Source organism: Rhipicephalus sanguineus, chromosome 5, assembly GCF_013339695.2.
Source record: "Rhipicephalus sanguineus isolate Rsan-2018 chromosome 5, BIME_Rsan_1.4, whole genome shotgun sequence".
In the NCBI taxonomy this organism is placed as follows: Eukaryota; Metazoa; Arthropoda; class Arachnida; order Ixodida; family Ixodidae; genus Rhipicephalus; species Rhipicephalus sanguineus.
Genome location: NC_051180.1, coordinates 159,246,105 through 159,314,580, shown reverse-complemented (window position 1 = coordinate 159,314,580; position 68,476 = coordinate 159,246,105). Strand labels below are relative to the sequence as shown.

Genomic DNA, 68,476 nt, shown 5'->3' with positions numbered 1-68,476 from the left:
GTCCCTCGTGTAGTAGTGCCAAGACTGTAGACCGAAGTGACGATGGGATCACCAAACGGGTACCTTTGAGCAGTACGCCGTCGCACACAGAAAGTTGATCAACCACCGATGAATACTTGGAGATGTGTAATGGCAGCTTGTTTTTCCGAGGCCACCCCCGCTGACAGAAGGAGATTAATGTAGTGCATTCACCATCCGAAGTTTGTGCTCGACGAACTTCCTGCACATTTAGGGGCAAAACTTCAAACGTGGCAGCCACTGTTTCTGCAACATAGAGCTCCATCACATCAAGGGTTGTGCGAGCCACAGTTTCTGTGTTAAGGATTTGCACAGCATCCGCAGAAGATTCGTTCGGGTTGTTGATGCGAGAGAGAGTATCCGCTGTAGCCAAAAGCTTACCAGGTACATGAAGTACCTTAAATTGATAAGGCATTGCTTTAATCCGCAGCCTTTGTATTCTAGGAGGCAACATGTCGAGCTCCATCTTACCAAAGAGAGAGACAAGGGGTAGGTGATCTGTCTCAACATCCAGTGGGATGCCACGCACAAATTCGTCGAACCTCCAGAGAGCCCAGGTTATAGCCAATGCTTCCTTTTCAGTATGGCTATATCTCTGCTCCGTCTTCGTCATTGCTCTGGAAGCAAAAGCGACAGGACGGCGCTCGCCTGATGGCTGCATCTGCAGCAGAACTGCCCCAAGTCCAAACGAACTAGCATCAGCTGAGACAGTGGTGGCATACGACGGATTGTACTTGGCCATACACCTATCGGATGACAGTATCTCCTTCACCTTGACAAATGCGGCCTCTTGTTCGTGCTCCCAAGTCCAACTTGAAGACTTGTTGAGGAGGGCTCTGATTGGAGCGGTTATTTCCGAGATGTGTGGCAAGAACCTAGCAAGATGATTGATCATCCCGAGAAGACGCCTGACGCCTGCAACGTCTTTTGGAGCTTCCATGGTCTTGATGGCTGCTACCTTGGCTGGGTCCGGCTTGATGCCTTGAGCGGACACGATTACTCCAAGGAACGGCACTTCCGAAACACCGAATAAGCATTTGTTCTTGTTCAGCGTGACCCCAGCCTCAGCAAGACGGGACAGAACCTGGTTCAGTCGGACCTCATGTTCCTCTCTAGTGCGTCCGAAAACGAGTATATCATCGATCATATTGGCTACCCCTTCCTGTCCTTCAAGAATTCTGGCCATCTGCTTCTGAAAATACTCGGGCGCTGAGGTTATACCAAACGGAAGGCGGCAGAAGCAGTACCGGCCAAAAGGGGTTATAAAGGTCGTGAGCTCTTGAGAGTCCGTCGTCAGTTTCACTTGGTGGAAACTCGCTGTGGCGTCCAGCTTGGAGAACACCATTGCATCTCCGATAAGCCCGAGGACTTGTTCGACCGTTGGGAGGATGTGGCGTTCTCGAAGTACGACTTCATTCAGCCGGGTTAAGTCAACACAAAGGCGGTAATCTCCTGACGCTTTAGGAACACTACCAGTCCAGAACACCACGGCGTTGGATTGTCGACGCGGCGAATCACTCCGTCACTTTCGAGCTTGTTGAGCTCGCGCCTCACGGTTTCGTGTAGCGGAATGGGAATGCGACAAGGCACGCTGAGGGAAAATGGTGTAGCACCAGGCTTCAAGCGGATTCGATATTCCTCCTTGAGAGTGCCAAGTCCGCGGAACAAGTCAGCTTGAAGTGATGCCTCAGGGGCCTGCACGCCGCCAAGGAATTTCACAACGTCGAGGGCTTGTATAGCCGGAAGTCCCAGAAGAGGGACAGAGAGCGATTCAATGACAAAGAGTCGCTGCAAGGACGTCTTCCCGCGCCAACGAAGTTGGGCTGTATATGAACCGAGTACCCGCAATGGTTGACCTGCAGGACCGGTAAGTACCGTGTCAACCTTGTCCAGCTTGGCTGGAAGCTTGGGGAAGTCTTCGGGTATAGCAGAGACTTCGGCGCCAGAGTCAACTTTAAATTGCATCGTGTACTCGTCCACGGTGACGTCCACTAATAAAGACTTGGCCCCCGCCCCGACGGTGCTCAGGTGAATAGAGCCGACTTTTTGTTTCGATTTCCGCGAGCGACAAACTTCCGCGAAGTGCCCCTTCTTTTTGCAAAAGTTGCAGAGCGAGCTGCGTGCCGGGCATTGCGTTCGAGGATGAGCCGCGCTGCCACAGAATCCGCAGGTGGGCGTGTCTGCGTTCTGATGGTCGAAAGAAGGCTTCGCGTTCCGGTGATGTCGAGCGGCCTTCTGCATCTTTGTAGCGTCCAGTTGCAAAGCGTTGGGACTATAACTTGCTCCAGCTTGCGACTGCCGCTTTTCTTTTTCCGCGTCTTCCGCCTGGCGTGCTTGCGTCCAAGCCTCTTTGAGAGTGAGTTTAGCGTTTCTGCAGAGCTGGTCTGAAAGACGCGAGTCGCGCAAGCCGACGACGAATCTGTCACGTACTAGCCTTTCTTCAACTTGCACTGAAGGATAGGCGCAGCGTTTCACCATCCTGCATAACTCGGCATAGTATCCGTCAACGCTCTCGCCTGGCTGCTGTACGCGTCTGTGAAAACGGGACGACTCGTATAGTTCGTTGCTTGGATGCACGAAATGCTCAGTGAAACGGTCTACCACGGTCTCGTACGAAGTGAGGGACGCCGCATCGAGCGAAAATGTGTCGAGGAGCGGACGCGCTTCGGGGCCCATGCAATATAAGAGCGAGCGCACCTGTGTTTCCTCCGGTGCATTTTTGAGACCCGAGATGGCTGCGTAGTCCTCGAAGCGACTTTTCCACGTCGGCGAGGTCCCCGCGTTGCCGAAGTCGAACGGCTCCGGCGTCTGAAGGTTGACGCCCACCCACTTCGGGCTTGGCTGCTCGGTAGGCATGATACGGATGATGGGTAAGCGCGACGTCGGTGCTCGACCACTTCTGACACCATGTAGTGTTATCGGTTCACTCGAGAATACGACGCAGTCATGGCATGAGCGCCGGTCAAGCCCGCAGTAAGACAACCGGTCTTGCAGCGACTTCTACAGCGACCTCTGCATCTCCCCCCGGAAAGGGGGGAGATGTAGAGGTCGCTACTATTGTGCTAATAGGTGGCGCCCCCCTCCTTGATGTACGTGATGTACGGAGTAGAATAAAGTTGTTGTTTGGGTTCAGTGGCGACCGGTCGTCTTACTGCGGGCTTGACCGGCGCTCATGCCATGACTGCGTCGTATTCTCGAGTGAACCGATAACACTACAGTTGGCTGTGTAGGAGCTGGCTCTTCGTTCTCTGTGTCGGATCGTCGGAATCCTCCGTAACTTGATGAATGATTTCATCATCCGTCAACTCCACACATAGCTCGAGGTCTTTGTCAGCGTCGGCGAAGCCCTCAAAGGTTATCCCGGCTGGAATTGACAAGCCGGCAGGCAGCGCGCAGATCGTCGAAGGCAACGTCCGCGGATGGCAGTTCGTCACACACGCTGTCCACTTGGGGAGAGACAGCCGTCTCGGCGTCGAGTGTGAAGCCCGCGTGGCGAAAACAGTTCCGCAGAGTCTCTTGCGTAACCGCCTTCCACGATTCCGCTAGCATGCCGACGGCAGACCTGAGGTTGACAGCGTAGCTTTTCCCGCTGTCGGAGCAGAGCACCATGCGGCTGAGCACGCGTGATTTGTAATGATGCTTCAAGTTACGAATCGCGCCTTGGTCCATCGGCTGCAGGATTGCTGTGGTGTTCGGCGGCAGAAATTCAATCTGTACAGCCTTTAGGTCCTTGATGTGGCCATGCGCAGCGCAGTTATCCACAAACAGCAGAATTCTTCGATTTTGCTGCTCGAACCTTCTGTCCAGCTTGCGCACGTACGCTTCGAATAGCTGCTGCGTTACCCACGCCTTCTTGTTAGCTTCATAGAGAACAGGCAGAGTTACTGCCCCCTTGAAACATCTTGGATGCTTCGACTTGCCTATTACAAGTAACGGAAGCTTCTCGCTGCCTGACATGTTGCTGCCAACGAGGACAGTGAGCCGCTCCTTGCTGTGCTTGCCGCCGTGGCAGGGGTCACCAGCAAATGCAAGCGTTTTCTCTGGCAGCAGCTTGTAAAACAGTCCAGTTTCGTCGCAGTTGAAAATATCATTAGGTGGAAACTGCTGAAGCAAGGACTGCAGCTTTCCATCCCGATATTCGGCGACAACGGAATCGTCGACGGCGCCGCTTTCTCCGCACATCTTCTTGAACTTCAAGTCATTGCAGCTCTTGAAATTTCGAAGCCATCCGTCGCTGAACTTGAAGTCCTTCACGTTCATCTGAAGCGCGAAAACCTCCGCCTTCTGCTTCAGGATTTTGCCTGACACCGGGATTTTCTTAGCGATCATGGCACTGAGCCACACGAGGAGCGCTTCCTCGAGCTGCAGGTAAACACCGTGACTCGCATTCTTCTTTTTAGCCCCGGTTGATTTGGCAGCCACTTCCAAGATCTTTGCCTTGTTTTTGATGAAGTCCAATACAGTTTGCTTCGAAATTCCGAACTCCCTCCCCACCTCTGTCTGCGACCGAGCGCTTTGGACTTGTTTAATGATGGCGGCTTTCTTCTCCATCATGAGCCTACGAGGGGGCTTTGTGCGCTTCGAAGGTGCGGACGAAGACGAAGGAGCAGTCAGTGCCATCGCTGTAAACGGCGAATCTGCTCGACGAAAAGCTAGGAACTCGGTGGATGCTGAAGGTCGGGAAACGTGATCACTGAAGATAGCGCGCAGCAGCAAACGATCAACCGCAGACACGACCGCAGAGCTGGCAGAGCTGACAAAACAACATGTGAACGAACACAGTGAGGTTTGGCTTGGCTAAGCTACGGCTGGCAACGGATTGACATGGGCTGTTTCGAGGTTAAGGCAGCTGCGGCGCGGTGCGGCGGTGCTGCTGGCCACACCTGCGATGCGATTATGGTGGGTTTGAGGATATGAAAACAACCAAAATGGCGGCGTCGGTGGTGACTTTGGGTCGGCAGTTAACAGTAAAAAGTCCGGGAAATCGGATGGCGAAGGCTATAAGCGTCCGGAATTTCAGGCTTTTTAATACATTGACTCTATGGGGAACTTGACGGTGCCACAGATGAGTCCGGGAAATCGGGCGTGTCCGGAATTTCGGGCGTCCGGGAAATCGGACGTCGACTGTAGTAAAAACCAGAAAGAAGTTCGAGATAAGCAGATTTTCGAGGTGAGCAAAGTTGTGCAAATTCCATTGAGAAATCCAATTCTATCTAAACACATTGTCACTACTGACCAGTTTCCTAACAGGAGTGCCTAACTGGCTCTTTGTAAAGGTTTTAAAGAAAAATAGTGACATACCAGAGCTATCAACGAGCTGTGCTTTTCGGCACTGCCTTTTTATTTGCTGCAGAAAGACCGACTAAGGCTGCTCTGCCTCTCGGTAATACTAGCACCTAGCAAAGCTTTCTCGAGTTGCTTAACACATCACATTTGGCGATCGTCCTCGTCGCTGCACTTAACTTTATTTCGCGTCAAGCGGAGCATGTTTCGGCTGATGTCATCACCCCTTGAGTAGCTGCACCGACACTGCCGCGATCACAGTGTGTGACGCCACGTTGTTTCGCTTTAAGAAAATGGTCAAACTAGCCGATGTTGCAGGTGAGATCGGTGTAGCCTACCGCTAAGTCCAGAGAATCGGCCTTCTGTGGAAGGCTGGCTCCTCTCACACGATACAGCCACACCATCGGCACCGTTTTGACGTCTGGAAACTCGAATCCACTTCTCTCATTAAGGCTACCTGTCTTTGCAGCATCAGTGACTTGCTCTGCTGTGGCACCATTATCCTCACCATATCGCACGGCCAACGAAAAAATCTGCGCGACATGCCTTCCGTAAATAAAAAGATACTGAAATCACATCTCTGACAGTCAACAAAACGAAGTGAAGACCGTGCTCTCTTGCAAAACCTGTCTCTGTGCGCGTCTATAGCGTCACATGACGTGACACAGGGTTGCTTGACAAAGTTGTTATGCCGCTAGGCTCAGACTTCACATTCGGGAACAGTATCCGCTTTGTCGTAAGTGCGGCTGCCCCGCAGAAACCTTGTGAAACGGTTCGGCGGCAAAGTTCTTCTTCTTCCACTCTCAGTCAAGATTTCGAGAAACCTGAAAGTCGGCACGGAAATACTTTGAGATAAAAGGCAATAAATACATCGCTCCTATGAGAAATCGTTCATTACAATGGAAAATTTCAACTTACATGATTTTTCGAGATATATGAGAGTTCGGGTTAATGAGATATTACTGTATGCGCAGTGCTGCCGAACTGGATGTGCGTGCCTGTCCACGGTGATGACTGGAGGTCGCCCACTACACTAAAAGCTCTGTTTGAGGCCCGTGTACTTAGATTTAGGTGCATGTTAAAGAACCCCAGGTGGCCAAAATTTCCGGATCCCTCCACTACGGTGTCTCTCATTATCATATCGTGGTTTTAATACGTTAAACCCCAAATATTATTATTGTTATTATTATCACTTTCGTGGTGCTTCGTGCTTGGCACACTCTAGGGGTTCAGGGAGTAACTTGGGGAGGGGCTGGATTTGTTTTCGTTAGCGAAAGTTCAATGCCGATAAATTGTGCATGCACTAGCCGTTCCATAAGAGAGCGAGTCGTAATTATTTGATTTTCGAAATTCTGATGCAATGAAATTTTGCAACAGCGAACTTGTCCGTGTTCGGTGTTAAAAGGAGTGTAGCGTGTTCTATGCGTCCCACTACGACATATATGGGACACATGGAATTTCGGCAACTGCAGCATGCCCGACAGGTTTAGTTCCTCTGCAATCAATCTTGGCAGCGCGAAACGAAGTGGTTGCGGAGGCCTCATAGAAAGAAGCGCATGGTTGAGATCAGCTCCTCTAGGTGCCGCAACGATACCAGCCGTTGACATTTTATTCTTCAGTATGCCAATAATCTGCAGTCACCAAGAAGTGTGCTGACAAACAAAAAAGTATCGTAGAACAATTGTAAGTGTAAACACGGGAAATATGGTGGTGTCTTCAGGGTTGAAGTTACCGCCGCACACGCAGGGATCCTGGCATTGATTGCATTGCGAGAGCCCGGTGCCCACTGCACGGACGAGCTGAAGTAGTGTACTAGGATGCTCTAGCTGAAGTGACTCTGCTCGAAAGTTGCCTTACACAACGTCTCAGCTTTACATGTCATCAACTGCTAGAGTTGCAACACACAACGCAGCTAGGGCAATTTATGGTGTCTGAGAAAACGAACCTCGAGGTAAATACTGTCACGCAGCTTGTGTCAACATGGAGCACGTAATACAGGCAGATAATACTTGCTGTCCACTAGAGGCCCCCAAATCTAGTATAATATTGAGATTGTGTATTCTTTGTTACTGCCTTTTTTAAACAAAAAAAAATTTCAACCACAAAGAACAGCGTTTGTTCACAATTAGGCTAGAAAAATAGTGGTGTACTCTGGACATATCCAGTCAGATCAATCACCTTTCCTACGTATATCGGAATAATGCTACGTATAATAAAAGTGGGCAATTGAAAACTCGTTTTTTATGAGCCGCTGCTGTGATCCGTAGTACTTTGCGAGTGTAAAGTCTTCTAATAAATTACACACTGACGTGTGGCGTGATGTCATGCCACGTGATCCGCTGCGGAGAGATGTGCCAGCTGCGCTTGCTCGGAGCGTCACCGCAGTGGTACCACATGACCATGTGAAAGGGTCCCTAAATCACCCAGAGGTTGTTAGTTGTGGCATTGCAGTTGTGCACAAGTCTACAATGAATGCTAGTGGAGTTTGATAATTGAAATGTGGCCCCGACTTGTTTTCGCTGTTTCCTTTGCTACACTCCTTTCATCGGCTTGTCTCGGGAGTGCTCCTTCTCGCCATGCATGAAAAGAGCTGGGAATGTGCGCACCTTTCGCTTGTTATAGCTAGGCTTACAAGAGTTCAGCTAGTTTTTCTTGCTCACTCACCTTGCAATTAGCATGCATTGCTAATTTGGCGGCTTTGTAGGCAGGCAATCGGCGTTATTTGTGACTGTTAGTGATATAAAAATGCAAATTTTCAACTACAAGCAACGAACGCAGCAGATATTTTCAGCCATAGACAAACAAATAGTAGGAATTAATTGAGCTTATGCATGGAGTGATTTGAAATAACTGGCTTTAAGATACTCTAATCTGTTGAGAACATAGTAGGCCTACCAAAAAATTTAAACCTGTTTGAATTAACTGAAATTTACAACTGTTATAGCTTGAATGGTTGAGGGTGGTGAAAAATTGTCACTAACGAAGATAGCAAACAAGTTGGCATGTCATTATGGTCTAAACAAACGAATCTGCCATTCAAAATGTGCAGCTGCATCTGTGGATTCCCTGGTGGATGAGTTCCCGACCCTGGGAGACTCCATGCTGGGTCGCAAGCCCCCTGGCTACTTTAGCTACAGCAGCAGCACACAGTCCTATACTGAGAGTGATACGGCCAGTATCACGTCAGGTGAGTAATGGAACCGTGTCCATCATTGCGGAAAAAGAGCTTGGCACTCAACACTGCGGAGGAAGGGAAAAGAAAAACTATACAGTTGATCCTGGATATATCGAATTCGAAGGGGATCATGAAATAGTTCGATATATCGAGAATTCGAAATACAAAATATGTGTACTTAAGGCTTAAGGGGGGACGCGGCTTTCGTATCGCGAAAAATGGCAAAAAAGTCGATCTTTTGAAAATCATTTTCAGTTTCTGTAGCCCTTTTTATATCCGCTTCCAAAATATCTTCACCGAAAACCGCGTAGAAGTGCTATAGAAAAATTGTTGCGCCTGCCGAGGTGGCGAAAATTATTGGGGAAATCGCAAAAAAACACTGATTTTCAAAAAATCATAGCTCCGCAACGGCGCCACCGGGCACCGATATCTTGGGCTCATCGGAAAGCGCATTTCTCCGCCTTCAAATTCCCCGCTGCAGCTGGCTCCTCCCTTCGAAAACAAGCGCACAAAAAGCAAATGTTCGAAGGTCGTTTCGAGCCCTCCGATTGGCCGCGTCCGCCATGTTGCCCCAGCGCACCTCACCATTGGTCCGATGCTCGCTTCGGGAGATCGTCGTCTGCAGCTCGTGCGTCTCGAGCTCACAGCTGTCGAAAGTCGCGCTACTTCGTTGCGTGTTCGCAATCGCTCTGTATTCACGGCTCGACGATAACTTTGAACAAGAACTACGTTTTAGTTTGGAGCTACTAGCGGAAGCTCGGTGGGATTACGATGGCGCGCCGCACCGCCTCCTCTAGAAAGATGCCTGCCGCGTGAGCCAAAAACCTCCTGCCCTACCCTTTCCCTCCTTCACCGTTTCTAATGAGGGCAGTAGCTGGCGATCCTTGCGGTGGCCGCTTGCAACACACATTTGCGCATGCGCACATTACCTCCCTCGACGTCACACCACGCCAGCCCCATTGAAAACAATAGGGGAGAACGTGGCGCCATCTCTCGACAAGCGACCACAACTCAAGGCAGGATGGCTACAATGGGATAGCCAGCGACGCCGCAGGCATGTTTCTAGAGGAGGCGTTGGCCGCACTCGTAGCGAACATCGCAAACGCGCGTCTCAGACCGACTCTCTAGCGGTGACTCGTCGGATCCGTGGTTGGAGGTTCTGCTTATGCGCACTTCGGACGTCGTGACGAAGATGATCGCAGGACGACTGTTTGTACTCGCGACCACGCATTACGTACTTTGAAACATCGGGCACCGCGGCCGGCGCGTCTACTGCTCGGAGTCGTCACTAGGCCTAACTCCGCTCACGGCGTCGGCACGCGAGACGAACCTCGAACTTTGCGGGCAAGAGCAACGCGTTAGCGGACTCGCGGCAGTGTGCTTCTTCGCAAGGAACGAAGCGCTTCCCCCGCCGGCTTCTCGGTACAGCGGATGGTCATTTTACGCATCGGCAGCGGACCCCACGGCCAAGCTCGTGGCGCAGCGCACGCGCATCGGCGTCCCGCAATGTGAGGCCAAACACGTTGCGCGCCTATTTTTCGTCGCCGCACCTAGGCATATTGCGCATCGTCACCGAATGCCGCCACCCAGCACATCGCGTGCCGACTTCCCGGACTATGCGGCCGAGCACTTAGAGGTGAAATAAAGCACTGGTGATGCAATTTAAGGGGGGAGGTGGCGTTGAAAAAAAACTTTTTTGTTTGTTGACCTAGAGCAATGAAATTTGGCATGCATACTAATAAGTGTCTCGTATAGGGAAATATGCAGTTTCATCATGATACCTTGAGTAGTTCTCAAGTTACATCATGCTACATGGACCAATTATATGGTCTGCTCGTGGAAAGCCTAACGCTGTAACAAAACATGCCAGGAAGCTGCAAATGGTGTTGATCTTTTCTCAAAAGAAGACTACAAGGTATGACACTCTCAGAATTGTTTAGTAAATTCTCTTTTTTTTTTTTTAGAGATCATCATGGCTGCTGACACACATTGTCAGAAACAGTGTCATGGACAAATCATCATCTAGAAAAAAAACTGGGCCATAAACAAGAAATTGAAGAATGTCATACCCACAAGCAGTGTTCAGGGATTCAGGAAAAAGAAACAGAATCAAAATCGGTCCAGTCATTCCTGTGCTACTCTTTCCACGAGCAATGCACAATGTCCAAAACACACTTGTGAGAAAAAGCCTATCAAAGTTTTCGAAGTTGTTTGCATTTGTTAGAACGCACCAGCACTGTAGTCCTTGGTGTCCTTGTGTAGAGGCAACCTTTTGCGTCTCTGCCCCTTCACTTTATGCATGTGCAATTCCTTGCTCGCTGAGCGTCTTTTTAGCAGCCCTGTGGAGGGTAAGGGCCCCAGGTTGCACACCCATTGCAGCACAAATCTTGGTGTAAGCTTGTAAGTTGCCTGCATTGTACCTCGCAACTGCCTCATGGACTGCTACTTCCACAGTGAAGAGGGAGGCATGCTGCTGCTCAGAAATTAGTGACCAAATCATCGAGTGAAGGCTTTCAGCGGCATTTTGTGTCCACTGCAACGAGCCTGCAGTTGAGGGTCAGACAGGCGTTGGTACACTGGCCGCAACGCTTCAGCAACTTTGTTGGGCAGGTTATACGTGTGTGGAGGTTGTGGCTTCCCCTCTGCCTCTGCTGCATGGTGCCTGCACCAGCTGCGGGCACCGGAAGCACAGAGCTCGTGATGAGGTTCTGCATCTGTCGATGAAACATTATGAAAGGTGGCCATCACTGCTTTCTTCATGTCTTCGACGTCCGTGTTGCTTCGCAGTGCTAGGCCATAATAGCTGGTGAGCCTTTTGATCAAGTCCTGCGTCAGGCCAATGTTGTCACGGATAGCCATGCCATAAGAACTAGTCAGTCTTTTAATCAGGCTGCCCCATCCTCCTAGTCAATCCTTCTTGCTTCTTGACACGTGTTGAAGAGCTGTACCCATCCTCTCTTTGACATGATTTATACAGTCTTCTTTAGCCAGTGGAATAAATATGTACGTTCTTTCTTCAGAAAGAGTGAGGAAAGTATCACTGTCTCCATCACAAACAATGAATGCGTACCGGAGGTCATTCTTTCCAGTGACCTTCTGAATAAAATTAAGGTGGGGGACGTGGCATTCAGTACCAACTTTCTTATTCCTTCGTAGGTTTTGATGAAAATTGGCACAGCTATTGCAAACATTTCTGGGATCAAATATCTGAGCACTTTATTCAATAACGCGAGTTGGTCTGATATAAATTCAACTCCCTGCTTCACACACGCCACGCTCATTTGCAAACCTCGCCTGTGATGCGTTCATCATCCACTCGGTCGCGGAAACGATAATTTGCGAGGCATTCGTTATCTTAGAAGATTCATCAGAGCTAGCGACGATACCAAGCACGAATCCAAGCGTGCCTAAATTGCGTCACCAGCGCTTTCTTTCAAGCCGATGTAATCGGCCGCGGGGTCCGGGGAGTCGGCGCACGATATGCTGGCTGGCGGCATTCGGTGACAATGCACAATGCTCCTAGCCACGGCGACGAAACATCGGCGCGCATAACGTGCCTGGTCTCGCATTTTGCGGCGCCGACGCGTGAAATTGCTAGCCGCTGTTCCGAGCAGTCAATGCGCGACGAGCTTGGCCGGGAGGTCCGCTGCCGATTCGTAAAATGCCCATCCGCACTTTCGAGGAGCCAGCGGACAATGCGATTTGTTGCTTGTGACGAAGCACAGTGCGAATTGTCCGCTAGCGCGATGTCCTTGCCCGCAAAGTTCGGATTCGTCTCGTAAACCAGCGCCGTGAGCGGAGTTAGGCCTAGCCACGACTCCGAGCAGTAAGCTCGGTCGCGGTGTGCGTGGCCGCGGTGCCCGATGTTTCAAAGCAAGTCATGTTCGATCGTGAGTACAAAGAGTAGTCCCGCGAAGTTATTCGTCACGGAGTACAAAGTGCTGACAAGCTGAACTTCTACCCGAGACGCGCATCTGCGATGTTCGCGACGAGCGCGGCACGCTATCGTCTATCGTACACTGATGACTGCGCTTCCGCTTGCAGCTGTCAAACTACAGGGTAATCATATTCTAAATTATCGTCGACCCGTGCACACATAACGAGTGAACGCGTCACTAAGTAGCGCGATTTTCGACAGTCGTAACATCAGGTAACATTGCGACGCGTAAGCAGCAGACGGCTGTCCTCTCGGAGCGAGCATCGGACCAATGACGAGGTGTGCTGGAGCAACATGGCGGACGCGGCCAATCGGAGGCCTCGAAACGACCTTCAGAGATTTGCTTTTTCACGGCCGGTTTGGAGGCGCGCGCTCGCTCCTTCCTTTACGGCCTGCGCACGGGGGGCTGTTGCTACCTATGGCCGCAATTTCGTGGGGGCGCTCCGAGCCAACTGCTCCACAGTTGGCTCGGAGTCTGTCACACAAACAGGGCGGCGTGATGATTGAGCAGAAGCTTCCAGGATTATTTTATGCTGACGATATTGTCTTATTTGCTGACAGTCGAGAGGATATACAGCAGCTGGCGGATATATGCGGAAGGGAAGGGGAAGCTCTAGGACTAGGATTTAGTGTAACAAAATGTGGATTGATGGTATTCAATGACCCTTGTGATCAGGCGGTGTCAATACAGGGCCAAGAAATACCGAGGGTGAGCGAATATAAGTACCTCGGAGTATGGATAAATGAGGGTGACAGGTACATGGAGGTACAGGAAAAAGCCTCAGCAGCAAAAGGAAAGAGGAATGCTCCAATAATGAAGCACAGAGCACTGTGGGGATACAATAGGTACGAGGTGCTTCGAGGTCTGTGGAAAGGTGTAATGGTTCCGGGGCTTACTTTTGGGAACTCAGTGGTGTGCATGAGGGCAGAGGTGAAATCGGGAAGGGATATAAATCAAAGGACTGCGGGACGCCTCGCGTTGGGTGCTCACGGGAAGACGACAAATGAGGCTGTAAAGGGCGATATGGGATGGGCAGGTTTTGAGGGGAGGGAGGCTCAGAGCAAAATAAGGTTCGAAGAAAGGCTAAGGAATATAAAGGAGAGTAGATGGGCAGAGAAGGTGTTCCGTTACTTGTATAGGAAGAGCGTGGACACACAGTGGAGAAAAAGAACTAGGAGGCTCACTAGTAAATATACGGCTGGTAGTGTAAGCAGTATGTCAACAAAGAGCGTTAAGCGAAAAGTCAGAGAGGCGGAGAGGATTTACTGGATGGCAGCTATGGAGAAAAAACCGGCTTTGAGTAACTACCGAAAGGGCAAAAATGAAATAAGGAGGGAGGCATTTTACGACAATTCAATGGAAGCGCTTTACTGTTTGAAGCGAGATTGGGTTGCCTTAGAACGGGTAGTTATAAAGCGAGATTCAGTAAAGAAGAAGAACAATGCACGTGCTGCGGGGAAGATCAGGAAACGGCGGAGCATGTTCTGATTGAATGTGAAGACATCCACCCAGGTGTACGTTTGGGCACGAGCCTACATGACGCCTTGGGTTTTAGAGACAATGGAAAGCTGAACACACCCGCGATTGAAATATGTAAGAGACGGTTAGAGTATTGGTGGCAGAAAACTAGAGAGAAAGGACAAAAATAAATAATGGGAAAAAAATAAGGACATTCTGCCGTAAAAAGCACAGAACGGAGCTGAAAACTTAAAGGGGTGGTGCCATCAAATTTCGAGGCTATAACAAGCCTGTTGTGGGTTTCCTCTGTATGCAAGGACATTCCACACGAAGGGTCGGACACAGCAAACGTTTAGATATCCGCAACGTACGTACCGGCTGTAGTGAACTAGAATATATTCTAGTTCACTACAGTACCGGCAAAGCATCGGTTGCTACATCACTCGCCGAGTTTCGATAACTTCCTGGCTAAGTGCGCCACAGCCTTGTGTGGTCACGTGACCACGCCTCCTACACTTCTACGTCACTGCCCAACCTCGGCGCCCAGAAACCGAAACCGAAAGTTGCCCACATCAAAAGGCGATATCAAATCATTTAGCGAGAATACATGAACCTTGGTGCGTGCATCATGCTTCCTGGAGCTATAGGAAACGCTTACAGCAAAGAACGCGCAAGCCACAAATTTGGTGGCACCACCCCTTTAAGGTTTTTTTTTTCTTCTGGAGTAAAATAGTTTTAATTGAAGTAAAGACACTAGGCCAACGCTAAAAAAAGAAGAGTAAAGGTTTTTTTTTTTTTTTTTTCGAGCCTGGTGGCACACTTGTCACCGCCCCGTTATAAAGGGGATGCTCATAACATCCATCCATCCATCCTAACTCACTCCCGGCCGTTGCAGAGGCTAGCGCGTGCAGGGAGTGCTCGGCTTCCGACTTAGCATGGCGCTTTCTGAAGTTACTCTATATGGTATTCATGGTACCAATGCGATAGAAACATGGTAGCAAGTATATGTGATGACTCTGGTAAATTCCGCTTTACAGAAGTGGTGGCGCAGGCCGCTCATAAGCCCGCTTCTGTTGCTCGGCAAAGCATCGACGCGGTTATAACACAGCCTCGTTTTTTTTTTTAGGTTTCTGTAACTTCGAGAATAAGTAAGAGGATGAACATTGCATTTGGTTGAGGAAACGGTTTAATCGTGGTTTGGGAAATGTTTATTTCAAATGTATGTGCCGGCCGTCGCTGTACTTGAAAATAACAAAATTGCACATTTTTTGTTGGAGGCATCTTGATTCGTGCTTTAATATTGAAACAAATACTTCAAAAAAGTGAAAGTCACTGCATAGTGTGGACGGCCACGCTGCAGGCGAAGAGGAAACATAAAAAAACTTTCAGAGAATCCTTTCAATGGGAAACGGAATGTTTTCCTTGGCACTACAACAATATGCGCATGGAGAACTGAAAAAAAAATCACTGCTGGTAAAACACTGTAGTGACGATCACAGTTTAAAGGAGTCAAGTCTGTCACAGCCTGATATGCTTCCGCGAGGGCTTGTGAATAAAACCGGAAGGCCTGTCATTCTGATCTGTTAACTTTTTTGTGTAGTTTAATAAGAAGAATCCGGAGAAACTTTTCAGAAATAATATGAGCCAGCACTCTCGCGTGACTCTTGTCCACACCTTCCGGACAGTCCAGAAGTGGCGAATCTTCAAGGTATGGCTCAACAGTCAATTGCAGAGTCTCGAGGATTTTCGTTCGAGGAATATGTTTGACTGCTTTCTCGAAGAACGTCACAATTGTGTCCAGCATTGATAGTAACTCCGGCTTTGGGTAGTGTAGATCATAGGCTTCTTGCTGACGGAGAAGATCGTACAAAGGACTGCTCGTTTTTTTTGTCGTCACTAGCATGGCGCATGTTTCGCAACTGACATCAGTGATGAGTTTGGCAATGTAACCATCTACATACACCAAGCCTGAAGGCCGAATAGGCAACAGAGTTCGGTGGTTTGCGAGGAGGTTCTCGCAGAGCTTCAAGTTCCTCAATAACATCATCTTCTTCAATGTTTTCATCGCGAATGCCCATGTCTTTTGAAGGTAGCGCCTTTTCCTTGACAATGTGGGTCAAAGCAGCTGTGACGGCTCTTGCGTCTAGCGCGTCATTGCCCCCGCACATTGCCCTCAATTTTCCAAACAATGCCTCTATAGGATCACTGTTAAATTTCTTCGTGAGCACATAGTTTACTCCTTTTCTCAGAAGAAATCGGACTGTCTCCACCGTGGACTTTGTGGGGAAAAGCAGGGCAGTGTACGTCTCGTCTGTAAAGTTTCTAACGCCAGCAGCGACAGAAGAATCCTGGATGCGCTTAATGTAGCCTGAAAATTCATTTTCCAGCCACAGCAATCTAAGCACACGGGCCCCAGGCATTTTCGCCTCCATCGAATATAAGGTGGTCGGGTCTTAAAAAATATTGTTGCTAGTAGCGCTACGTGTGCGTCTTCTATTGCTGAGTGCCGAGAAAGGCAGACTGTCCCCACACGCACCTGTACTTCCTTCACCGCTTGCTACAGCCGAAAGAAGTAATTAGCACGAGAAATTGGCTGGGCACAGCTGGTTTACAACACGAAGCGCATGCGGCGAAACGCGCTTTGGGCGGTTGGCTCGCGACGCCCTCACGCGGAGCGCGCTGTCGTGACTGTATAGAAAAAGTTCCATTGAACTCCCGGCAGCTGCACAGGCCGTAAGGGAAGGAGCGAGCGCGCGCCTCTAGACCGGCCGTGGCTTTTTGTGCGCTTGTTTTCAAAGGGAGGAGCCAGCTGAGGCGGGGAATTTGAAAACGAAGAAATGCTCTTTACGGCGAGCTCAAAATGGCGGCGCCCGGTTGTACCGTTGCGGAGCAAGACTTTTTTGAAAACCACCATTTTTTTGCGATCTCCACAATAATTTTCGCCACCTCAGCACGTGCAACAAATTTTTTAAAGCACTTCTAGGTGGTTTTCAGTGAAGATATTTTAGAATCGGATAGAAAAAGGGCTACAGAAACTGAAAATGTGATTTTCAAAAAATCGATCTTTTTGCCATTTTGCGCGATACGAAAGCCGCGTCCCCCCTTAAGCGCGCTTGGGGCCGTGCTTGGTATCGCCGTAAGCGCTCATGAATCGTCTGAAAAAATAAAAGCCTCGCAGAAAACCGTGTCCGCGACCGGGTGAATGATGAAGCGCATCGCAGGCGAGGTTTACAAATTAGCTTGACGAGTGAAACAGGGAGATGAATTCATATCTGCCCAGTTCGTGTCTTGAATAAACTGCTAAGGAATTCCTATTCCACCAATGTCTTGGCCATGAACTGCCTGTTATTTAGGAGGAAGGGATAGGTTGCCATGATGAGAGCCGCTCTTAGTATCCTATAAAAATGATTCAATGATCAATTGCAATCAAGACTGTTAATTATGTTAATGAGAGCACGAATACAAGAAAGCTGGCAAATCATCATAGTACATGACCTACTTGCATTACAATATCTTGTTTTTTGTCATGTCTATTACACCACTTCATAACTTCGTTTAAAATTCATGCTACATGTTTTTTGTATATCAGAAAAGGATTTTAAGAAAAAAGAAAGAAAACAAAGGCACAACTGATGAAAGGCCACATGTGCAGGAGGTCCAACCTTATAAAACACCTTAAAGATCACAATCTTCTTGTGTTTTAGAGAAGCAAGGCACCTCAAACCAAAGACAGGGCACTCAAGAAAGTGCACATTACGAAGGACTCAAAAGATTACGACCCCAGCGCCTTTTGATGAAGTAATATCGTTGGTACAACTTTAAATGCCGTTTTCTCAAAACGACTTTTCTTGCTTCCTGCTTCGCTTGTTCCGCTGATTTCTCACTGACCGCTGGGTCTATTTCAGTTCCGTTTTTTGTTCTATATTCCTTGAAGCACAGTTCAGGGCGTGACATTCTTGCTTTTCCAGTATGGCCTTTTGATAATTAGCTATTTGACGAGTTGCACAAAGCCTCGATGCCTGTTGCACAGTCACCTCATGAAAAATGAAAACTAAAAAAAATTTTGTTGCAAATAAAAAAATCTAAGAATGTCATGCCCGCAATCGGACATCTTAGAATGCATAGCACTTTGAACGAGTTTCCTATCGCATTTTTTAAGCGAGTCAGACTCGGAACAAGAGCAGAAGGTGAAATATATTGTAAATCAAAAAGTTGTAAAGATATATTCATGAAATTTCTACAGTAGCATTAAAAAGAGATTTTAAATAAGTGTGCCAATTTTCATCAAAATCCATGAAGAAATAAGAAAGTTGGTACCGAAAGCCATGTCCCCCCTTAAATTAAAGCACTGCAGGCCTCGATACAGTTTTCGGAAATCGTAAAAAGCGTGAACATGACGATTCGCTCACATATACTAAAGAACAAGGCGGCAACTTCTTTTTTTGGAAGTTGCCGCACTTTATTTCGCATGAAAATAGTCCGCGAACTTGTCTTGCTTCTTGCGCGCCGTGAATTCATCAAGTCATCGTCAATGTCATTAAAGCTTTCCAAATAAGCAAATTCAGCACCTTCGGCCATAAGAGCGGTGATCCACGCTGAACGTCGATGCTAGCTCTGTACCGCACGGGTCCATTCCCGCAGCACCGACAACGTCAGCTACAATATCGGCAGCGATGCAGTCACAGACAGCTACGTCGTTATCTGCACTGATGAAGTCGCTCGCTGTTCTCCCGTCCGATATGGCGCCCGGAAACATTGCAAAATTCCCTGACGCACCATATGCTGTAGTCAGCGGTCATGACGCACCCAAAAGTCGTCACCTGGCACCAAAGGCCACAAGGAAACGGTGCACGACGGTGCTTTACTCGCCCAAGTACCGATTGTCATTTTTATCGCTACGAGCGGGATGATGTTTAGTTCGACTCTCTAATGACGACTTATCAAAAACGAAGCAAGAAGTACACTAGTCCATATGCCACAAGAGAACGCTGCACAAAGAAAAATTCCTCCACCGTTGACATGTTGGTGATAGTGATGGCACTCGTGGCTTTGCGGAAGGCAGCCACTGCTTTGGCGAAAAATACGGAAAAAAAAGCGTAGCCTCTGAGATGCGCGTTTTAAAACCGAGAACACCAAACATATGTCACGAGGTTTTACATCTCGAAGGCCATGCTTTTCGGGCCCGCATGCCATCGTGCGCAAACAAACAAGGAAGGGAATGCAAACATTACAACGAGGCTGCCGAGTCACTTCGCATTCTCATTTTGGTGCCCTTGGCAATCAGCCTCTTTGAAAAACACTATGCCCATGCGTTAAAACCTGTGGATCACGCATCAAATATACCGGTGCACTGACAAGCGTTGCGCAACGAACTTAGCTGGATAAACGCAATGGAATAACACCGCCTTTTCGTCACCTGCACGCGACGAGGGATCGGAACTTGTTAGAACGCGGCTGAAAAATGATCAATATTTGTTGGGGAAAATGCAGTTTCTGTGCTTCGGCGCGGCGTAGTGTTCGATATAGCGGATGTTTTGCTGTGCGGGAGTTCGATATACGTGCGCACCAGCCCCATACTTTTGCATGGGAAATTCAAGGGGATTTCTCAACTGTTCGATATAGCCAATAATTCGATATATGAGGTCTGTTAGAAAAGTATCCGACCTTTTTTTATTGCGAGCACCTGATGGATTTGAAACAAGCGCGCTTGCATCAGCTGACCTTGAACCTTCGTGCGCATGCGTGAATTTTTTCCCGCCTGCCAATAGCATCAGTCGCTGGGACACAGCGTTTGAGTGAGGTCGTGCGCAGTGCTCTCGTCGGTTTTTCATTGCAAGGAAAATGACGGAGCGACTGGAGCAGCGCTACTGCATCAAATTTTGCCAGAAACTGGGCGACAGCCAAGTGGAAACCATTGGGAAGATCAAGACGTCTTTCGGTGACGACGCTATGAGCCGCACACAGATTAAGGAGTGGTACACCCGGTTTAAAGATGGCCGCACATCGGTGGAGAGCGAGCCACGCTCCGGTCGGCCATCAACATGCCAAAATGACCAGGTCATTGCCGAAGTGAACGCTGTGGTGATGCGGGACCGTCGTGTGACTATCCGGGAAATTGCGGAAGAGGTGGGCATCAGCACTTTCTCTGCACATTCCATTATGACCGAAGATTTGGCCATGAAGAGAGTTGCGGCGAAATTCGTGCCGAAACTGCTCACGGTGGAGCAAAAGCAACTTCGTGTTGAAAAGTCTCACAGGACATGCTGGATTTCACAAGCAGTGGCCCTAACTTCATGAACACCATTATCACTGTTGACGAGTCTTGGGTGTACGGGTACGACCCGGAAACCAAATGCCAGTCGTCACAGTGGAAGCATTCCACGTCACCAAGACCAAAGAAGGCCCGCCAAGTGCGCAGCAACGTCAAATTGATGCTGAGTGCTTTCTTTGACTCCCGCGGTGTGGTACACCACGAGTACGCACCACAGGGTCAAACAATCGCCAAAGAGTACTACAGGGATGTCCTCCGTCGCCTACGTGATGCTGTGCGGCGCAAGAGACCTGAGTTGTGGTCAACAGGAAACTGGCGCATCCATCACGACAATGCTCCTGCACATTCCTCACACTTGGTTCAGACTTTTTTGGCGAAAAGTCAGACTCCTGTAGTTCAACAGGCTCCTTACTCTCCTGATATGGCCCCCTGCGACTTCTGGCTGTTTCCCAAACTCAAGAGGACATTGAAAGGAGAGCGATTTCAGACAAGGGAGGAAATTATGGCTGCAATGACAGCTGAGCTAAACTCCATTTCGAAAGAGGCCTTCTCAGAATGCTTCCAACAATGGCAGCACCGCTGGGAGAAGTGTGTGGAGTCCCAAGGGGACTACTTTGAGGGGGATTAGGTTTCCAGCGCTCCAATTATGCCAGTTTTATTTCTTCCACCAAAGGTCTGATACTTTTCTAACAGACCTCGTATCCAAGTTCGATATATCCGGGATCGATTGTAGTGATATACAACCAGGGTGTGCCTGTTAAGAGTAGAGCTGTGCGAATAGCAAAATTTTGGGTGTGAAGCGAATTCGAATATTGAAGTGTGAGTGCGAATCGAATCGAATATTTTTCAAATATTTCTAGAATATTTTTCGAATACTTCGAAGCGAAATTGCAGAAGAAAAAGTTAGAGAGGGTTCCTAAGCATATTCTTATGAGATAGCAACATGAAAGTGTTTGTTTTTGCAAGCTTGAAGAAGCACCGGCATTTCATAGTTGACTTATCAAGAATGAGGCAATGTAGAGGCTGAATTGTAATAATGTACATGATTTGGTGCAACCAAAGTGTTGCCGACAACAGTTGACACGTGATAGGCAAAGATGCTATTTCCCTAGCCTCTCCTCCTCTTTCAACTTCTGTGGAAGCCCAACTGTTGTGGCAGACAAGGGCATGCTCTCTTCAAGTCCGGAGTTCCAAATGTGCCTCGGAGACGTCAGTATATAAGAACATCTGAAATTTTGGATGCTTAAAAGCTTCGGCTTGCGATTTTTCGGACTTCCTGCCCAAATTTCAGGTCCAAAACAGCATTAATTGAGCCCCCGCCTCTGCCACATCTTTCATCTCCATGTTGGAACCAGCGTTTTCTTGAGTTAGTTCATTGCGACCGTAGCAGAGCTTGAAAGGCAGCTTTGCCGCAATACCGGGGTGTGATGAGGTAAAGAATACTGAAAATCTAGGGACCGCTTTCAATCGGACGTTGACTGTGTCTTGGCAAAGTTCAACCATAACGGAGCTTGAAGGGAAGCTTTGCCGCAATACCGGGGTGTGATGAGGTGTAGCATATTGAAAATCTAGGGTTGGCTAAGTTCGACCGTAACGGAGCTTGAAAGGCAGCTTTGCCGCAATACGAGAGTGTAATGAGGTGAAGCATATTGAAAATCTGAAGGGGTCACTTTCAATCGGATGTTGACTGTATTTTTTGGGGGAAGTTCGAATAGTAAAATTCCAGTGCGAATCGAATAGCAAGCACTATTCGAAAAATATTTGAAATTTCGAATATTCGCACGCCCCTAGTTAAGAGCTGTCGGCTGGAGTTCGTTTGAAGCTTGACACTTTCACTGCCAATCTTACGTATACCCGTTTTGCCTCTTTGTATCACTCCCTGCCACTCCCAAGACAACGCCTGTAAAAAAAAAGTGGCTATGTCCCGCTCATAGGTGGGCAATAAATGTGGAGCTCACTCACTCACTCATGAAATATATTTTGCCCTTAGAGCTCACTCGGACTCAAATTCACCAAAATTTTCCTCAGCTGGACTAACTCGGACTCGGACTCACTGAAATTTTTCTCAGCCGGACTCAAACTCCAAAAAATTACGCACTCGGACTCACTGACTCATGGCTCTATACGTGTCTGAGTGAGTCATAGTGAGTCTACTCGTGAGACCGTTAGCATGTAACTGGCTTTTTTGACCATGGTGTCAATGCTCTTCAACACCAATATCTACCCCACCCCCCTTCTATGTAACTTACGCCTGATTAATAATTCTTGAACTGGCATATGAATGCTAGTCCTTTGAAGTATATGTGTATGTTGGCGGGAGTATAAACGTGAGCCAACGTAGGGCTGATAGTAATGCTGAAGTTGTGTAGCTAGAACCATAGGTCAGCAAAGAAGTGTGGAGCTCACTCAGACTCACTCAAGAAAAATATATTTTGCGCTTAGAGCTCACTCGGACTCAGAGTCAACAAAACTTCCCTGTACTGGACTTACTCGGACTCGCTCAAATTTTTCTCAACCAGACTCATTCGGACTCGCTCAGACTTGTGGCACGATCAGAGTCTGAGTGAGTGGACTCATGAGTGAGTTTGCCGACCTATGGTCCCGCTGTCTGTGGAGATGCCATATTGTTACAACCATGATGAACAAGAGGGAATGCTCCATCGAGGCTATAAAGAAGACTATTTAGATAGTGCTCGCGTTGTTGTAGTTGCTGCTGCGCCATTTTGGCTGAAGGACTGTGTACATTTTGTGAATATATTTTTCTTCCTTCTGGATATTCTCATCCCGTGACATTTTGTGGAGGTGTTGGGTACCAACACGGTATACAGAGCTCCACAGCGGCAGACGCTTAGTATTTTCCACAATGGCAGAAGAGGGTTCGGCTCCTGCAGCTGCAACCGCAACGACAAGTTGTTCTCAGCTGGAAGACCCTGGCACATTCTGCGGGACTGGCAATGTCGGGACTGGCAATGTCGGGACTGGCAATGTCGGGACTGGCAATGTCGGGACTGGCAATGTCGAGACTGACATTGTCGGGACTGACATTGTCAGGACGGACATTGTCTGGACTCTCACTTTGGCAACACTGGAATTTCAAGGAAAAGCCCCTTGACCCTGTGATCAATCTAGCGTCGATAGTCCCGTAACACCATGAGCTGCATGCATCTTGGTAATTCTAGGATTAAAACAGACATTATGCCTATCTGTGCCAACATTTTGTTCCATAAATCATGCATAAATCATGCCATAAATCATGCAAGGTACCCTTAGATGCGAAGCACCTTATGAACGAGGCCTGTCCCACCGGTGTGACCAGTGCCCCGCTTGCCACTAGATGTATGGAAGAAAGAAGAGAACGAAGTGCTGGCACGAGAGCAGAGCTCGCGCATGGTGTGCAGAAAGGAATGTTTGCCTCAGAAAATGGTGCCACTAGATATGTGGAAAAAAGAAGAGAACGAAGTTTTCGCATAAGTGCACATAAATCGTCATTCACGCTAGGTACCCACTACGCCATAAATCATGCAAGGTACCCTTAGATGCGAAGCAGCCGGTGTGGCGTCGTCGACGTAGCCAGTGCCCCAGCCGATCTAGAGCGACGGGCTCGTGAAGCCAAAGCTAAACGGGCGCGTTGACATTGCATTCGCAAACCCCAAGCTGCAACCTTTGCAGCAAGAGCCATTAACCTTATACTTTACGGACCACAAGGCCGTTATACTCAAGGGAAAACGTTTCCCTGAGCTTAGTCATATATGACGAGTAACAACATCAGGGGAACCTCGAATAGAAGGATCATGAACGGTGATGAAGAAAATGAAACATTTACAGAAATCTAAGTCGACTCATGGCTGCTTCGCATACTACTCAGGGTTCCCTTTACGGGTAGATGGCGGGATTTTTTTAGCTTGGTATTACAAAAATATATTCGGTAATTTGAATATTCACTATTCAGGTAGAGTACTGAATCAAATAGAATGCTATTCGATTCGTTATTTAAAATTTTGTAATATTTGCACACCCCTGGTTAAGACACGGAGTCATGGTCACATTGTGAAAGAAGTCGCAGGATGATAACTCTGGCTCTTTCACGGCTCTAATGCAAAACAAGCATACAGGATTTACGTATACATCAAGAAAATGAGTGTATTGCTGTAATAGACGTTTTTTTTTTTTGCACTTTTGAAAATTTGCCATTCGGTTAATTCAGACATTTTTTCTAGTCCTGTAAAATTCGAATTAACCCTAAATTTTTGTAAATGCTGTTACCTGCTTCTTTTCTTTTTCCCTTTTTTGCTCTGCTTGCCCCAGATTTGCGGTAACATTTTTTTTCTGGCTCCGGACTTTCAGGTGTTGGTTTAGACTTGGGGCCAGCCTAGATGCGACTAAATACGGTATAGTATTATAATGCTTGCCTTTGTCTGTCACATTGTTCTTTAGGTAGAACTTCAGGTAGTGCTCTCGCCAGTAGTCGTGGCGTACCAATTAGCGAACCAGTCTCTTAACTTTATTCAAATCAGAATCATAAAACCACGAGTAAATGAACGAATGAATGAAATCTGTGCAGAGGGCAGTGTATCAAGTGGTGCCAAGCCAAAGGCAGGAGGAGCAGCAGCAGCAGCTTCTACAGCTCGTCGCAGTGTTGCCAGTTCACTAGCAGCACAGTTTCCAGAGTTTGCACCCGTGGAGCAAGGCATTGGTCGGGGCTTGCCAGTGGCCGGACCAAGCACTGTGCAGGTTCCGGGGAGCAACTCCGCTTTCCGAGTGCCGAGACAGCCCCGCACCGAGCCAGCCTACATCAAGATCCGGAAGCCATCGGACGACTCTGTTGGTGGCAAAGGTTGGTGGGGTTTTGCGTGAGCAATACAATAGACTTCCTAATGCGCACTGAATCGAAGAGAAATGATGGGAATGCTTTCACAGGAGGATGGAGCACGACGGGGAACGTGTGGTTTTGCTTTTTTCTTATTTTGCTCGCTGCTTCCGTCGTGGTTCTGTCTTGTGCTCTTTGTTTCAGCACGCTTCTGCTTTAGTGTCTGCGATTTGAAAGTGAACTTCAACAGCAGTAGGGTACAAGTTATAAGCATTAAATTACTGTACGTCTTAAAATTTGCCAGACTTAAACCTATGGAAGCCCGTAAACATATTTAAGGGGGGACGTGGCAATGGGAATGGTAAATTTGGTCAAATTGTTCAATTTTTCAATTAATTTTTTTCTGTGATCCTGAGACCATCTTTTAAGTCATGGTGAAATATTATACAGTAGAACCCCGCTGTTACGTTCCTCACTGCTGCGTTTTCCCGGCTGTTACGTCGTTTTCCGCCGGTTCCGGCATAGCTCCCATAGGATACAATCTATTGGGAACCCCGCTGTTACGTCGTAACTGTCGGACCGTTCCCGTATGATACGTCGCGAAGTGCGCCCGGAGCCGACCGAGTGACTACCAAAGAGAGCGGCCATGGTGCATTTTCACGCAGCTTGGCCTCGTTTGACCGTAATATTAGCCGCATGAGAGGCGCAAGCAACAGAATCTTTCAATTGATGCAAACAAAAGCATGGCCTTCGAGATTCAAATTGAAAAGATGGCGTCTATGACGTAACTGCTCGCGAAAGCAAGGCCTTCGAGATTGGCATTTACTATTGACAAAAGCATAGCCTCTGAGATTTGCATTGTACAAACATGGCGTGTATGACGTACTTGCTTGCGAAAGCAAGGCCTTCGAGATTGGCATTCACTTCTGCCATCGCGTTGGCGTAGACTCATCATCATCGTTATTTGTCGGAGAACGGGAGGAGTTCGAGCTGGTTGGAGCTCGCATGGTCGTGCGTGCGGTTCGCGGTCGGACTCGCCGCGCCGGTCGTGATTGCGTGTGCTTAGTTCTTTCATGCCTACAGCTGTTGGTGTTAAAAAAATCACATACGTTGATTACATTTCTGTGGATAAGGCCGTCCTAAGCTCCGCGTTTCTATCCATCGTCTAGATCGCGGCTGAGCGCGCCAATTTTCGTGCTGCTCGTAAGAATTGAAATAAAATTCTGTACCACTAAATATTTTGCCGTTTTTCCTGTTTTTCGGCTCTTACGTTTATTTCCTACGGTCCCTTCAAAAACGTATCAGCGGGGTTCTACTGTACCAATATACTCATTGAGGTACTCACGAAGCTTCTCTTTTTTCCATGCCGCACATGTTTCCTGGTTGACTGACGCCTTCTCTCCACACACGCTCTTGAAAACCAGGTCATGACGCTGTTTGAAGCGCGTCAGCCATCCATCCGAAGAAGCGAAGTCGTTGATCTCCAACATTGATGCAAGCGATAAGGCCTTCGCTGCAACGACCTCGCCACTGAGAGGAAGTTTGTTGTTGCGTGCCTCTGTTATCCAAATCAGCAGCGCCTTCTCCAACTCCGGGTGGGCGCCGGTGCGCATTCGCTTCCGTGACATCTTAAACTTGTCATTTGCAAAAGCATCCATTATCGAACGCTTATTTTTAATGAAATTAGAAAGCGTATTAGGCTTAATGCCGTACTTCCGTGCAATGTCTTGCTTGGCGGCGCCTCCCTTCTCCACTTCTTTCAAAACTTCGACTTTCGTCGCCAGATCAAGCGTTCGGTACGAGCCGCGTGTTGCCATTATCCAACGTCGCGACCAGCCGAACACGGTGAAATACCTGCGATGCGCAGCTGACACAGTCAACGAAAGACAAGGAGAGAGAGAGACTGGGACGGGTCGACACGCCGGTGACGCCGGCGCTGACTGAACAATCTTGCCGCTTCATGCACTGTAGCGCTGCGCACAGCGGCGATGGCGACAACAGTGCGCTGCAGACAGCTACGATGGTGACAACAGTGCAGTAGCTGTTCTGGCGCTTGAAAAATTGCGCATTTTATTGCAAATAACTGTTGCCTCGAGGCTCTAAATTGGAAAATAACTTCTAATTAACCGATATTATGGGCTTTCAAGTTCGAATTATCGAGCATTTTTTTCTATAGGGCTACATGCAAAACTGACGGGACCACTTCTTGACTTCTAATTAACCGAAAATTCCAATTAAGCGACTTCGAATTATCGGGAGTCGACTGTAATGTCAAACTTGCATTTACCAAAAATGACGACGCCAAGTTACGTCGCCCTGAAGAGATCCACTTCATTGATGCGGCGATGCCACACTTGCGCTGCATTGAACATATTGAGCTACTATTGGCTTAAGTGCCTGTTGTCGCGAATTCGCGACATACCTAAAAGTATGCATTAACGTTGCATTTTGGATAATACAACTGCTGATTTAAGTTGAGGGTGCTATTTAACTGAAAAATGAAAAACAAGTTTTTTTCTTCGGCGCTTTCATAATTCAGGCATTAAAGGGTTAAGTTAAATGGGGGGCGGGGGGGGTTGTCAGGTAGTAATGTTGACTTAACCAGAAATGTGGTTTCACTGCATTGTGGATATCCCTGGACTTGGTGGTTTCGCAACATATCAAGGCCGTGTTGCAGTGAAACCATCTTTTCGGGTGGGTATACATGTGATAACAGTATGCCTACAGTCGAACACGTATATGTCAAACTCGAAGGGGATTGCGAATTAGTTCGATACAGCTCAGACCACTTATAACGTAACCGCTTACAGTGCAGTACCAGCTATAATGCGGTTTTTTCTGACTCCCGTTTACCCTCCCATGGAACTCCATATATACGCATACCGCTTATTGTGCAGTCCCGCAAGATGAAAAACCGGTTATAATGCGGCTGCTGGAACGTTCTCAGAGATGCGAGGGAGCGAGCGTGCTTCTCAGCGGAGATGCGCCGGCGGGGGAGAGAGCGGCGACGGCGTTACAAAGGAGGAGGGAACGCGGAACGAACAATGAGCGGGAGGAGAAACAAAAAGGGGATGGGGGCGGTGGGGGACAGCAGCCCGGCGCGGGTGCGTGGTGTGAGGAGGGGGAGCGGTTGCGTGGCCGACGGAGAAGCCTTTGCCCCCTTGACATGCACGCTTTGCCCCGGCCGCATGACATGCGCGCTACGTACGGGCACCCGCTTCCGCATCAAGAGCACGTTACCGCTATTTGTCTCCATTGGGAAAATAGTTGCTTCGTCGTAGAGCGTAGATATCGCGCGTGCAACCTCGATTCCCCCGCAAGTAACAATGCTTTGAGACGTGATTGAGCTTTCGCCTTTGCCACCAACAGGCGGACTTGCAAGCTTGAGAGACTTTTTCAGGATAGTTGCCGCGACTGTTCTCCCGACCGCGAACCGAAACTGCATTTCACGCGTGATGCCCTCGGTTTAGCTCGCGAGTGCGATCTCTTCTACGCCTGATCTCCGTGATGCCTAGGGCAAGCTTCTTGCGGCGGCATGCCAAGTTGCAACGCGCACGCTAGGCCTAACGAGCGCTAGCTGCCATGTCGGCGGCCGCGGACTACAGAAGTTGCGGTTTGGTGCAGAGTCAATGAAACATTTTGCAGTTGTTGCATTTAGAAGGGGTGACTTACATCTTTAACGAAAACGCGGGCGTGCATGTGAAACACTAGAGTGGTGGTTTGTCGTCGCCACCGTTTTAGACATGGCGCACACGCAGTGTGCTACCGCGGTGACTTCCCGTGACGGCGCATTTTTTCCGCGTTCGTTATGTCGGCACCGCAGGTCCGCGGACGCTAACGTTCAACATTTCCAAATGTAAGCAGATGCAAACTTACGTCCCAGTCACATGCCTCGATAGTCGGAATCGCGCGCCCAGCCGTTGGTCATGTTTTGCACGCGTGCAACCTTTCAAAAATGTTGTTTTGGTTATAGTGCGGTACCGCTTATAGTGCGGATATTCGAGACTCCGGCGACTTACGTTATAAGCAGTCTATGCTGTATATGAAAAATTCGATATAAAAGGATACAGGCCCCGAGACCTTACCAGTGGTGGACGATCACCTACAATCGGCGCATTCAAGAATGACTACTAATTCCACACACATGATGCAACAGAATGTTTTATTTGTGCGATAAAAAATCTCTTACCTTGGTCTGCTTCTTCACCCGTCACTATTTGAATGGCACCAAGCAGGTCAACCTTCAGCCCACCTTGAAGGACTTGATGATGCCCTGGTCGAGCAGTTACAGCTTCGCTGTCGTGTTGGCCAGCAGAAACTTTAGCTCGATGTTTTTGAGCTCGCAGGGGAGCACGCATGCAAAAGAGGAATGAGATGATTCACGGTCACTGACCAAGTCGGATGGGATGATCTGACATTTCGAAACCGCATGCGGGTTCCTTGTTCACTGAGCAGGACTTGAAGTCGTTGTCAATTATGTAGGCAGAACGTGACGCAACGAGCATGCGTACACGGCAGGCATAGTTCCTGGTGTCCTGTTCATTGTAGCTGGCGTTGACTGAATGATTAGTGATTCCAGAAGCCACGTTTTTTCCTTGGCGACGTTATCCCAGTCAATGGTATGCAAGAGGAATACGGTGGCATGCGACAACTCACGAAAGTGAACTCCGCCAACAAAGCGCGCGCGATCAGTCGCGAAGTTGAAGACGCTGGCCTCCGAGGCTGTCCAGGTGCAGTAGCCCGGTTCACTGTCGCCACAAAAACGGCGAATCGAGCCGACCGCTGCCGCCAGCCCAGTGGTGGAGTACGCGCGTGTAGCCGCTGCCTCGTCCAGACAATCTTCGTCGCCACTTGAGCTGTTGGCCTGGGCATCCTGGGTCCCTGTGAGCGCAGCTACAATGTCCTCGTCAGTGAGGCTCGCAACAGCCTGAATATTGCAGTCCGCTTCCTCGAAATCGTCCGCAGACATTTTGGGTGGAACGGTAGCCGGGAAGAGGGACGACAACTCTTGAAATGCGTCGTCTATGCGCTTGTCATCGCAGTCTTCACTGGTTTCCACAAGTACCGCTGTCATGAAGCCTGCCTTCCGGAAGCAGTTGGCCACTGTGTCCGTCTTCACGTCTTGCCAGGCGCCCGTCACTATTTGAATGGCACCAAGCAGGTCAACCTTCAGCCCACCTTGAAGGACTTGATGATGCCCTGGTCGAGCAGTTACAGCTTCGCTGTCGTGTTGGCCAGCAGAAACTTTAGCTCGATGTTTTTGAGCTCGCAGGGGAGCACGCATGCAAAAGAGGAATGAGATGATTCACGGTCACTGACCAAGTCGGATGGAATGATCTGACGTTTCGGAACCGCATACGGGTTCCTTGTTCACTGAGCAGGACTTGAAATCGTTGTCAATTATGTAGGCAGAACGTGACGCAACGAGCATGCGTACACGGCAGGCATAGTTCCTGGTGTCCTGTTCATTGTAGCTGGCGTTGACTGAATGAATAGTGATTTCAGAAGCCGTCGCGACGACACGTTTTTTCCTTGGCTACGTTATCCCAGTCAATGGTATGCAAGAGGAATACGGTGGCATGCGACAACTCACGAAAGTGAACTCCGCCAACAAAGCGCTCGCGATCAGTCGCGATGACGGCGATGGCTGCTCGGGCGCCCGGGCTACCTGCGAGGGCAGCAGCGATGTACGAAAGGCGTGAGCTGTGGTTGGCTGAGCAATTACGAAAGGGGCGGGCTGTGGTTGGCTGATCAAAACTCGCAAAATAGCAACAAAAAAAAAAAGAAAAGGTGAAAAGAGGAGGCCGCCGGCTCCTTCGTTCCTGCTCTCCGAGCTGACGGTAACGCGGAGAGCTTAGGAGAAAGAGAGAAAAAAAAAAGAAAAAGAAAGCCGTCGCACAAGTTGGAGAACGCGCCCAGCAGGAGTACAGTCCGAGCCGTCGTTTTTCGAGCGTTTCGGGTGTCGGCTGAGGCGCGGTGCCACGAAGGTCGCGGGGCTCAGCGAGTGCCGAAGCTCGCGCGGCGTTCGATATATCCGATTGCGGGTAAAAATACTGTTCGATATAGACATGTGAATTTCTATACTTTTACAAAGGATTTTCAAGGGGATAATTTAAGAGTTCGATATATCCAAAAAGTCGATATACAGTAAAAGCTCGTTAATTTGACTCTCGTTAATTAGGAAAATAATTCGGACACATCATCTGGTCTCTGTAAATATATGCATCACTCTATGAGACTGGGCGCTCGTTATTTCAGACAGATTTGACCGTAAATCGGATAATTCGGCGACTTTCGGGCTGCTGGCGAGGCTCGAAAACGAAAAAAGAACCATTCGGAACAAAAGTGAAGCTCAAACGCAGCATCGCCATGGCCATCAATTATCAACTTGGCTTGACTTGAGACTGATTGAAGGCCTTTTCTTCGCGCATGATAGCGTGTTGGTTTGGCGCGGTGTCATTTTTGTTGCTTTGTTCCCGTTGGTGTGCTGCATCGTTGAACGCCGTTTTTATTGAGGAACAATTCAGTACGGCTCCTTTAGCTTGATCGTTGCTGGTGCTTTTGTGCCGACTTCTCGTGCGGCCGCACTCTCCGTCGATGGCAACGCCGGCGAAGCGGCCCAAGTACGAGGCCAAGGACTTCACCACCAAAGTAGAAATTTTGCGTGCCCTGAAAAATGGGCTCTCCTGGCAAGAAGTAGCTCCTGTGCCATGACGTCGGCAAACAATACGACGCGAGTCTCCTGAGCGCAGTTAGCATTCTTCGCGTATGTGTGGCAGAGCACGCCTGCACACGCCATTGCCAACTGTTTCAGGCACAGTGGCTTTGTTGTACCCGACTCCAGCGATGCCGCAGTGGCCGAAGTGTTGCCGAACGACAGTGCCGATGACGAGCAGGATTTCGGAAGTGCCTGATGCAGTGACACTCGACGATTATATCGGAATCGATGGCGTTGCCACTGCCGGCTCTCTGACTGATGAGCAAATTGTCAAGGAAGTGGTGCATGGCGACGAATCTGAGAACGAAAAGCCTGAGGAGGAGCAGCCGCACTATGAGCCACACAGGCCCCCTCGTACTGTGAAGGAAGCCGCGGAGGCCCTCGTCATCCTTAAAGAATTTTGTTTTGGCACTGCAGACAGCATGCTAGCTGCTGAGCACCTTGAAGGGCTCAGAAAAATTGTGTCCGCGCGAATTTCTGCTCGAAAACAGAGGCGCATCCGCGATTACCTTGTAAAATAGACGTTTGTTGAAAAAACTCTTGCATTTATTGTTTTTGACCATTCGATAATTCGGACATTCGGTTAATTCAGACATTTTTTCCGGTCCCTAGAAATCCGAATTAACGAGCATTTACTGTATATGGGTTCGATATATCAGTGTTCGACTGTATTTGTTTGTTTTAAATACTTTGAAATTTCGGAAACATTGAATGTGTGTCAAAGCGTATTCAGACGCTGCAATATTCATTCGAATATATGAATATTACAGTAAATCAGATCATAACCTTGTATAATATTACCTTGTGTGTATGATGCCCTGTATGCACCCTCCCACTCCTTGATAGTGGCTTATTCACACTGGCAGCCTGTGTTTCTAGGCTACTTAAAGGCCAACTCCGGCGATTTTTTGGCCATGTCAAAGTAATAGTGCTTTTATGTTCCTGAGACGGGCCCGATAGCAGAAATACTCGGCAAATTGGAGAATAATTTTAAATAAGCAAAAAAGCACAACACCGAAACCGAAACCCAACCGAGTGTACTGTCTACATATGACGTAGACGTTGTTACGAACGAACCGGAAGTCGTGCAAGGCATTCCGGTCACGCCGGCGCGGAGTATGAAAACTGTGACAGCCGGGACGACCAGCGAAGCGACGGCCAAACCAACGCTGTCTGTCGCCTTGTGCACAGCAGACGCTCGCTGTAGCGGCCTAAGCGCCGAAGTTAGCGGTGCCCTCGGCTGCGTCACTTCCGCCGCCTTGCCAATACTGACGTCACAGACGCAATGTTGCCAATAACTGTGGGAAGCCAGGAGGGCGTTTGCAGACAATCTTTAAAATTCATTTGCAAACAATCTGCGCATGTCTCAAGCCTGTAATTTGTCGTAAATGACGGAAACGTACAAAAGAACGTACCCAGCGAATTTCACTGAGATCCATCGACCTCGAAAAATCGCCGGAGTTGGTCTTTAACCTTTCCAGCAATTCTCATCTGTATAACCTGACGCATTTGGCGTGAACGGCACCAGTAGTGTGAAGCATTCAAGAGACATTGGCGTAGCTACGCGCATGGGTCACGCTAGCAGGTGTGAATGCTGCACCCATCCTCGTTCTCACCCTCGTTTTAATTATGTACAGCAGACTTGCCCAGCAATCTGCATTATTGGGTGGGCCTATTTTGATTTCTCGCTTCTCTTTGCTAGCGTGCTTCCAGAGTGAGAAACCACATGGTTGTTGTTTCTCGGTTGATCCACCCACTGTGCAACGCAGTTCCGACAAACGTTCGTTTTTTTCTCATGCTGAACGTTTTCTGGCTACCTGCACACTGCCCAAATATATCAGGACAGCTTTGATCTGGCGGCCCTTCAGTTGATTCAGTGGATTTCTTGGGATTCAGTGGATGGAAGACATTTTTATTTTTGTTCACTGGCTGGCAAGTCATCTTCAGTTTTTATTCTCTTACAACTTGCGAGGTGGTTAGACGTGAGAAATAGTGTACATTTGTAATTTTATTTCATACATCCCTTGAAGCTCATTTTATGAATAGTTGCTCCAGCCATGAGGAGCATACAACGTGCTTGTGTTTGCTACCTGCATTCTCAAGTAGTTTGTCAACTGTTCTTTACACACGTAGAGCCCTCTGTTTTTTTTCTCTTACAGCTCACATTCAGGCAGTGGTATGTGCTTTCCCTTCAATTAGCGAAGAAAGTCCTGGTATCAAATCTCATCATTCTTTTGTCGAGGCTTTAAACTCAATGACTTTCATAGCTTACAAATGTAAAAATGCGGACATTGTTACCATTGCTGACCCTTTTGTGGCTGTTCGTAAAACTAATGCTGCTTGTGACATTTTTAACACATTCAGCTAGTGGTCGTATGGGGCACCACTGTGTACAGTTTGGTGGTGGATATTTTGACAGAGCTTGAATGGATCTTTACAGCGGCGTTGCACAATAGGCATTGTGCAGTCCTTTGGCTTTGATATTTACAGAAGCATTGTCTTGCATCTTGTACGTTGTCTTGCATCTTGTACATCTTGCCATACTCAAAGAGGGCTGCAGGGCCCCTTTTTAATGTGTTCTTGGAACTCCAGGCTGCGGCAACTGAATTTTCTTAGGGTTTCAATGTATAAGAGCTTGTGTACGTAAATTGAGATGAACATTAAAGAATTGCACGGGGGGGTCAAAATTAAACTGGATCCAGCAATAAAGTGTGCTGTGTGCCTCATAATTGCATCATAGTTTGGCATAAAGAAGCACTCAAAACAAAATGAGGTTTTTAGAAACACTGAAGCTTTTACTTAATCTGCATAGTTGCATGCCATTGTCGGAGTTCCATGCCCAAGTATTTTTCATCAATTGGTTTTTATCCCAGTCACTTGGCACTCCTTTAGGAGCCTTTGAAGTCACTATCTTATATTTAAATGTTGATCGGGAGTGCCAGTGCAGTAAGCAGTAATGCATAGTTTTCTTCCGCTGATTAGTATTTCCATATTTCCATAATATGATTAGTCTTTCGATATTTCCAATGGCCACTGGACTCCATCCTTGCAGCAAAGTGAGCCGAATCAGTCACAATTGACTGTCATGAATCCAGATTCCTCTCAAGGGCAGTCTCACTGCATTCGTTAATTACATGATGGCTTCTCTGCAACTTCTCTGCAACACCAGTTCAGGCAACTAATTGAATCCACTGGACAGTGGGACGTATCGAGCGGCACGGTGCTCTGGATCCAGTACTCCTCCCTGTGCACCACTGATGACAGTGAAGAGCTCGCCTTCAGTGTTATTGACTCGATTTTCTTAGACTCAATCACTGTTCAAGTCATTGATGAAGTTGTGTGACATGAATGAAACCTGGTTTTAATTATGTGTGTGTCAAACAAAGAAACGAGCCCTCAATATTCCGTTATAACAGTAAATCTGTGAAATGGAAGGAAAAGCTCTAGAGATGGTTTTGCGATTGTGTTCATTTGTTCTTTTTTTTTTTCAGGCATGGGAAGAGGCAACTTTTGAAAACTTCCAACAACCATTCCTGCCTACGTGCCTTATGTTCATGACAAACTGTGATTGAACTCTTGACACTGTGGCGAGCGCGCCACATTTTTTTTTTAAAAACTACCCTAGGCATTTGTTTGTTTTTATTCTTGTCAAAAGTGTTGACCTTCTGTGTTGTGTGAAATAAATGTCCCAGTTTTTAGGTTTCTGTTGTGCCCTTACATAGTTCTCAAAGGCCTTGATTTTGTCGGATAATCTGCTACCCAAAGGGGCTGTGACAGTCAATTTAGTAAGTTGACTGTGTCGTGGCCATAGGTCGGCAAAAAATGTGGAGCTCACTCAGACTCACTCACGAAACATATCTTACCCTTAGGGCTCACTCGGACTCAAACTCGCCAAGCTTTTCCTCATCCGGACTCACTCGGACTCAGACTCACTATAATTTTTCTCAACCGGACTCACTCGGACTCAGACTCACCAAAATATATTTCACCCGGACTCACTCAGACTCAGACTCACGGCTCGATCTGAGTCTGAGTGAGTCTGAGTGAGTCGACTCATGAGTCCGCTAGCCCATAACTAGCTTTTTTCGACCATAATGTCAATGCTCTTTAACGCTAATATCTCGCATAATCGGTGCGCTACTTAGCGCATTTTGATCTTGTACCTTCAAAGACGAGTTATCTGAGTTTGCAGTTAAATAAGGACCTTTTTATTGAAAGAGATGACTCGCACGTGATATTTTTATCAGTAACTTCCCGTGAAAAAGTTTGCGGGGGGAGGTCAAGGCACCTCCTCCCTGCTCAACTCATGCCTCTGATCAATAAATATTGAGCTGACGTATGAACGGTAGTGCGTTGAATTATGTGGGAGTATACGTGAGTATAAACGTGAGCCGACATAAGGCTGATAGTGATGCTGAACTTGAGTAGATAAGACCATAGGTCGGCAAAAAATATGGAGCTCACTCAGACTCACTCATGCAATATATTTCGCCCGTAGGGCTCACTCGGACTCACACTCACCAAAATTTTCCTCAACCAAACTCACCCGGACTCAGACTCACCAAAATTTTTCCCAACCGAACTCACTCGGACTCAGACTCACAAAAACTTTACTCACCCGGACTCACTCAGACTCAGACTCACGTCTCGATAAGAGTCTGAGTGAGTCGACTCATGAGTGAGTCCGCCGACCTATGGTCGTGGCCCCCTGACAGCAGAGGGCCCAGTATTGGTCGCACACCAACTTGCAGGATCTCTTATCATACCTGCCAAGTTTGGAGAAACGGAATCCGGGAGATGTACTCAACAGGGGGGGTGGTACTGCGATAGCATTTATATGGACACTGTCAGCGGGATTTTGCGGTCGCCGCTGATCTGTACAGCGTCCAAACTGATAACATCGCTTACGCATCGTCTGTTTCACGTGCGAGTAAATGCGCGCTAGCGCTAGGGACGAACGCGGTTGAAGCAGAGATGAAACGACCCGGCCGTCACCGTCGCGCGAAGGGCACATGCGATAACATTGCTCCGCGTGCGAGGCCTGTCGTCGCTTGCTTACCAGTGATTTCGTCGGGCAAGGGACCATAAGGGACGCCATTGAGACGGGGACGGTCGCAAGCGCTGGCGAACACGCCATCTCGACAGACATCGGTAACGGCTACCCTTTTGAAGGCGAGATAACCTGTGGGATAGATTTGTGTGTACATAAACGCATCACCTACGAAATATTAACGGCTGATATAACCTAGAACACATTTAGGATTAATTTTTAAATTGCGTGTAGCGCATCTGTACGCGAAACGTCCCACCTCGCGTCACCGTGACCCACGGGGCACGCAATGCACTGGATGCGCGGGGCAAAACTGGATTTCTGGGAGATTTTCCTATGACCCGTACAACCGGGAGAAGCGTTCAAAACCCGGGAGTCTCCCGGGTAATCCGGGAGACTTCGCAGGTATGTCTTATTCATTCACCTAAGATGTCTCTTGCAGTGCCACACTGAATGGAGCATCAGGTACACCAGGTGGCTAAGACGAAGCCATTTGACGTGGCTATATTATCGTGCACTTTATATATCGTATTTTATATCGTGTCCAGCATTCACCCTTTCATACGCCACCTATGAAGAACTCTGTAAATGCGTCATATCGATACAGCGTTATTTCAAGGCACTATACATTCTATTACAACAAAATATGTTAATTTCTGTGTTATAGTGCTTTTTTTGCACAAGTGGAATGAAATCTCAGGCTAGAAATATAGTGCTAGTTCGTTATCGGTTATGTTCATTTTCAGCAAAGAAAAATTATGCTTTTGACGTGGCTCGCGGCATGCGGCATGCCAAACATGGCAGTGCCTTCAGCAAAGTGAGCATATGCTGCAGTACGCTGCGCAATGGAGTTATATGAGCAATTTTATTATGCAGAAGGTTCAATTAATCCGAAGCTCAATGTATCTTGATTTTTCATAGCCCCTGTCGATACGAATAGCAAAAACAAGTGTTGTACACAACGGCGTTCATAGCGTGTCAAAGGGTTAAAGAAAATGATCCTTCTCACCCACATCAAGCTCCTGTCGTTTCAGTGTGACCGCGAGCGAGCGCGCGGGTACGTGGCGGCCTCCAGCGGCGGCCGCAGTAACTATGCAGCTCCCGATGCTCATATCAACCAATGGCGTGAAATTTAGGTGTATGGCATCATTTGTAGAAAGAAGAGCGAACGATTTCTAACTGACTGAGAATTTTTTTGTGAATCCCGGGCCGCGTGCTGCGCTCTAATGTTTGGCTCGCGTGTTCTCAGGAGCCTCGACTAATGATCAGCAGCGTTTTCTGACCCTGCTGAAGGAGTGTTGCTGGGCCCCTTTAACGGCTCGTTTTCCGAAGGGCGCAGGTTTGGTCTCTGCCAGCGCCATATTGTCGTTTCGTCCACTTTAATTTCTTCACGTTTATATCTTAATTACTGTAATACTGTTAAAAGACTACAAATAACGTGCCCTAGACCTTCCTTGGCTTCATTCTCTGTTGATTTTCATTATAGTTTTTGCTATGCATTTCTTGCCTTTTATGCTGAATACATAGATTTTTACTGTTTATTGTGTTGTGCTTTCATCCCGATTATTAACTTGTACAACCGTTGCAATTCCCCACAGTTGAAAGTTGATTAGATTTCTTTTTTTTTAGTTGCTTGATGAGAAGAGCATGAGATCTTCCAGGGAAATTTCACCTTGGTGCATAAACTTTTCTCTCCTAGCGTTTGTATTAGCTGAAAGCAAGAGTTTGGTAATTTAAATGTCTTTAGCACTGTGACCGCTCTAGATCTGGCTTTCTCTGCTAGAAAACTACAAGTCGGTTGCTACGACGCTGCTCTAAAACAGCATATTTGCTGCTCCAAAGCTGTTCGAAAACAGTCGTTTTCCGGTTGCATCTTGCTCTAAAAAAATGCCAGGCCAGCGCGGAAAGCGCAGCACAGTCACAGCGAAAGCTGGAAGAGCGGCATTTCTAGAGCCCGTTCTAAACTCTCTTGGGGCTACTAATACAAGTACACCAGCAAGGCACCCACTACGCCAATAATCACAATTTTTGTGAAGTTGGGAAGCACCTACTAAGCCATTATTTGTCATTCTGTGGAGAAGTGAGGTACCAGCTAAACGTCTGTAAGGCATTTGTGCACTTTGTTGACGCTACGAATGATGACGATGAAGAATTATGGTCAGCCCTTTGTAATGAGTTGGAAGCTTTAAACGGCCCCCAGTTATGTAATTTGCACTGGGTGACGCCCGGTCACTATTTCCCTCTCCCGCCATGCTGTAAACATACGTTGACGGGGGAGAGAGAGGGGGCGGGGACAAAGAACTTTATTGAGACCCCGAGGAAATGGACCATGCGCTTATGGGCTTCCTTGGCAACCAATACAAGTGTACTAGCGAGGAGCCCACTGCACTATAAATCATTGTAATTTTTGAGAAGTTGGGAAGCAGGCACTGTGCCATTTTTCGTCATTCTACGGGGAGCCGTGGTACCTGCTAAACGCATGTAAGGCATTATGCGCACTTTGTTGATGCTGTGCCTGATGACGATGAAGAATTATGGCGGAGCCCTTTGTAATGGGTTGGAAGCTTTAAACAACCTACTTGTTGCGCAATTCGCATTGTGTGACGCCTGGTTACAGAATTCGCGTTGGGCGACGCTTGGTGATTATTTTACTCTTCTACCACGCTATATTGCGTAAGTTAATGTGGTTCCTTTCCGACATGAAGCCTGTATAGGACCTTTTTGCAAAGCAGTTTCAAGCACCGGCATGGCTCAGAGGTCGAATACTGGGCTCCCACGCAGAGGACCCGGGTTCGAACCTCGTTCCATCGTGGAATTTTTTCCTTATTTCGTTTTTTTTTCTTATTTCGAGCGATACTGGTTATGGACACCGGCGGCGGCGGCGGCGGACAACTACGGCGCCAAAAACGGCCGCTGAAGTGATCTCATAACAGCTTTCGCTGTAAAACATCAGAGTCTCCCTTCCACCCCTGATTCTATGTCTAGTCCTCTTGCGTGATCTTGAATGAAATTTAATCGAACATCCTCAGGGGAGCGACCAAATCCCGATAGTGCTGAGCACACGAAAAACGTATTTTCGCCACAGGCTTTTCGGTGGATGTCTGATTCGGCCAATTGGGAACGGTCCCAAGATCTTCCATTTCTTGAGCTGACGTCTGCTCTAAGCGGAAATGCTGCTGTTGAGTACTTTTAGGCTTTCGTGATCGGTGCCGCTTCTAGATGTGTCCATAGGCGTGCGCAAGGTTCCCCTTCAGGGGGGGGGGGGGGGGCGAAGGTTCATCGCGGCTCCCTTCTCCCTATTATGTCAATGTATGGGGCAGGCTCTGCGCCCCCGTTTTCTTAGGTGACTAAGGGGGGGGGGGCGCCTCCCTGCCCTCCCTCTGTGCACGCCTATGGATGTGCCCCTGAAACAAGCGGTATAGCTTGCAAATGTTGTTCTGTAGGGGAGTTGTATATTGCAATCAAGGAGGTATAAAAATACGCTTAAAAAGCGGGACAATGCGTGAGGGTTGCTTCGCAATTTTCGGACTGTGGACAATTTATTCAAGTTAAAGCATATAAAGTCCCGAGGAATGAGTACGTACCTGTAGGCTAGAGGAGAAAGTTGGTAATAGTTTATGTGCGGTAAGAGCTCGTATACAGATGACACTGAGATGAGACAAAAGGCTAGACTATAGAGTGTACAGAATAAAACGCTGACGATGATATTGTCTGCATTTGGTAAATAGATACTAAGCAAGAGAACTGGGTGTACAACTTTTTGGGTGTGCATTTTCAGCACGCCTTCAGCTAATTGCATTACCCTGAAACATTCCAAAGAGGAAAAACACGTAAAACGACCGCTATATACTAGAACGCAAATTCGCAATGAACGAGCCATATACAACCGAACATTTTGCTTAGCAGACCTTCAGGCGTCATTAAAATATTGCAACAAGTAAGCCCCAGGTTCTGATAATGTAATATGTAAAATGTTAGGACACTTACCTTGCGAAACCATGAAAACCCTCTAAACACTACTTGATTTTCAGGCCACATCTCCTCTGCTTAGAAAGAGGCTTTTGTGCAATTCACGTTCTGAAACTGGGAACGGTTATTTCTCAGGTTGTAGGCGTGTAGTGTTAATGAACTGTTTATGTAAGCTTTAAAAGAAAATTGTAAAAAGGCACCTGCTCCATTATGTAGCACACAATATGGGACCACTTACAGTGCGATTTCAATGAAGGCAGATGGACGACAGACTAACGTCTTTGTATGGAAACACATATCTGGGATGCCTTCGCACACACATAGCTTTTCCTATCGGTATTTGTTAACATAGTGAAGTTATATGGCACTGCGTGGTACTCTGAAGTCCTACGCAATCTTTCTGAAATAAATATTCACGGCAAGTTACTGTGCATCGTTCAGAGTTGCCTTTTTTTATTGATTGATTTTTCGAACAATACAAAAGCATTGCCCGCGGTCAGGACAAAAGGAGGTGGTTAGCCCCCTGACGTGATCCTGCTCGCGCTGGGCGTAACAGTAGCAATAGAAACAATAGAATTCTAATCACTGTAGTAACAGTAGACATCATTGCAATGCGCACACATAAACATATATACATACACAAAAATGTATACATACAAATAAAAAAACAAGAGAAATCGTTGTAGTAACAATAGATATCATGGCAATGCGCACACAAAAAACATATATACACACACAAAATATATACATACAAATAGTATGAGAGACTGTAGCTCACCCTACCGTGCAGAAAGTGCATTTATCGTAAATGTTAAAGAGGGACCGAATTTTCATTTTGAAATTTTTAGAGTTGGTGCACGACCGTGCCAGTTCAATTATTGCAGGGTACTCATTACATAATTTCATAATTTGGAAGTCTATTGCTTGCCTTCCATAGTTTGTGCGTGTTCTTTCCACAACTATGTGGGTTTTACGAAGGTCGTGACCGGTGTTCCTGCTTAAGTAGCGACGGCTAAATGAACCTCAGTCTCCCGATACTTCGCAATATATGAACATCGCCAATTTTATTTTGTATACAAGGCAGCATTGTGGAATTCTATACTTCTACATTATACCCCGAATGAAGCAGTTTAACTGCTTTCCTATGCAAAGAAGAAAGCTTTTGAGAAGAAAGCTTTCAGCATTTCACAGGACCTTTCGTGTTAGAATGAGTGGTGTATGCCGTTCCGCCCATTCACGCAGGAAACAGGTGTGCGATAACGTAGTATGCCGAGCTGTACGTCATTTAACATCAATACAAACTCCTTACCACTGTGGTAACTAGCACGCCGTTTTACTCAGTCTTTGTTGACAATGTACAAATAGGTTGTGTAACCTTGCCATCTGCAAGCAAGAGGCGTAGCTAGGCTTGTACGAACTCAAAGTGGACAGACGAAAATGGTTTTAAATTGAACCCCCTAAATAGCACGCCTGTACTCTTACGAAGAATCCGGCAGATCCCTTGCATTGTGCGAATCAATTTCATGCGAAGCAGTCAGCCAGTAGAAACCTGTGTATGAGGGATTTTTTGCGTTGAGCCAAGAGTTACGAGGTGTTCTTGCGTCTTAGTGTGAATTGAGTATTTGCGCGCATATCGTGTGCTTACCCGGCACGTAGAATACACTGGCGTGTAAGGGGTAGCACATGCTCCGACGTAACATGGGCACTCACGTTACATCAGATACCACAGTTTCATTTCCATGAAGTGCACGCTATGGACGGTATGGGGCGATGATGAGCGCATCATACGTAGCGGACGTGTAGGCGTATTCGCGATACGGTTGAGTATAGCTTGATGAGTCATATTGCCACGCCCGCTTCTTCTTTTATTTTGATGTGTTCGAGTTTGACCAGCAAGGACGGTTATCAACGCTCGACGCTGGCCGCAAAGCAGCGTTCGAGAAGCTTCACGATTTTAGTAGATCGTTTTTGTTAAGATCGCGCGCCGCACGCGAATGTTCCAGCTTTGTCGAGAGATAACGCCGCCACCAGCGATATTGCTGGAAAGTTTCATAGCGCCTGTATAAAAGTCGACGCGCTTGACCGCTTGTCAGTTGATCGACGGACGACGCCCTGTTCGCCGCTATCATTGTACAGCGTGTATTGCTGTAGTTATAGTCCTCAGTTTCTCGGCCACAAGTTCGGCCAAATAAACAGTTTCATCTCGGACGTGCTGACTGTTGTCTTCGTCGACGTCACGACCACGTGACATCTGGTGGAGGTGCTGCTGCTTCCATGATTCGGACGCCCCCGCGAAGCGCTGACTCAAGCCCAAGCCGCGAGGAGGACGACGGCAAAGAAAACCCGGATCGTCGAGCAAGCCGCAGGCAACAAGGTCTACCGCCAGAGCACGGGCCTCTACCTGAAAAGACCCGGCAAACAAAGATCCTGTCCTCGACCACAGCGACGATGACAGACGCTGTGCCACCCGCACCGATCCTTCTCCGGACGCCCAAGGAGCCGCCAACCTTCCGCGGATCGTCGTTCGAAGACTCGGAAAGCTGGCTCGAAGCCTACGACCGAGTCGCCGTTTTTAATGCCTGGACCAGCGAAGACGGGCTACGGCATGTCTATTTCGCTTTGGAAGACGCCGCTCGGACCTGGTTCGAGAACCAAGAGCGAAGCCTGACAACGTGGGACATTTTTCGCGCCAGGTTTCTCGCCACATTCACGAGCGTCGTCCGCAAAGAGAGGGCTGAGGCTCTGCTCGAGACCCGCGTGCAGATGCCGAACGAAAACGTGGCGCTCTTCACGGAAGAGATGACCAGGCTGTTTCGCCACGCAGATCCTACCATGCCTGAAGAAAAAAAAGTTCGCCTTCTCATGCCAGGAGTTAAGCAGGAGCTCTTCGCTGGGCTCATGCGGAACCCACCCAAGACAGTCCAGGAATTTGTTTCCGAAGCCACAACCATCGAGAAGACGCTGGAAATGCGAACCCGGCAGTACAATCGCCGCGCATTCCAAGACAGCGCAGTAGTTCATGCCCTCGGCTCCGACGACTTGCGCGAAACGATCCGAGCCATCGTGCGAAAGGAGCTGCGAAAGCTCGCACCTTCAGCACAGCCCGAAGTGACGTCGATTGTGGACGTTGTACGCGAGGAAATCCAACAGTCACTGGGTGTTCCTCAGCCGGCACCGCCGCAGCTGCAAGCAATGAGCTATGCTGCTGCAGCCCGACGCAACGCCCCCCCCCCCTCCTCGCCCACGTCAAGACGCCGCGCCGCACCAGCAGTTCCGCCGCCAGGCACCACCGCCGCCACCACCGACGTCATACCGCCCGCCAGCCGGTCAGCGATACACGCCGAGGAAGACCGACGTTTGGCGCGCCCCCGACCATCGTCCACTCTGCTACCACTGCGGAGAAGCCGGCCACACCTACCGCCGCTGTTATTATCGACAGATGGGACTGCGTGGGTTCGCCGTCGACGCGCCGCGTCCACAGCAGGGTGAACGACCACGTGACATCGCCGACTATCTGGCAGGAGTGCAGTGGACTCCCCGAGGACCTTCCCGATCGCCGTCGCCAGGCCGCTACGCCTCTCCCCAACGCCGACCATACACTGGCCCAACCCGGGACCGGTCACCTAGCCCGCATCCGGAAAACTAAGGGCAGCAACCGATGGAGGTGCGGTTGCTGTACGACGAAATACCGAAGACCCTCCGCCGCCGCCACGACGGAGGCTTCAGGACACGACGCGAACCCCTGACGACGAAACCTCGCGGACCGAAGTAGACCTGACGACGCAACGTGGAAGCAGCGGAACAAACCGACGTAGCCGTGACCCGACGCCACGACCTAACTGCAACGCAAGACGACGAACTAGCGACCTCAGCGTTCTTATCGACGGCCACAGCGTCACAGCCCTCGTCGACACCGGAGCCGACTATTCTGTCATCAGTGGACCGTTCGCCACGAAGCTGAAGAAAGTTAGGACAGCTTGGGAAGGCCCCGAAATCCGGACAGCTGGAGGTCACCTCGTAACGCCGGAGGGAATCTGCACAGCGAGACTCACCATTAACAACCGGATTTATCCCGCGAACTTCGTAATCCTGCCGCGTTGCTCGAGAGATGTCATCCTTGGTATGGACTTCTTAGGCTTTCATGGTGCAGTCATCGACCTGAGGTCTAAGTCAATAACACTGTTCACGGAAAAGGCACTACCGTCGCACACTCCGCCAAGAAAGCACGCCTTGAATGTGCTGGAAGACCAGGTCACCATTTCCCCTCGCTCCAGCGTCATCATTTCCGTCGGCACTCAGAAATCAGCAGACCTGGAAGGCGTTGTTGAAGGCGACCAGCACCACTTGATTAACCGCAAGATTTGCGTCGCAAGAGGAGTAGCAGAGCTGCGGGCAGGGAAAGCAACAGTTATACTCACGAATTTCAGCAACGAGTACAAGCACGTGAGCAAAGGCACGACGGTAGCCTACATCGAAGAAATCGTAGAAGCCAGCAATGCTTTCGGCCTCACCGATTCTACCGAGCCTACTCCGACGAATAAAGCGCCGCAACCAGCTTTCGACATCAATCCCAGCCTTCAGAAGCACAAACAAGAACAGCTCAAAACCCTGCTCTTCCAATACAAGGACTGCTTTTCGTCGTCATCAAGAATTAGGCAGACTCCCGTGGCAAAACATCGCATCATAACTGAGGAAAGCGCCAGACCACTCCGTCAGAGCCCGTACAGAGTTTCGACGCGAGAACGCGAGGCCGTGAAGAAACAGGTCGACGAAATGCTACGCGACGACATCATCCAGCCGTCGAAGAGTCCGTGGGCATCCCCGGTGGTGCTAGTAAAGAAGAAGGATGGGACTCTACGTTTTTGCGTCGATTATCGTCGCCTGAACAAAGTCACGAAGAAGGACGTGTATCCCCTTCCCCGGATAGACACCCTGGATCGATTACACAACGCAAAGTACTTTTCGTCGATGGACCTCAAGACCGGTTACTGGCAAATAGAAGTCGACGAGAGAGACCGAGAAAAGACTGCTTTTATAACACCAGACGGCCTGTTCGAGTTCAAGGTCATGCCCTTTGGTCTTTGCTCGGCACCTGCGACTTTTCAACGGGTTATGGATACAGTACTGGCCGGCTTGAAGTGGCAGACGTGCCTCGTGTACTTGGACGACGTCGTTGTGTTTTCCTCAAACTTCGACGAACACCTTCGGCGCCTTGAAGTTGTACTTCAAGCAATCAAGACCTCCGGACTCACCTTGAAGCCTGAAAAGTGCCGCTTCGCGTACGAGGAGCTCTTGTTCTTGGGTCACGTGATCAGCAAGGATGGTGTTCGCCCGGACCCGCGGAAAACAGCTGCCATCGCTGACTTCCCGACGCCCGCCGACAAGAAGGCCGTACGCCGTTTTCTCGGCTTGTGCGCCTATTAGAGCTGTGCACGGGCCGTATTTCCGAGCCCGAGCCCGGCCCGGGCCCGCTGACTTTGTCGAAGGCCCGCCCGAGCCCGACGGCAAAGGACTGCGAGCCCGCCCGGCCCGGCCCGACGTACGAAAACACAATCCCGGGCCCGCCCCGGCCCGGCCCGGCTTTTTGAAGGTTCGCTGCGAAAGCAAAACATCGTTTTCCAGTAATTTGACGTTTCATTGAGCATAGCAAATGTGATCAAACGACACACGACGAACAGTCTCTATTACACAGATTACAAATTGTCGTGCAAAAACAGCAAGCAAGTAGACGGCCTCATGCCAGCAACAATGAAGTTCCCTCGCCAAAGCTGTCACGTGTATGGGGTTTGCCCATGCAAGCGTCAGCTTGCACGAAGGCGATCTACGTCGGGTCGCTCGTCGCTGTCGCGTACATTTTCACTCATATGGGATTTGGCCTTAAATCTAATGCGAACAGTCGCGTGGCGCCGCCACTAGCTCAGGTGGCGCCACTTCTCTGTTTCTCGGAGTGCAACAGAGGCAGTGCTTTACCTGCTCCCCTTTTGTTTAAAGTAGCGAATGGAAAGGAAAAGCGGTAATGGGTGGTCGCGAAAAAGGCGCTGTATGCGTGCTGGAAAACAATTCCCGCTCATTCTCTATATTTCGGGCTTGAGTCGGGCTTTGCGCCGGGCCCGAGCCCGGCCCGATAAAACTCCAAGTAGCCCGAACCCGGCCCGGACCCGAGGTGAAAATACGTCGGCCCGCCCGAGCCCGGCCCGCGGGCCGGGTCGGGCTCGGGGTTTCGGGCTACCCGGAGCCCGTGCACACCTCTAGCGCCTATTACAGACGTTTCGTCAAGGAATTTTCACGGATCGCCGAGCCACTGACGCAACTCACGAAGGCCGACGTCGAATTCAGGTGGGAAACGTCGCAAGTTCAAGCATTTCAAGAATTGAAACGACGCTTGCAGACGCCTCCCATAGTTGCGCATTTCGACGAATACGCCGATACAGAAATCCACACCGACGCAAGCAGCGTAGGACTCGGCGCCGTCCTTGTGCAAAAGACTGACGGATTCGAAAGGGTCATCAGTTATGCTAGCCGGTCGCTATCAAAGGCAGAAATCAACTACTCCACAACAGAAAAGGAGTGCCTGGCAATCATCTGGGCTACATCGAAGTTTCGCCCCTACCTCTACGGCCGGCCCTTCAAAGTTGTGAGCGAGCACCACGCCTTGTGTTGGCTAGCTAACTTGAAGGACCCTTCAGGTCGCCTCGCATGGTGGAGCCTACGACTTCAAGAATTTGACATAACCGTCGTTTACAAGTCCGGAAGAAAACACTCCAACGCTGACTGCCTGTCCCGCGCCCCCGTCGACCCACCGCCGCAGGACGACATGGAGGATGACTGCTTCTTGGGAACCATAAGTGCCGAAGACTTCGCCGAACGACAGCGAGCGGACCCAGAACTCAGGGGCCTTGTGGAATACCTCGAGGGCAGGACCACCGTTGTTCCCAAGGTATTCACGCGAGGACTGACGTCGTTTTTCTTGCGCAACGGTGTTCTCCTTAAGAAGAACTTCTCGCCGCTTCGAGCCGATTCCCTTCTCGTAGTGCCCTCGACATTGCGACCAGAGGTCCTCCAGGCTCTGCATGACGACCCGACGTCTGGACACCTCGGTGTTTCTCGCACGCTCGCAAGAATACAGGAAAAGTACTACTGGCCGCGCCTCGTCGCCGACGTAACTCGCTACGTCAAGACCTGCCGGGACTGTCAGCGACGCAAGACACCGCCGACTAGGCCAGCCGGACTTCTGCAGCCTATCGAGCCACCTCGACGGCCGTTCCAGCAAATTGGGATGGACTTACTGGGGCCGTTCCCGACGTCCAATACCGGAAACAAATGGATCGTCGTAGCTACCGACTACCTCACCCGCTACGCCGAGACAAGGGCCCTACCCAGAGGCAGTGCCGCCGAGGTAGCGAAGTTCTTCGTTGAGAACATCCTCCTGCGTCATGGCGCCCCAGAGGTCCTCATCACCGACAGAGGTACGGCGTTTACTGCTGACCTAACTCAGGCAATACTGAGATACAGCCAAACAAGCCACCGCCGGACCACAGCGTACCACCCACAGACCAATGGCGTCACCGAGCGGCTAAACAAGACCATCGCCGACATGCTGGCCATGTATGTCGACGTCGAACACAAGAGGTGGGATGCCATCCTTCCGTATGTGACCTTCGCATACAACACGGCCATGCAAGAAACGACGCAAATGACGCCGTATAAGCTGGTCTACGGAAGGAGCCCGGAAACGACGCTCGACGCAATACTACCAACCGCCACCGACGCAGACGATCTCGACGTTGCCGCCTATTTGCAACGCGCCGAAGAAGCTCGACAGCTCGCCCGCCTGCGCATCAAGAACCAGCAAAGGGTCGACAGCCGTCACTATAATCTTCGACGACGCCACGTGGAGTACCAACCCGGTGACCGTGTGTGGGTCTGGACGCCGATACGCCGACGTGGGCTCAGTGAAAAACTTCTTCGGCGATACTTCGGCCCATACAAGGTGCTTCGACGTCACGGCGCTCTTGACTACGACGTCGTCCCGGACGGCATTACGAACTCCCAGCGACGCCGCGAACGACCTGAAGTCGTCCATGTCGTGCGCCTTAAGCCGTTTTTTGCGCGTTAGCGAACCTGGAGACTCTACTTTTTCCTTTGTTATTGTAATTTATTTGTGTATGCATTTGTTTTTTTTCCTTTCCATATTCTGTTGCAAGCATCGGGACGATGCTTTTTCAGAGGGGGGCAATGCCACGCCCGCTTCTTCTTTTATTTTGATGTGTTCGAGTTTGACCAGCAAGGACGGTTATCAACGCTCGACGCTGGCCGCAAAGCAGTGTTCGAGAAGCTTCACGATTTTAGTAGATCGTTTTTGTTAAGATCGCGCGCCGCACGCGAATGTTTCAGCTTTGTCGAGAGATAACGCCGCCACCAGCGATATTGCTGGAAAGTTCCATAGCGCCTGTATAAAAGTCGACGCGCTTGACCGCTTGTCAGTTGATCGACGGACGACGCCCTTTTCGCCGCTATCATTGTACAGCGTGTATTGCTGTAGTTATAGTCCTCAGTTTCTCGGCCACAAGTTCGGCCAAATAAACAGTTTCATCTCGGACGTGCTGACTGTTGTCTTCGTCGACGTCACGACCACGTGACAATATGTATGTAATGTTTGTTACACTGAGATAAAAGGGAAGAGCCGACAAGGCCGACGAAGCCGACGAAGAATGCCAGCGCTCTGTGACATGTCATAAATAAGGGAGATAGTAACGACGTTTCACAACTGGGCATACGTGTTCATGGCTCGAGATTTAAGGGGGCCCTCAACACTTTTTCTGCCGATCGCTGCCGATCGGTAGTCGATCGAGGTTCTGAGAACACGCGAGCGAAACATTAGGGCGCAGCACGCGTCCTGGAATTTACAATTAATTCTCGAAGTCAGCTAGAAATCGCTCCCTCTTCTCTCTACAAATGATGCCATATACACAAACCACTGCGCCATATACCCAAGTCCACGGCCGTTGGCTGATTTCAGCATGGCGCGCTGCATAGTTACCGTGGCCGCCGCGGGATGCCGCCACGCGCCCGCGTTCGCGACCACACTGAAAGTAATCCGCACGATCGAAGAGAAAGTGAAAAGAAAGTGCTCAAGGTCATGACGCGCGCTGACGAAGGGACGCATCTTCTTGCCACCTTGTCATTCCCCTCCCTGCGTAGCTTTCAGCACGCTCGCTGGTACGAAAAGAGAGAGACAGGGCTTGAACCGTGCGGCAATTCCCTGTAGGAGAACTCGTTGTTGGGCTAGTTGGTGCATTACCGCTTCCTATCTCCTTGACCGTTTCCTGTGCTCGTCCGTTTTTGGCTGGATATATTTCCTTGATGAAATCCCCGTAACTACGATCGTACTTTACGGATTCTAAAAACTTTAGCTGCGGTCGGTTCGTGAGGCAATATGCTCTTTGAATGAAGCCATTAGATGATTACTTGGAAGAGTGTTGCAGGGCCCCTTTAAATCGTTAAAAGCGGACACAGGACGGACACTGCCCGTCTCAACGCTGCACTGCCTGTCCCTTCCCTGTCTCCTTTTCACGATATGAATTTCACGCCAGGAAGAAGTGTGTATAGTAAATTTAAACAATAACTTGTCCAAGAAGTTATTTCGGAGTGAAGCACAGTTGTTTTGGTAGCGGCGCATACTCCTCCCGCTCAGCGAGCTGTCTCTTTGAATATCTAACATAGCCCTTTCAGCCCTCGCCAACAACCCCCAACCCGCTTAAGATGGCTGGTTGGTACCTATAGTAGCGTGGCTCAACCCACTATGGTGGTTCGATCATGATTCTGACGGCAGAAAGGGGAAAAAAAGAAAACCAACAATGCATTTTTGAACAAAGTTACTTCAAGTTTGATCTCGCGTAGGAAAACTGCAGCACTATGTCTTGCCATTCGCATATCATTTACTTCGGTAATGAAGCAGCTTCCATTGTTTTAATCACGGAATATTTCCTTGAAGAGTATGCAAATCAGAATCTGCAAGGGGATAAAGAGAACGAAGTTGCATATGGTTCCCAGCGGCTCGCCGAGCCCCGTCGAAATCTACGAGGGCAACCTCAATTCCGCCCAGGAGCTTGAGAGACTTTTCTATCCTATATCGCAGCCAGACTTCTTGAGGTTGTGCGTCCAGTGCCTGCACATGGCCGAGACGGGCGTCGGTAAACCGACGAAGCCATACGGAGCAGTGAACGAGGAGCTGCGCAGCTACGTGAACGCCACTTTCGCCGAAGTCCTGCAGGCTTCGGGCGAGGAGAAGCTGTCGCACCTCGCCTCCAAGCTGCCGATGGTCGACGTGGACCTGCTCGTCACTGTTGTTCAGGCCGAAGGTCTCGTGGCCAGGGACGTCAGCGGAAAGTCCGACCCATACTGTGTCCTGCGCGTCGGTAGCTCAGACGCGCAGGTGACCACCGTCAAGAACAGGACAGTGTGCCCCATGTGGGACGAAAGATTCCGTATTCGCATCGCTGACCCGGGCTCAGACGCATTTCAGCTGGCCGTTTGGGACAAAGATCCGCGGACCGTCTGCGGCGTGTTCCGCGAGTTGCGGGACGTGCGCTCGTGCTTCTCATGCCTGCACTTCCTGAGGGAGTTGTTCGAGACCGTGTGTTCTGTGGACGGTGCTGACGACTTCATGGGTACGACATCGCTCTTTGTCAACGAGATACCCTGCACTGGCTGCGAGCAGTGGCTGCGTCTCGCGGACACGGGTGGTCGAGGAGCGTACGGCCGCATTTACGTGAGACTCGCTTTCGAGTGCAAGACCCAGAAGCGACTCGACCGACAGACGGTTCTGCGATATCACTACTACCTCTGCCTCATTTTCTTGCTACAACATGCCTCGACGGTGGCGGAAGGTCTGCCTCTCACATGGATCCAGTGGGAGCAGTGTCTCGCGGAAGAGGGCCTCACGTTACTGTTTCGCCATTCGCAGTACCACAACCTTTCATGCGTAGAGCAGCAGCTGTGCCAGATAACGGCTGTGGCGAACGTCGTTAGGTCTAAGAAGACAAGACTGAACTTTTCTGCGCTGTGCCACCTGTTGACGCAAATCAGGACTTCGATGAAAGAGACGAAAGACCAGCTCGTCGTCAACTCCTTGGAGGTGGTGGTCAAGGCCCTGACCGATCCTTGTCTGGAACGCTTGTCTAGGATGCACGAAAACTTTGATTTTGCCAAGAAATACCATCGTATTGATTTGCTCGGGCTTCTGTTTTGCTGCGTTACCATTGAAGCTCTCGTGGAGACGGAAGTTACGGACCCTGCTGGCGTAGAAATACAGAAGGATGCTTCAGCGTGGTACCAAAGTCTGCTGAAGCCAGAAGAACTGCGCGACGATGATGCGCTGACGTATATTGTTCTGAGAATACTTTCAACCATAGAGGCCTATCACCAAGAGGCTGACCGAATCTTTAAGGCTGCCTGGAACGAAACGTACACGCAGATTGTGTACAAGGAACTGGATGCCTTTATTTGCCAAGCGTTCCAGACAAGAATTGAGACTTTCTGCACCTCAGTTTTAGATAAACCGACTGACGACGTCTCCCGCTCGAAAGCAGTGGAAGAGAGCTTGCGGCTTTTCTACATCTTCCAAAGATTTCGGAAGAAGGTCTCCAGTTCCCTGGTAACGAGTCGCGACCCCATGAGAACTGACAAGCTCCAAGATTGGTTCGGCTTCGACCTCATACTACTGTGGTTCGAAATGGCGAGAAGTCCCGTGTCGGGGTGGATATCCGATCTCGTGAACAAGGACGACATGACCCCGCTCGCCCGCAACGTGAAGTACGGGTCGGCCGTTCGAGACACAGTCGACATCCTGCACAGCCGCTACGTTGAACTCTGGCGGAAACTCGATACTCGCAATTTTCGCTGCGTTCGAGCCTTCACCACGGCGGTGGCCGAAGACTGCAAGCACTTCGTGCGCGCCCTTTCGAGCCGTGTAGAGTCTGCCGGCTACTTTGACGTCGTCGGCGAGTTTGAAGTTTCTTCCCAGCTCTGCGTGGCCATAAGCAGCTTCGCGCGCATCGCATCCTTCTTGCAGGAGACCATTACGCAAGTGGACGCTGTGTGCCTGAACGAGTGCAGTGACATTGCCGAGAGAGCTAGCGAAGCTCGTTTCCCTCTGGAACAAGCTCTGGACGCGTCTCTGATGTCCATGTCTCGCATCTGCACCGAAGTGGTCGATAGACTCGAACCGGAACTCCGCAAGAGGGTGTCTAACGTCTGCGACGCGAGCTCCAGGCACTTGCAAGACCGCGCCCTTCACGACCTCGTGCAGTACGTGGACGCCTGCATAGGGACGCTTCACGACCACTTGGACGAGATTGCGTTCAGAAAGATGCTCCGACTCCTGTGGAGGTCCAACGTCAGCTCAATCAGGAAAGAGGCGTCACTGGTCCAGGAAAATTACTTGTATCGTTTCACGACGGCGCCCTTGAGCTTCGCAGGGCTGCAGAGGGCGCTCTTTCAGCTGAGAGACGTGTTCCACGCCGGAGGCGCTGGTCTACCTGTAGAAGAACTGAACACTAAGTCTTACGCTGCCCTCGACATCAATTTGAACGAAGTAGTCCGCGCGTTAGAAGAGCACGACGTTCACTTATCCAAAAGCGCTGGGGTAGTCATAGTATGAGAAACGCTTTTGCACGCATTTCATCATCGCAACGCGAAAGTAAAATATAGTCACTCTGCACCTCCCTTGGCGCGCGTACAAGTTTAATAATCCCTCCAGCTGTTGATCCTGGAGCACAAGTATGACGGATGTTTTCGAGCGCACTCGAACGAATGTGGAATTTCGCAACGGTCATTCACGGTCCATTTAATTGCATTAGTGATAAAGTAAAAGCTAATGCTTGTATACCTGTGAAAATGGAACTGTACGTCGATTACTGAATTTTGTATTTTGTTGCAAATTGTCAATACCAGCAGCTGCTAACACACGATTTTATTGTTCTTCGACTGGAGAGAGAAATCACAAATAGTAAACAAAAAAAAAAACAAGAAGGAAAAAAAAATTGGACGAAGCTTGAACTCCGCCTTCAAGAGTAGAACGCGATAGCGTAATTTGGCCCCGTTCGCATCGCCTTCTCAGTCGCTAGCTTGCTTTCGCTTCTCGATGGACACCTCAACCGTGCCTCAACAAAAGGAACGTCTGCTCGCGCAACATTAACGATTTCAAACTATATCCTATAACGCCTCCCACTTGAACCAAAGATATTAATTTGCATCGAATTCGGCCTTTTGCTCACGGACGACGCGGATTTTTCGCTGAGAACTAATGGCGCCGACACCGACGCCGACACCGTGATTTCTGCGAAACGAGCTCTTTAACGCGTTAAAAACTTGAGGAGCCATTCCACTGTGTGACGGTGGATAACCAGTGAAGACGTTTAGCACACGACACACAGCTGACACAATTTCGAACCTTAGCTAATCACACATCCTATTCGAAATGTCTATCCAGCAAGTTCCTTTTGAATTTAGTGTATGCTCCTTTAGAGGGGTCACGAACCACTTTTCCAAGTAATCACCGAATTCCCTTGTACAACGAACCGGATTTTCGTGTGTAGTGTTTGGATGTGTAAATGCGCCTGCAAGGCAAATTTTATACAGCTAAATTCAGGGGTGAGGCCAATGGCGGAAGAGGCACATCGGTGAATTGTATTCACCGATGTGCCGCCCCTGCTCTGTAAAAGCCGCTGTAAAAGCTAAAAAAATGAAGGTGTTTAGCTTTACATGCAATAAAATGCTCTTGAAACATACTTATCGTAAGACCACATGAATACTAGTGCAAGTAGTTTGAGCCCTTAATTTTAGGAAAGCGCCGCATTAAAAACTTGGAGGACGCTTGAGCTTCGCCTTCAAGAGTAGAACGCGATAGCGTAATCGGGCCCCTAGCGTATCGCCTTCTGAGTTGCTAGCCTGGCTTCGGTTCTTGGTGCATGTCTCATCCGTACCGTAAGGAAACGAACGACTGTGCGCTTAACATCGGTCGTTTCAAACTATCCTAGAATGCCTACTACAAGTACAGTTAAGTGCCCACTACGCCATAATTCTCCCTTTTGCGACTCGGCGAAGGGCCCACTACGCGTCCGTAAGGCAACACGCGAACCTACGCAGCTGCTCACTTTGTTGATGCTTTTGCAGTTGACGGTGATTAAATAAATTAAAAGGCCTGACCACACGTACGCGTTGCACCGTGTCAGCGCGTGACCTGGATGGATGCTATGAGCGTCTCCTTTATAACGGGACGGTGACAAGTGTGCCACCAGGCTCGACAAAAAAAATTATATTTCCTTTTTCTTTTTTTAAATGTTGGCCTAATGCCTCTACTTTGATAAAATTGATCGTACTACAGGAAAAAAATGAAAGCGTAAATTCTCAGTCCAGTTCTCTGCCCTTTACGGCAGACTGTCTTTATTTTTTCCCAATATTTATTTTTGTCCTTTCTCTCTAATTTTCTACCACCAATATTCTAACCGTCTCTTACTCATTTCAATCGCGGGTGTGTTCCGCTTTCCATTGTTGTTCCTAAAACCCAAGGCTCGTGCGCAAACGTACACCTGGGTGGATATCTCCTTAGGACAAACAAACAAACAAACAAACAAACAAACAAACAAACAAACAAACAAACAAACAAACATCTCCACATTCAATCAGAACATGCTCCGCCGTTTCCTTATCTTCCCCGCAGCATGTGCATTTTTCTTGTTATTTACTGAATCTCGCTTTATAACGACGTGTTCTAAGGCAACCCGATCTCGCTTCAAACAGTAAAGCGCTTCCCCTCGAATTATCGTAAAATGCCTCCCTCCTTATTTCATTTTTGCCCTTTCGGTATTTACTCAAAGCCGGTTTTTTCTCCATAGCTGCCGTCCAGTATATCCTCTCCGCCTCTCTGACTTTTCGCTTAACGCTCTTTGTTGACATATTGCTTACACTACCAGCCGTATATTTACTAGTGAGCATCCTAGTTTTTTTCCCCCACTGTGTGTCCACGCTCATCCTATACAAATAACGGAACACATTATCTGCTTATCTACTCTCCTTCATATTTCTTAGCCTTTCTTCGAACCTTATTTTGCTCTGAGCTTCTCTCGCCTCAAAACCTGCCCATCCCATATCGCCCTTTACAGCCTCATTTGTCGTCTTCCCGTGAGCCCCCGACGCGAGGCGTCCCACAGTCCTTCGATTTACATCCATTCCCGATTGCACCTCTGCCCTCATGCACACCACTGAGTTCCCAAAAGTAAGCCCCGGAACCATTACACCTTTCCACAGACCTCGAAGCACCTCGTACCTATTGTATCCCCACAACGCTCTGTGCTTCATTATTGCAGCATTCCTCTTTCCTTTTGCTGCCGAGGCTTTTTCCTGTACCTACATGCATCTATCACTCTTATTTACCCATATTCTAAGGTACTTAGAATAACAGAGAGCTGAGCTAGTTGGTACGTAATCATTCTAAAAAGACGGCGTGCAAACACGGATACAAGAAAGAAGTCAGGACACCACAAACGCCTACTAACAACTGAAGAGACGCACAGCGGCTGAAAAGAAAGAAGGCACGAAAACTTATCTGCGCATGCCCATGCAACAGGCCAACCTATCAATCCGGCACGCGTGGCAGTCTACGTGGAAGATAACTGTTAAGGCATTTGATTTCATCTTTATGCAAGTTAATCGACGGTTGGCTCACGCACGCGCTACCACTATTCTCGATATGCCATGCTTCAATCATCAGGCACGTTTCTTCATTTCTATGCCGGTACGCACTGCGCATTCATCGAATTTTGGCGTGCACTTGCAATCTCGACAATGTAAATATAGATTAGAAGGTGAGCCTCCTGTTAGCTATCTCTTATGTTCCAGCAATCTCTGGTTAATGCATCGGCCCGTCTGTCCTACGTAGAAGCGGCCGCAGCTGAAAGGGACCACACTCGTACGGCAATCAGTGAATTTGTTGGTGTGTTTTACGAAACAAATATCGGCCCGCTTCTTGTCTTTTACTCGCTCATTCTTCCTCTGCACAGCGGCACAAATCTTACGTAGCTTATTGGCAGCCGTGAAAACAACATTAACGCCGTATCTAGTTCCTACTTTCTTTAGCCTGTGAGATACGCAATGAATGTACGGTATACCTACGACACGTTTCTTCCTATCGCTTTCTGCAACCATTCTCGGACATAACACAATAGACTTCTTTAAACGTTCAGCGACCGTGGCCACTGCATCACGAGGATACCCTACGTCTACAAGACGCGCAACCTGTGCGTTAAATCTATCACTCATTTTGTGCTCACACGACTTGTTGAGGGTTGACTTAAGGCAAGACACGGCGATGCCGTTTTTTACAACCTTCGAGTGCTTCGACGAAAAATTTAACAGCGGTTTCGAAGATCTAGGAGAATCCTGCCAGCACACGTGGTTCTTCTGGAATGTTAAAGAAATGTCTAGAAATTATATTCCATTATTCTGAGGCACCTCTTTAGTAAAGCTCAGCCCTCCTCCATTTAATTCAAATTTTTCGCTCACTGAAGTTACCACCGTTTCAATGTCCTCGCCACTACAAAAAAATCAAGTAATCGTCCACATAACGAGAAACCTTAATAACCGAATTACCTAAGGCGCCTTCCAAAAGATTGTCAATCTTGCTAAGGTATAAATCACTAAGAACCGGAGCAACCTTAGAACCTATACATATCCCTGATTTCTGCACATAAACGCCTTCCTTCCAACCTACCAGCGTCGACTTTAAGTCCATGGAAAGAATTTCTAGAAATGCCCCGGTAGAATGCCCTTTCTAAATGCCCTTTTTAAATACACATATATACCCCATAAAGTGGACGGGGGGATGGCCGCCGCGTTAGCTCAGTTGGTAGAGCATCGGACGCGTTATTCGAAGGTCGCAGGTTCGGTCCCTGCCCGCGGCAAGCTGTCCTTTCGTCCACTTTTCGTTCTTCACATTTACATTACATTTACTACTAATAACGTTCCATATACTTTCCTTGGCATTATTGCCTGTTAGTTTTCATTAATATTGTGTATAACAAAGAAAAACGAGCCCTTAAAATTTCCACTTCTTTCCTTCATACGTTAAGAGAGAGAGATAATAATCTCTCATGAAATTTCCGGAGTGGTTAGCCTGGTATGTCGCCTGGCTTGTTAAGTTCACTACTGCCACTACATGACATTCGTATAGTGTTTTTTTCCGAAGCAGTTTCAAGCAGTAGCGTCGCTCTGTGGTAGAACACCCGCTCGCCACGCAGACGGCCTTGGTTCGATTCTGATTCGAACCGAATATTTTTATTGTTTATTTTATTTGTATCTTTACCGATATTTCAGTGACGGACAAGATGATTTTTCGCTCTCAACCAATGGCGCCGACACCCACGATTACACAGCAATTTTTGTCTAGAGATAACGCCGCGCCACCAGCGATATTGCTGGAAAGTTCGATAGCGCCTGTATAAAAGCCGACGCGCTTGACCGCTTGTCAGTTGATCGACGGTCGACGCTCTGTTCGCCGCTATCAGTGTATTGCTGTAGTTTGACTTTCAGTTTCTCGGCCACAAGTTCGGCCAAATAAACAGTTTCATCTCGGACGTGCCGACTGTTGTCTTCGTCGACGTCACGACCACGTGACAATATCACTGTCAGAAAGCGTCCTTAACAAACTTTCTTCTTTCATCGTCCGGAAAGTTCTGGCGTCATGTCCCACCAAAAAAATAAAGCTTCATTTAGTCTTTCCATAAACAGTACAAACGCAACCGACAGTGCAGAAATCGCAGAGGCGTTGAACGTCTACTTCAGCTCGGTGTTCACAAACGATAATGGGATCGCCCCTCCATTTCCGTCACAATACGGCATACCTCCCTTAGAGGCCATTAGCGTTTCTGAAGAAGGCGTCGTTGGTGCTGAACATTGATGCAAGAAATCGCCCAGAACTGATGCTATAACCAACGCATTTCTTTTCGTTATGCGGAATGGTGCTCCAAATAACTAACACTTATATCCTCCACATCATTGTCTAGTGGCGAAGTCGCGAATGAATGGAATTATGCAAAAAGAATTCCCATACCTAAATCTGAAAACAAGTTACTAGTGTCATCATACAGGCGTATTTCATTGTTTTGTACATGTGCGAAATTACTTGAGCACATAATATTTAAGCAAATTTTGGCCTTCCTTGAAACTAATAACATAACGTATTTACGGCAACACGGTTTTTGCAAAGGACTGTCAACTACCACACGACTACTTCAGACAGTTGACGACCTCGCAGGCGCTCTAGATAACCATAGTCAAGTTTACATTATATTCCTTGATTTAAAAAAAAAAAGTATTCAATCGAGTATTCCTTCGGAAGTTACTTATAAAATTAAAACCGATCCTAAAAATGATTTTTTCACTCGCATGGATTCGGGCATACCTTTCACACAGGGGTACCAAAGCGTTTCTGTCGATGGCTCAAGCTCTACCCCCACTTCAGTTCACTCCGGGATACCGCAAGGCTCCATGCTTGGCCCACTTCTGTTTTTAGTACTTATTAATGATACAGTGAGTGACATACCTAATAAGATAAGACTTTTTGCAGACGACTGCATCCTTTATCACGTCATAAATGACCCTAACGTCCAGATAACATTAAACAAACCTCTGGATAAGATACACTCATGGTGTTCCACTTGGCAGATGAACATTAATAAAAAAAAGCTATGGAATGAGAGTTACGCGCAAGAAATGTCCATTACCTTTCACCTATTGCATCAACAACAACTGCATAACTCGTTAACAGCTACAAATACTTGGGTGTTATAATTACCTCCGACTTAAAGTGGAACGAGCACACCGAGTACACACAAAAAAAGGCAATGAAAACGCTTTTGTATACTTACGCAGAATCATTGGAAAGTCTACCAAAGAAATTAAAATGTTTGGCTTACAAAATTCACGTGCGACCCCTATTAGAAAACGCGTCTCTCCTGTGTGAGACCCTCTTACATTAGCAAATATTAAAAAGCTGGAACGTGTACAAAGAAAATTCATGATGTTTATTTACAACGCTTACAGTAGAAACACATCCCCTTCAAACCTCCTTGAAAGTTCGAACTTGGAACCTTCAGAACGCAGGCGCGCCTGTGAAAGACTTGAGCAATTCTATCAGATCTATCACGGTCACCTAGAAATCGATACAGGCAAATATATTGAACCTTTGAAATCACGAATAACACGGTCACATCATCACAAGAAAGTCTAAGAATTCTCATGCAAAACCACTGCTTTCCAAAAATTCTTTCTCCGAACAGCACGTAGTTGAAGTGTCCTGCCCGATGAAGCTGTGTCATCCACAACTGTTTCTTCATTCCTGATTGCGATAGCCTATCTGCCAACCATCCCTTGAACGTTTTTTTAAAGACATTGCATGTAATCTCTACTGTGTGTGCCCGAATTGTATGTTTCTGTTATGATCAGCGCTAGTTCGTTTGTATATTTGTGCACATTCTGCTCATTGTATTGATGTATTTGTTCTTCCCGCCTATTCTTTAATAAAACTCGCCCATTCTGCACTTTTAGTTAAAAAATGACAAAAAGAACTAATAAACGGTGCATTGACTGGTATGTTTTCCATGTTGCAAATTCCTATTCTTCTTTATTTTCCCCCGACGCACTGTTTTGACGCGATAGCGTTAAAGAGCTCGTTTTTGTTGTAAGCCTCTTTTGTTGTTTTCTTGCATTGGAAAACATATTGTCAAATGTATCTATAAACCACGCCTGCCTACGACTTCGCATAGAAGTCGGCAGAATTGACTAAATCAATAAATACAAACAACTTTTGATATATTCCTGCTTTGCCTCACCTTTAAAACGCCAGGAGGGATATGTGTGTCTACCATGAACGTTAAGCCTTAAATCCAGCTCCGCTAACCTCCTGTAAGCGCTGCTTTGAATCATCTTTGTCTTAATATTTAACGTCTCAGTGATTAAAGTTTCGCAATGGTTACCGACTCGGGCGCTAGAACTGGAGCACTGACCCGCTCTTACCATATTTAGGCTCATTTGATTTTATTGATATTTTCTGATGACTGAAACGTTTGTTTCATCGACCATCAAACAATTGATCATTCGCCTGCCGAAGGAGTATCTATGCAAACGACAGAGTTGCAGTGAAACGAGTTCGTGAGTGATTTAAATCGTTTGTAGTTGTTAATGAGCTTGGGAAGAATTTTGTTACCGAAAACCATCCGTGGCATATCCACCGCGTGTAGAATTTTAATGAGTACTTGTAGAAGTCACCCATAGTGGAGCATTAAGTGCTGCTGATCAGCTCGCCTGGCACATGAGTAGCCGGCACTTATGATTTCGTGCCGTGCTGTGGAAAGTAAGCTTGCGAAGCCTTGCAGCTTGGCTCATAAAGCGTAATGCTATTTCCTTTGCAGTTCTCGTCGTATGCCCGTTGGCATTGTGGTGGAACTGGATTGTCGACTGTGCTGCTTGTCTGCACCAGCTGGCAACCTGCGGAGCGTATCGAATGATAGGTTTAAGTTCATGAATAGTGACAATATCAATGCGCTACCCTATACTGTCCTAGCTGCCTAACTGCCTAGCTATAACGTGAGCTCGCGTTGCCTAGCAACCACCTGGCACAGCTGCACCTTCCTTGCACAGCTTGGAAACCGCTTACATGACCACGAAAGGAAGTAGTCACGTTATCATGAAAACTGCGCGAAAAACGTGGAGGAAGGGAGACAAGAACAGCGCACGCTTTTCGCGCAGTTTTCATGATAATGGAATGCCAACTCGCCGAACAGTCCATTCTTCTAAAAAGTCACGTGTCCAAAACCACGTAACATCACGTAACCACTAGTCACTTGACCAAAACCACGTAACATCTCTTAACTAGTCACGTGACATGTACCCTCCGAAACGTAGAGGAAGCTATGTCGAACACTAACTCCACTGTTGGTTCCAGCCTTGCGCCACTAGTGCAAGCTGCGCACATTTTTTGTCTTTTAGAACAGTAGACCGACATTTCAGGCACATCTGAATGGCATCTTTGAAGTTTTGTGAGTTGTAGGGCTTATTGGTAGACATTTCTACCAGCGCAGAAAAAAGGAAGGGTGTCCCCTTGTCCACGTTGTTATTGCTCATTTATTATTAAATGCGAAGCATTTGTTAGCGAGCGTTTGGTACTTTGAGCGTTTCTATTTATCTATTTATCTATCTATCTATCTATCCGCCTACGTTTGGGTGCTCTCATGATCGCCTCCTTAACTTGGTGTTGACCAAAATTGGCAAGGGAGGGTGAGTGGATTTGACGAATATGTCTGTCGGGTCATGACATGAATAACGTCAAAATCCTGTCGCATGCGTCGTGAAACCTTTTCCTCCAGACACGTGTGGCATATACCCGTTTGCCACGGGCCGCGGTGTACGGGTATGCGCCGCAGGTGATTCACAGTTTATATCTACCCAGGAACGGCGAGAACAGACATCGGTAATTTAAATGCGAGAGCGTTAAGAAAAACCGGCATGGTAGCATTGACCCGACGAATGGAAGGAATAAGAATTAGGATTCCAGCAGGAATCGAACCCAAGCATTCTGCGTGGCAATCGGGTATTCTACGACAGAGCCACGCCGGGTCTATAAACTGGTTTGGAAAAACAGCCAATGCAGTCGTAATGTCGGTGCAACGTCAACTGTCTTTGTGATGCTGGCTATCTAATTTTACAAGAAAGCAATAACACTACATATGTACTCCTACGATACAGGCGTCATATCAGATTAACGGTTGTGGTTCTAGTGTTGGTTCCACTTTTATAGCAGTCTAATAAACGTTACATTTGCATTCGTATGATTCAGCAAGGTATATTGAAGCATTGCTCGACCCCTGTGGAGTACAACGAAAGTTACGTGTGATATTCATATGATTGCACCATAAAGTGTTCTTATTTCAATAATGCTGACGTATGTACTCTAACGTGAGGGCTGACGTTACGTCGCACCATAAATTACCCTGTAAACGCCAGTGTTGTCGACGTGCCTGGTAAGCCCACGATGTGCACATAGCTACTACACTTACAAGAACACGTCGATCCACCTCGTAACGGTTGGATCAAAGCCATAAAGTACAGCATAGAAGTACTCTCTGACTGCTTCGCATGAAACCGATTACCACAACACGTGGGTTCTGCCAAATTTTTATTTTTCCTTGATTTGTCTGTTGGTCCATAATATTATTGCCCATGTTTGCTCTTGAGACGCCACAGTACTCCTCACAAAGTGGACTAAGTGAACAGTTTATTCACAAAATGAACAAACCTTGCCCGAATTTAGAAGACAGCGCAAGTGACGCACTATTACTATTACACAAACAATACAACCTACGAAAAAAATGTGAGCTCCGCCCGCAGAATCGCTCACACCCTGCCATTGGCCTGTGAAATACAGTCGTGCTGGCTGGTTTTCACTCGAACTGTAAGTACTTTTTCTCTGCTAATGTAAGCACTACGCATATCAACAGGTAAATGTTCCTCGTAACTACAGGAATATTATGTATCACTGATCGGCGGTGTCAAAATCCCCGAGGAAATTTAGCACTGCATTGAAGTTCCCGACCAGCTGCACAAACGTGAATCTGTATGGGAAAGTCAACTATGTGAAACCATCGAGAAGCCCTTGACGTCACGAAAATGAGTAAGCGAAATGACGTAGCATTTATGCAGATTATTTGTGGGAGAGTGAGTGATGGCTGCGGTCGGAGCCGACATTTTTTCTTAGGTTGAAGCCGATTATAAACTTGAATAATTTCGACATTACGCACACACACACGCACAAAAAAAAACAAATGACAGAATAAGGAAAAATGAGCAAAATACCACAAAATACAAGTGATGGCGCATAATTGAATTGTTGAGTGTCCTTAAAAAAGCACGCTCGTTAGCAGCATCAATATTTTAATATGCAGTGCAATCGTAAACGTACCACATGGTAAACTGTTTGCGCGTTCATTCGCAATTCATGGATCATTACTAGGGGTGTGCGAATAGTGAAATTTCATCTCGAATCGAATTCAAATCAAATAGTGTCGGACAGTGGCCAAAAATATCGAATATCGAATACAAAAGATATTATTAATAAGTGAAAGAAATAGAGAAAAAATGAAATCTGGTCATGTCCTCGAGCACATAACGCGGCGTGTTACTGCTACGAAGAGACTACAAACTGTCATGACCTGGCTTCAGCGTCTCTCGCCTTGATGTTATGGTGTTTCCTGCAGTTGAAAACATGCGCTCACTGGGCACCTCAGTTGCAGGGAGGGGAGAGTATCGCAAAGCAATTTTGGCGATTCCTGAACAAAATGCAGCTACATGTTCTTTCCATTATTTAAAAACATCATCCATTCTTGGGATTATGGGCTCATTGAAGTATTTTTGAACCACTTGACTAAAGGTCTGAGCTCAGTGTGCTGGTTATTTTTTTACGCTAGTAGTTCGACCATCTCCCTGGCCTTCTTTACTGAAGCCATGACGTGCGCAAATGACTAGGTTTGACAATTTTGAGCTAACGAGCGCAATGCATACAGTGGGCGTTCACGATCACGTCTGCCAAAATTTTCAACGCTACGCGCCGCGGAAATGGGTCAAATTTCAAGGTGACCGCTGCTTGCCCTTCCTCTCGCGGGCGCGCGCTTTAGAGAATGAGGGGATGACGTACATGAGAAAATGGCCCTACGTAGATGGTAGTGATGTGACGTCGCTCCTCTACGTAGAAGACTGTGCTCTTACGTCGCCAACAGTAGCACGTGACACTGCGATAATTATTTGACACGACATGTGTAGTTTGTGCAATTTGTTGCTTGAATAGATTAATAAAACTTGAGAGAAATAATGAGACACACAAAGAGAATGTGTGCGTCTTTTTTACGTTTCTTTCGTGAATTGCAGCGAGATGCGGGGCTAATGTGCCTCCCATTCCCATGCGTTTGTGTCCCCGCGGTTAGCGCATCGAGCAGACGCCAGCCCTAGAAACGAAAGTAATGTTATGGCGCGTTCGAGCACTCATTATGCTCATTTATTCTACCGCGTCCAAGTAAACGTTAATGCGACACTGGCTCATGATACCGCCAATCTCGTGCCCGTACAAATGTCTCAACTTTCATGCCCCCGTCCCGCAGAAACAGGCAGTACACCACAGAGAACGCGGACAAAACGCCGACGGCCGCTACATAAAAAAAAAAGGTAGCGGCCGTGCAACGCCGCTCGCGTGCTCGGGCTGGCTCGGGCACGTCATGCGCACGTGACGATGCATGCGCATGACGTGTTCATGCGTATGTGTCAAGTGAAGAGGGCAGGGAAGGGATTTGGCTTGCGAAGGCTATACCAATGCCACCTAGAAAAAAAATCACAGCATATCCACGGGGTGAATGATGATGAGTGGGGCGAAGCTACGGAGGGAATCATCTGTAAACCGTGAAACTCTTCCGTGAAATGCGCCCAGTACATAATATAAAGAGTGTGAAACATCGTGTGTATATTAAACATCAAACTTTTATTGTACTGTTGGTTTACGTGGTCCCTTCATTATCACTTGTGATCGGTGAAATGCAAGGAAGAAGTCCGCTCCCGAGCGAAAGAGCGCCAAGAGCGACCGCATTCCCCGCTCGCCCTGTGCGAATTAAAGGCAAGGCTAGAGGGAAGACAGGACGCGCGTTCCACGACGCGAGGTCGGTAGCATGCCCAACGAAAGCCAACGCAACGCGATCGTGCAAGTGCTCCGGCTTCGCATCGCCTCATGGTTCCATTTAGCGTCCCAAAACCAAACATATTGCTCAAGGTGTGCCTTGCGTTTTTCGTAGAAATAATTTCTTTATCATGTACATTAAGACGAAAAGTTGAAAGCCCACTAGAGTGTATCGCCCGCAAAGTATGTCTTTTAGTGTGATTTAACTCTCGTACGGAAGGGTCCTCGCGCCGTTGCCGGTCCACCTCGCCCGTTGACGATCGGGCGAGGTGGCTAAATACAACTACTACTACTACACTTTAAGAAAAACATCTGGCGTTCTTTCGTTCTGCTTTTACAAAACATCTGGCGTCTTTCGTTGGTTTATTTCATCAATCAACGGCGTTTTGAACAAAATTTTTATTGTTTAATCACGCACAGGAGAAATCTCACCAGGCACTACCTTGGAGGTAAACAATGGCTGCTAATGGCAATGAGAGACAGAAGAAGTCGGCTTTTAGCTAACACTTACACTTCTACTTCTACTAACGTTTCCTACTGGAACATGCCAATGGCTGCTAATGGGGAATGAGAGACAGAAGAATTCGGCTTTTAGTTAACGCGCACGCTGCGAATTTTTTATTGTTCAACAACGCACAGGAGAAATCTCCCACCGGCACCACCTTGGAGGTCAAAGCGTAAGACTTGTTACTCACTACTACGATCACGACGACTACGAGGGACGAACGGGTGCCGCCTTAAGGAGCTTCGCCCCTAAAAATTTCAGGCCTGCTCACTGCCGCCGTGACGTCACACGTCTTGACCGAGCGAGCGAACGCGCGGGAGACCATTGCCACTATCGTCTCCTATGAAATGATAAAGCGTTCGCGGCTAGTTTTACATGCGTAACAGCTTTATTTTGCCTTTTGCGTCGGGATTGGCGCTGGCTTAAGGAATGTGTTGCGCTTTAGAGTCTTTGGTTATTGGTCTGTAAGCGACTTATTATTCCACTTAAAAATAAGAAAAGATTGTGCGCTATCGAAAATGTGACCGATTTATAAATGCGAAGGTTGATGGCCCCGAAAAGTGACGAAATAAATAAGGCAAGTTTGATTCATACTTCATTCTTTATTCACACACACACACGCACACACGTCACACTGTCCATAAGATGTGCAAAAACTGTTTCTATTTATTTGGTAAACGAGAAAAATTGTCGGCACTGCGTCCAGAGGTCCAGAGTCAGCTGAGTAGCCCCCATAGGAGCTACTACTGTCCTGCCGGTTCTTGGATCGGTGTACTTGGTAGTCGTCCTTAAGTGTTCTGGCTTGAAATCGAGCTCACACACCTGAAAACCATTTAAGAAAGCGGTTTATCACAGGCTTTCTGCTCTGATACTTATTTGCCCAGTTACAAAACAACAAAATCTATGAGGTAGGTGTCTACAGGCATCCCAATTCAGCTGACTTGCAGCCGTACACATTTCAAGGAAACAAATTAGGCGAAGGTGCTTGCGAGACTGATGGCGCATAATTCTAATACCGCAAAAAGTGGTCGGAGCCCCGGTCAGAAATACTATGTATACAAAACAGATGCACGACGCCACGCATCGCCACTGCTTAGCGTTTCTCAGTCAAAAGAAGCCCGCGGTGCTACGCGCAAATAGGCACCGTGCAGTCGAGTTCTCACGTGTGACTGCAGCGCCAGAACGCACAGCCTAGCGGATAAAGAAAGCAACGTTGAGACGGCCCAGGGACAAAACAAACGCGATGCGCGTCTCTCCGCCTCTGCATGAGTGTGCAGACTGAGCCGGGCCAGAAGGGGGGACGCGTGCGAGCGTCTGTTTTTTGCCTGCCCCTAGCGGCCAATATAAGACAACTTGAGACGGCCCGCACCGAGCAACGCAGCTCCCTCTGGTCAGTGGACGGTGCCTATAGCGAAATGTTTACCGACCCTGAAGGAAAAAAAACTCTGTTCTGATAATATACTGCCACGCGCGTTTATTGCTCAATTTTTATGAGATCGGGGTGCGAGCAGCGGAACGCAAAACGCATCTCTCGCACCGCTTGTGAAGTCGCTTGATTGGAGCATGAAGGTGCGTCTACTTCGTTTCGCCGTCATTTAGCAGCCAAGCTCACCGCGTCTCGGCAAGACGCGCTCGTCAAAAACGGGAAATCTATGCACTCTCAAGAGACGCTACATCATCGCGGGGGTGAGCGTGTGCGACGCTCAGCTAAATGTGCCTTATGTAAAGGCTTGCGCGCTAACAAGTCAGAAGTGCACACGGCATTATTTTATCGAAATAACTGAACCTGTTAGAGGTGATGCCTTTAAAACTTCTGAAAAGCAAGTAGCATAGACTACACATACCTTTGAATCACGGAGAGAATGCATATCGATGTCATCCCGATGAACGGCACGCTCTCATTTCTCTTTTTGGTCGCCTTGGGAGAATGAAACCACTGGAACCTTCGGTACATCGCCAATATCGGCGACACTTGGGCCCACAGCACTGCTCCATTGGGAGAGCTTGCAGGTGTACAACATTCCGTGAACGAAGCACATCACATCACCACGCAGCACTTCACAAACGCAGACCACGGTCTTCAAGCAGACGCCAAAAGAAACACCAGTATACCACGGCAGGCTTCGTCAGGCTTAGCAATCCTGCTCTCTCGAACGGCGTGAGCATGCATGCGCACGTCTACTCAGCAGGAGACGAGGGTCAAAAATGACTGACGTCAGAGGCCATGGCCGGAGTAGTGAGCAGGCCTGAAAATATTCTAGAGGGCGCTGGCTATACACGGGGCGAGTGGCAAGGGTTTGAAACTCGCCTCCTCGCATCGTGGTTTGGCGCCGCTGCAAATTATTGTTTTTCTCAGCTCGTAATGAACCGATTTGAAAAATGCTTGCGGCATACTGCTCTTCATTCGGCACACAACTTCCACCGTCTAACTAAAATTTGCTATGTGGCCTGGTGAGGGGCCCTTTGAAATACACATGCGCTAGCTTTTGAACCAGGATATCGAGAAAAGTTT

The 68,476-nt window shown here is 48.3% G+C and overlaps 4 protein-coding genes across 4 annotated transcripts in view; 2 read left to right on the top strand and 2 right to left on the bottom strand.

Moving 5' to 3' along the window:
* Nucleotides 1-1,443: 1,443 nt before the first annotated feature.
* On the bottom strand, nucleotides 1,444-4,638 carry LOC125758646 (tigger transposable element-derived protein 4-like). Its single transcript, XM_049416068.1, has 3 exons — nucleotides 3,457-4,638; nucleotides 2,716-2,859; nucleotides 1,444-1,713 (listed from the first exon to the last, which is right to left on the bottom strand). The coding sequence occupies exons 1-3, from the start codon at nucleotides 4,636-4,638 to the stop codon at nucleotides 1,444-1,446; spliced, it is 1,596 nt and encodes a 531-aa protein (XP_049272025.1).
* Nucleotides 4,639-8,349: 3,711 nt separating this feature from the next.
* Nucleotides 8,350-35,372, top strand: LOC125758467 (uncharacterized). Its single transcript, XM_049415767.1, has 3 exons — nucleotides 8,350-8,488; nucleotides 24,705-24,977; nucleotides 35,160-35,372. Exons 1-3 carry the CDS (start codon nucleotides 8,401-8,403, stop codon nucleotides 35,180-35,182), a joined length of 384 nt encoding a protein of 127 aa, XP_049271724.1. The 5' UTR covers nucleotides 8,350-8,400; the 3' UTR covers nucleotides 35,183-35,372.
* Nucleotides 35,373-50,729: 15,357 nt separating this feature from the next.
* Nucleotides 50,730-53,348, top strand: LOC119395034 (protein unc-13 homolog D). The gene has a single exon (XM_037662327.1). The coding sequence runs from the start codon at nucleotides 50,730-50,732 to the stop codon at nucleotides 53,346-53,348; it is 2,619 nt and encodes an 872-aa protein (XP_037518255.1).
* A 6,416-nt stretch (nucleotides 53,349-59,764) lies between these two features.
* LOC119394378 (uncharacterized) overlaps nucleotides 59,765-68,476 on the bottom strand; it is a 13,602-nt gene continuing 4,890 nt past the window's right edge. The window contains exon 5 of the mRNA XM_037661676.2: nucleotides 59,765-61,231. Coding sequence (XP_037517604.1) covers nucleotides 61,071-61,231 — 161 coding nt within the window. The 3' untranslated portion in view covers nucleotides 59,765-61,070. The remainder of the gene's footprint in view (nucleotides 61,232-68,476) is intronic.

Excerpts from the sequence above, each read along its gene's own strand:
- LOC119395034 (XM_037662327.1), top strand. The coding sequence starts at position 50,730 with ATGGTTCCCAGCGGCTCGCCGAGCCCCGTCGAAATCTACGAGGGCAAC.
- LOC125758646 (XM_049416068.1), bottom strand. The coding sequence starts at position 4,638 with ATGGCACTGACTGCTCCTTCGTCTTCGTCCGCACCTTCGAAGCGCACA. Across the intron at positions 2,860-3,456 it reads TCTCTCCCCAAGTGGACAGC|CCAAGCCCGAAGTGGGTGGG; the intron begins GTGTGTGACGAA and ends CCTACCGAGCAG. Across the intron at positions 1,714-2,715 it reads ATGCACCGGAGGAAACACAG|GCCCCTGAGGCATCACTTCA; the intron begins GTGCGCTCGCTC and ends GGCGGCGTGCAG.
- LOC125758467 (XM_049415767.1), top strand. The coding sequence starts at position 8,401 with ATGCTGGGTCGCAAGCCCCCTGGCTACTTTAGCTACAGCAGCAGCACA. Across the intron at positions 8,489-24,704 it reads TACGGCCAGTATCACGTCAG|AGGGCAGTGTATCAAGTGGT; the intron begins GTGAGTAATGGA and ends AAATCTGTGCAG. Across the intron at positions 24,978-35,159 it reads CGACTCTGTTGGTGGCAAAG|GCATGGGAAGAGGCAACTTT; the intron begins GTTGGTGGGGTT and ends TTTTTTTTTCAG.